Source organism: Zingiber officinale, chromosome 4B (assembly GCF_018446385.1).
Source record: "Zingiber officinale cultivar Zhangliang chromosome 4B, Zo_v1.1, whole genome shotgun sequence".
NCBI lineage: Eukaryota > Viridiplantae > Streptophyta > Magnoliopsida > Zingiberales > Zingiberaceae > Zingiber > Zingiber officinale.
This window is the reverse complement of record NC_055993.1, coordinates 18370056-18442144: the sequence shown is the minus strand read 5'-3', so window position 1 is coordinate 18442144 and position 72089 is coordinate 18370056. Positions and strand designations below refer to the sequence as shown.

General features: G+C 37.9%; 1 protein-coding gene across 1 annotated transcript; it reads right to left on the bottom strand.

Moving 5' to 3' along the window:
- Window positions 1-57977: 57977 nt before the first annotated feature.
- Window positions 57978-59655, bottom strand: LOC121977430 (dioscorin DB3S-like). The gene is made up of 7 exons (XM_042530010.1): window positions 59498-59655; window positions 59127-59347; window positions 58916-59022; window positions 58731-58842; window positions 58465-58629; window positions 58327-58380; window positions 57978-58238 (listed from the first exon to the last, which is right to left on the bottom strand). The coding sequence occupies exons 1-7, from the start codon at window positions 59583-59585 to the stop codon at window positions 58140-58142; spliced, it is 846 nt and encodes a 281-aa protein (XP_042385944.1). The 5' UTR covers window positions 59586-59655; the 3' UTR covers window positions 57978-58139.
- Window positions 59656-72089: the final 12434 nt, after the last annotated feature.

Genomic DNA, 72089 nt, shown 5'->3' with positions numbered 1-72089 from the left:
TGCTATATATTATTTATTTCAACTTCTCGGGAGTGTTAAAAATGTAATAAGAAAGAATTACCAAATTCTCCACATTATTCTTGTGGATTTCTGGATTGCAAGGAGTTCAAATACGCTATCCATTATTTATTTTAACTTCTCAGGGGTGTTAAAAAGTAATAAGAAAAAATCGTTAAAATTCTCCACGTTGGGCCTGATATGATAAATCATATTAGGCCCATGGAAGAATCATCAAAATTCTCCATGGTGGGCATAATATGAAATCATATAAAGCCTAACATGGGTCTCATATGATTTCATATTAGGCCTATTGGGTCTCATATGATTTCATATCAGACCCAACATGGAGAATTTTGACGATTCTTTCTTATTACATTTTAACACCTCTAAGAAGCTGAAATAAACAATTGATAACATATTTGAATTCTTTGCAACTTTTGAAATCCATACAGGAACTGAAATAGATGTAATTGGAGCTCTCTAGGTCTAATAGTGGGTTTTGGTCGAAATCCACTTATGGACTTAGAGAGTTCCGATTGCACATATTTCAGTTCATATAGATTTCTGGGATTGCAAGGAGTTAAACAGTGCTATCCATTGCTTATTTTGTCTTCTTAAGGGTGTTGAAATATCTTTAAAAGAATCGGCTTCTCAGGAAGCTTTTTAAATTCACGTTATCATGTATGCATGCATAGGAAGAGCACCGTAAAGAGAAGAAAGAAAAAAAGAGTAGAGGAAAGAGAAGGGATACTGCATGCATAGGAGGAAAGAGAAAAGAGAGAGTAATGATAGAGAAATAATCAAATTTGTCAGGAGGGTAGAATAGGAAAAGTGTTGGAGTAATCTGGATACCCTAAGTTTTGATGTTTGGGCAAAAGTTTAAGTTAGGTTTATTGTTGTATTTGATATGCGTTGTGAGTGTGTAGGATACAGGTACTACAAGGAGAGTCTAAGTGTGATCTTGGTAAAGTAGAAAAGTCCAAGGGTGAGTCTTAGCGGTGTAAGTATAAGCATATAGTCTTGGCAACGTAAGTCCAAGTGTGACTTGGCAATAGATGAAGTCCCAGAGGTTCGACCTCTTGGTAAAGGAAGACCCGACAATAATGAGAAGACCGATGGAAGCTCCAGAAGACAAGACGTGAAGGATGGGGAGACATCCGAGGGATGCGAGGCTGATGGAGGAGGTTAGAAGGCTAGGTCTAGGTTGGTCGGGTGACGACGAGTGCATGAGAGATTATACTCAGGATAAAATTTTAGGTTTAGGATTTCACTGTAGCAGTACTGTAGCAGTACTATAGCAGTTACTGTAACAATCGAATGGTATTTTCATTAGTTGATTGGTATTTTCATCAGTCGACTGGTAGCGAACAGAATGCCTCTGTCCACTCAACCCATGTGGATCAGTCGACTGGTGTTTTCATCAGTCGACTGATGTTTTCATTAGTCGATTGGTATCGAGTCGTTGGCCTGTAATGATCGAATTTCACTTAGAACTAGTCGATTGGTATTTTTACCAATTGACTAATGGCAGAAAAATAGCTTGGTGTTTTCCTCCCAAACTCTATTTAATAGAGCTTGGGGTGCTTGGGCATGGTTGACGAAATTAGTGGTGATTAACCCTAATTAGAGTCTCCAAGTGCTTAAGTGATCTAGTGTGGTCTTGTGCGAGTTGTGGTGAGGTTTCTCCACCCACAAGCAGCTACGCGAGTTAGTCAGAAGTTCTTCGGGGAATCATTCACCGATGGATTGGGATCTTCTACCCTACGGACAGTCGTGAAGTAGGAGCTTTATCTCTAAATCACGTAAACGAGCATGTCTTTGTGATTTGCTTGTCTTCATTCTTCTTGCTTTAGTTTAGCTTTCTATATGTTAGTTTGTTTTGTATTCTGTTGTGCACTAACATTATAGGAAGCAAATGATTTTGGTGAGATTCTATTCACCCACGCTTTAATGGATGTCAAGGTCCCAATAAAAAGTATTATAAAAAGGTATCTCCTTTGATAAATAATAAAGTAATATATATTTTTTGATAAATTTAAAAATCTGAATACACCTGTTGATAAATTGCCTTAGTTTTAGATATTAGGCCTCTTTAGTGATTTGAATTTTTCCGATGATATTTGTGGTTGGCCCTATTGAGTCACAACTAAAATCTCAAATAGTCAACGAGTAACTTGGTTTTTTTTATACGCTTCCAAATATGTAAGTTAATTTAGTTCCTTGTCTTCCTTAAATATTAGTCTCTGATGAATTTTGATGGTGGACATACTTAATTTGTGTTAGACGAGTTTCTAAGTGTGCAATTTAACTTCATGTATAGATTGATAAGTTTTTTAGCCATGAAAAATTCACCTTAAAGATTAAATATATTTGTATAATTTATAGAATGAATTATAATGTAAATGATGTTGCCACTAGAGAAGTAAATTATTTAAAAGTCTTTATCCCACAAATGAGATTGACTATATAAATCATCATATATATACACTTTTGCATTAGATTTCCTATATCTAAATTTATATTTAAATAAATTTTATTTTATGTTATCATTACTAACTAAGTTTTTTTTTATTTCACACTTTTTTGTTTTATCCTATTAGATTTCACTTTTTCTTTGTCATATTCTCACATTTCTTAATAAAGATATTTATTTATTATCTTAAATGTCTAATATAGATGTCTAAGTGCATTTCTATATCATCTTAAATGTCTCTTTTAAAATTTTAGATAGAATTAATTAAATATATTTATATAATTTAGATAGAATGAATTATAGTGTGAATGATGTTTCCACTAGAGAAGTAAGTTATTTAAAGAGAAACAACAACAATAAATAAGACTTTATCCCACTTAGGAACGGTGCCAAGGGTGACGGTGGCAACCATCCTTGATCAATTTTTTTTAATATGAGAAGGGTGTAGGAGTATAGAAATGGAGGGTGAATGAGTGCAACAAAATAGTCGCCCCCTTATCAATATAAACACACATTTTTCGTCCCCTCTTCCCCAATATGAAATTCCAAGCTCAATCTCATTCCTACTAAATGAGATTGACTATATAGATCGTCATACACTATTTCACTTGATCTCCATGAGAACTTGGGTGTAGTGTTAAATAGGTGAGAGTTCTCACACCATAGGTTGGATAAGAACAAATATGATAGGAAAGCTAATAATCTAAGATTTAGAACATAGAACATAGGAACTCTCACTGGTAAATCAATGGAGGTAGTAGATATGATGATTAGGAGAAGAATTAGTATTTTATATGTACAAGAGACAAAATGGACAGGAGAGAAGACAAAGCTGATAGAGAACTTAGGTTTTAAGTTATGATACACTGGAAAGAGTAAAGCAAGAAATGGAGTGAGTATTATTGTAAATAGTTTGTTAAAGGATGAAGTTGTAGGAGTAGTTAGAAAAGGGGATAGAATTATAACCCTTAAGATAATAGTGGCGAAAGAAACTATGAACATACTTAGCGTATATGCACCACAAGTAGGATTAGATGAAGCTACCAAATCAAGATTTTGGGAGGACTTCGATGAAATATTACAAAATATTCTACCAAATGAAATGATTTTAATAGGAGGTGATCTAAATGGGCATGTCGGAGTGAAAAATGAGGAATATGAGAGAGTACATGGAAGTTATGGGTTTGGAACAAGGAATGAGGAAGGGAAAATAATATTAGATTTTGCGATAGCATATGACCTTATATTAGCTAATACGTTTTTTAAGAAAAGAGAAGAACACTTAGTCACATTCAAAAGTGGGAATAATAAATCGCAAATTGACTTTCTTATGGTTAGGAAGAAGGATAGAAAGATTTGTAAAGATTGCAAAGTCATCCCTGGAGAAAGCTTAACTATCCAACATAGGATAGTAGTGTTAGATATATGTCTCAAATATAGTATCAATAGAGAGAAAATATATACAATTCCTAGAATTAAGTGGTAGAAGTTAAAGAATGGGAAGCAAAATATATTTAAGGAGAAGGTAGAAGTACAAGCATTAGGTGAAATATACAATGACTCTAATATAACATAGGATAAGATGGTATCAAAGTTGAAAATAGTAGCTAAGAGTGTTCTCGGTGAGTCAAAGGGGCATGCACCACTAAGTAAAGAATCTTGGTGATGGAATGAGAAAGTACAAGAGAAAGTGAAGAAAAAATGAATAGCTTATAAGGAATTATATATTTGTAAGAACGAGAAAAACTTAAAAAAATATACAATAGCCAAGAAAGAAGCTAAGAAAGTAGTGAGTGAAGTAAAAAATGAAACTTTTGAACGGTTATATCAAAAATTGAATACAAAAGAAGGAAAAAGAGACATTTATAGAATAGCTAAAGTGAGAGAAAGGAAAACAAGAGATCTTAGCAAAATAAAATGTATTAAAGATGAATGTAATAGGGTATTAGTAAACGATGGAGAAATAAAAGAGCGGTGGAAGAGGTATTTTCATCAACTTTTTAATGAAGGTTTAGGTGACAAATTTAACTTAGGTAATTTAAGTAGGTCAAATGAGCATAGAAATTTTAATTTTTATCGTAGAATTCAAACTTCAGAAGTAAAACAAACTTTAAATAAGATGCACAATGGAAAAGCCGTTGGACCAGATGATATTCCGATAGAGGTATGGAACTTAGGGAAACAAGGTATTAAATGTCTTACAAAATTATTTAACATGATATTGAAAATGAAAAAAATATCTGATCAATGGAGGATAAGTACTCTAGTTCCCTTATATAAGAATAAGGGAAATGTACAAAATTGTGCAAACTATAGAGGTATTAAACTAATGAGTCATACATACTATGAAACTTTGGGAGAAAGTAATAGAAAAAATATTAAGGAAGGAGATCACAGTGACAGAAAATCAATTTGGGTTCATGCTTGGAAGGTGGACAATAGAAGCTATATATCTTCTTAGACAATTAATTGAAAAACATCGGGAGCAAAAATAAGATCTACATATGGTATTCATTGACTTAGAAAAAGCTTATGATAGAGTCCCAAGAGAACTTATATGGAGAATTTTAGAAAAGAAAGGTGTTAGCGTAACATATATTGAACTAATTAAGGATAGGTATGAGGATATAATGACTAGGGTAAAGACTTCAGGCGGAGTAACTGAAGCATTTCCAATAAAGATAGGGTTACATCAAGGATCAATTCTAAGTCCTTATCTTCTTACACTAATTATAGACAAACTCACTGTGCACATTCAAGACACAGTATCATGGTGCATATTGTTTGCAGATGATATTATTTTGGTAGATGAGACACATGAAGGAATAAATGCTAAACTAGAATCTTGGAGGGAAAGATTTTAAGCTTAGTAGATTAAAGACAGAATATATGGAATTTAAGTTTAGCAATATTAGAAGTAATGAAACAATTGTTAAGATAGGAGAGGACGAGTTGCCCAGAACCGAGAGATTTAAATATTTTGGATCATTTTTGCAAAATGATGGAGGGATTAAGAGAGATGTCTTACATAGAATACAAGTAGGATGGGTGAAATGGAGGGGAGCGTCGAGTGTTTTATGTGATCGCAAAGTATCTCTTAAACTTAAAGGTAAGTTCTATAAAATTACAGTTAGACCTGCTATGTTATATGTGTTGGTTGCTACTCGGAAAACCTAAAGGTTCCATTGTACAAAAATTTTGTACAAAGGTCTGAACCTTTTCCTAGCTACCATGTGTTCTTTTAAATTAAATTTTGGATCGCCTGCGGAACTTAACACGTTTGATCCAAAACTTAATCTATTTGTTCTTTTAGGTTTTGACTTGGATCTCCTGCGGAACTTAACACGTTCGACCCAAATCACCTTAAGTTATTAATTCCATTAAATATTAATTTCCATAATTGGTTCCTAGTACTGACGTGGCGAGGCACATGGCCTTCTTGGATATGGGAGCAACCACCACCGACTAGACAAAACCTTTTATGGAAAGCTAATATTTAATTTCCTAAAATAACTTTAGGTTAACCGAAAAGAACAATCAAATCACAAGGAAAAGAAAAACAAAAGAACACTATATCGAAAACAAATTCAAAACTCTAGAATCGTATGCCTCTTGTATTTAGTATTATTTCCAAAAATAACTAGCATGATGCGGAAAGGAAAAATTACTAGTTATACCTTCTAGAAAGACCTCTTGATCTTCTACCGTATTCCTCTTCTAACCTCGGACGTTGTGTGGGCAACGTTCTTCCGAGATGAGAAACCACCAATCACCTTCTTCTTCCTTGCAAGTTTCGGCCATCAAAACTTCTCCTAGGATGAAGAGGTTCGGCCACCACCACTATGCTCCAAGGGATGCTAGAAAAGAGGCTTCTTTTCTCTCATTCTTCTCCTTCTTAGATCCGGCCACCAAAGCTATCTCCACCATGAGAAGGTTCGGCCACACAAAGGAGAGGAGAGGAAAGAAAGGGCCGGCCACACCCAAGGAGAAAAGAGAGGAAAAATAGAATAGAGTTCTTAGCCTTGAAGCCTCCTCTACCCCCTCTTTTATAATCCTTGGTCTTGGCAAATAAGGAAAATTTAATAAAACCTTCCTTAATTCTTTTGCCATTGAAAAGGAAAATTTATTTAATTAAAAATAATTTTTCTTTTCAATTTTGCAATGGCCGGCCACACCAAGAAATCTCCAAGCAAATAAAATTTTAAACACCAATTAAAACTTCCTTATTTGCTTCCGGAAATTTATAAAAATTTCTCCAATAATTTAATCCCTTCATGATTGGTTTATAAAAAGGAAATTTAATAAATTAAAATCTTTCTTTTAAACATGTGGATAAAAAGAAAGTTATCTCTAAAAATTAAAATCTCTTTTAATCTACAAATAAGGAAAGATATCAAATCTTTTCTCAATCTTTTGTAGAAACTAATAAAAGAGAATTATTAATTTTTAAACTTTCTTTTAAATCATGAACATGGTTAAAAAGGAAAGTTTTCTTAAAATTTAAAATCCTCCTTTAATCAACAAATAAGGAAAGATTTCAAATTTTAAACTCTCTTTTAAACATGTAGATGATTTACAAATAAGGAAAATTTTTACCAAAAATTAAAACCATCCTTTTAAACTACAAATAAGGAAAGAGATTGATCTCTTCTCTTAATCTTTTGTAGAAAACTATAAAAGGAAATTTTTAATTTTTAAACTCTCTTTTAAAATCATGATATCCACATAAGAAATAATTTTAATAAAAATCCTTTTTAATATTCTAGTGGCCGGCCACCTAAGCTTGGGACCCAAGCTTTGGCCGGCCACCTACATGGCTCATCCACTTGGTCTTGGCCGGTCCTAGCTTGGGTTCCAAGCTAGCTTGGCCGGCCCCATTGGATGGGTAAGAAGGTGGGTATGCGGTGGGTATAAATCTCTATATACTAGAGGCTACGATAGGGACCGAGAGGAGGAATTGGTTTTGGTCTCCCGATGAAAGCATCCCGTGTTCGCCCCGAACACACAACTTAATTTCATCAATAATAATTCATTCCACTAAAGAACTATTATTGAACTACCGCACCAATCCCAAATTACATTTTGGGCTCCTTCTTATTATGAGTGTGTTAGTCTCCTTGTGTTTAAGATAACAAATGTCCACTAATTAAGTAAGTTACTGACAACTCGCTTAATTAATATCTAGCTCCAAGAGTAGTACCACTCAACTTCATCGTCATGTCGGACTAAGTCCACCTGCAGGGTTTAACATGACAATCCTTATGAGCTCCTCTTGGGGGCATTCTCAACCTAGATCACTAGGACACAGTTTCCTTCTATAATCAACAACACAAACTATAAGTGATATCATTTCCCAACTTATCGGGCTTATTGATTTATCGAACTAAATCTCACCCATTGATAAATTAAAGAAATAAATATCAAATATATGTGCTTGTTATTATATTAGAATTAAGAGCACACACTTCCATAATAACTGAGGTCTTTGTTCCTTCATAAAGTCAGTATAAAAGGAACGACCTCAAATGGTCCTACTCAATACACTCTAAGTGTACTACTGTAATTATATAGTTAAGATAAACTAATACCTAATTACACTACGACCTTCCAATGGTTTGTTCCTTTCCATTTTGGTCGTGAGCTACTGTTTATAATTTATAAGGAACCGATAACATGATCTTCTGTGTGTGACACCACACACCATGTTATCTACAATATAAATTAATTGAGCAACTACATCTATCATAAATGTAGACATTTGACCAATGTGATTCTTATTTCTAGATAAGTGTTTATACCAAAAGTTAGGCTTTTAGTATACAATCTAACAATCTTCCACTTATACTAAAAGACTAAGCTGTCATATCTGCTGCCATACATCTGATTCTCATGCCTTTCAAAAAGCTCTTGCCTTAAGGACCTTAGGTTATCATCTGATGCAATCTAGGCGGCAACAACTTCTCCTCGTTATATAATTTCTCGTATTGGGTAGTATTTGCGCTCTATTGTGTTTACTTGCCTTATAGACTCATGGTTTCTTCGAGTTTGTTACTGCACCATTATTATTACAATAAATTGTAATAATCTTTGGACAAACTAGAAATCATATCTAAGTCTATCTTGAGGTAATTAAGTCATTCAGCTTTTATGGCTACCTCAGAGGCTTGCCATATACTCAGCTTCTATGGTGGAGTCCAGAAAAACACCTATGCTTATCACTCTTCCATAGTTATGACTTTTCCTCCTAAAGTAAACACAAAACCCCGAGGTCGACTTATTATTGTCCCTATCCGATTGGAAGTCAAAATCCGTGTAACCCACAGGGACCAAATTAACTGCCTTGTAAGCTAGCATATAATCTCTAGCGCCTCTAAGGTACTTTAATATATGCTTTACTGCAGTCCAATGTCCTTGTCTAGGGTTACTTTGATATCTGCTAACTATGCCCTTGGCAAAACAGATTTCTGATCTCGTGCATAGCATACATTAGGTTGTCTAACTGCCGAAGCATAAAGAACTGCCTACATGTCCTCAATCTCCTTTGATGTCATCGGAGACATCTCTTTAGATAAAGACACTCCATGCTTAAAAGGTAAGAAACCTTTCGAGGAGTTTTGCATGCTTAAAACGAGCAAGGATTTTCCGATGTATCAAGCTTGGGATAAGTAAAATATATTTTTTCTTTCGATCCCTTATTACTTTGATCTCAAAAATATATACATTCTCCCAAGTCCTTTATATCGAATTATTTGGACAACCATACCCTTACTTCTGACAACATTTTGATATTGTTTCCAACTACCAAAAATGTTATCTACGTATAGTACAAGAAATACCACCACGTTTCCATCACACCTTTTGTATACACAAGACTTATCCATTTACTCAATAAATCCATAGGTCTGGATTACTTTGATAAACCGGATGTTCCAAGACCTTGAAGCTTTGCCTCAGTCCATAGACTGATTGAGCTTGCACACAAGATACTCTTAGCCCTTTGCAATGAACCCTTCTGGTTGCTTTATATGGATGCTTTCATCAAGACTTCCATTAAGGAATGTTGTCTTGGCATCCACTTGCCAAATAGATAAAAGAATCCGGATAGATTTAAGCATGACTACCAGTGAAAAAGTTTCCTTTTTCATCAAGCCTTGCTTTGAAAGTTAATACCTTCCTTTCTATCCCTCTTTTCCTATTATAGACCTTTTTACACCCAAAGGCTTTTACACCATTTGGTGGTTCTACAAGCTTCCAGATTTTATTAGAATACATATATTCTAATTCTGTTATTCATTACTCTTTGCCAAGATATTACATCTTTATCTTGGAGTGTTTCGTCATATGTCCGGAGATCAGGTTCATGTCCTCCAGGGGTCGAGTCCAAAAACTCTCCCAAAACATGAATCTTTTTAGGTTGCCTAACAACCCTCCCACTACGACAAGACACTTTCTGTAATTGTGTATCATTTGTGATACGTGTTGCAGTTTCCTTGTGGTATCTCATCTTGTACAGTTGGTACTAGATTAGACATGTTTTTTATTATTTCCTTAAGAATAAATTTTCTCATGGGCACATGGTTTATTACATAGTCCTTTTCTAAAAATCGGTCATTGATGCTAACAATGACCTTCTGATTTTTAAGACTATAAACCTACTTTCATTTTACTAGGATAGCCCACAAACAAGTGAATTCCTGTCCAACTTATCATTGTCTCTCTTCTGCATATGTGCTGGACTACCCGAATCCGAATATGCTTCGAAATAGGCTTACGTCTATTCAGCAATTCTATATGAGTAGAGAGTTATGACTTTAGAAGGTACTATATTTACTCCCATTTCCAGAGTATATCCTTAAAATGATTTTGATAATATTCTTAATAACTCATCAATCTACTTATTTCCATAAGAGTCCTATACCTTCCTTTTCCTACACCATTCTGTTGGGGTGTACCAGGTGCAGTTAGTTGGGATTGAATCCCTACTTATGATAAATGACTCCTAAATTCTCCCAAGAGGTACTTGCCACTACGATCTTACCGTAGTGTCTTGATACTTTTACTTTGTCGTTTCTCCACATCAACCTTGTACTCTTTGAACTAATCAAAGCACTTAGACTTGCGGCACATCAAGTAAATATATCCGTATCTCAAATAGTTGTCTATAAAATAGATGAAATATTTGAAACAACCTTTTGCCTGGATGCTCATAGGATCACACAAATCAGAATGAACCAATTCTAATATATCTTTGACTCCATACCCCTTAGACTTAAAAGCTTCTTGGTTATTTTTCCTTCCAAGTAAGACTCGTAGGTTGGAAAGATTTCCACTACTAATGAACCCAAAGTTCATCAGCTACCAATGAATCCTACTCAAGTTAATATAACCTAGCCTTAGAAGCCAAAGATATAATTGGTTCATTTTAGAAGGTTACTTTCTCTTAAAGTTAGTAGATGTGTTACTAATATCCATTTGTTGCATCGTGAGAGTTATTGGATTTATAAATTGCCAACCAACGTACCAGAATAGATAACTTCCCTCTTTTTCTTAATAACAACTTTGTTATTTAAAAGAGACAGAATATCAAGTTCTTTGAATAGTTTAGAAACTGAAAACTAGTTCTTTCTAAACTTGGTATGTAAAGTCAATTACTCAAAAATCCATGTTTTATTCTTATCAAAAGATAAACATCTCCCAATGCAACAGCTACCATTTTTACAGTAGTGCTCATGTAGACAGTGTTTTAATTTTCATTTAATTGTCGGGTTTCCTGGAACCCTGCAATGAATTACGAACATGATTAATGGCATCTATATCTACACTCCAGGTTTTGGTAGATAACACCACTAAACATGTTTCAACTAATGAATTAAATACACCTATATTGTTCTTAGTTCTAAGAAGACAGTTTACCTTAATGTCCAAGTCCTATTTCCAATCATTACTATTGGGATTACTAAGTCTTTCTTATAGTATGACTACTAGGGGATTGACAAACATTTTAAATCCTAAGAATCACAAAAATACTTGGTCAAGATCAACTCCTTAAAAATCCCCATGAATTTTGTATGCCACGATAGTGTGGACGTATACAAAATCGAAGAGGAGATTTTATTCATTAATTTTATTATCTCGTCAACTTTACTTTATGACGAATAAAATTAATAGTTGATCTGTCTTTGATCAAATATTTGGTCAAAAACTTTTGAATTTTAAAAATATTGATTCCTCAAACAATATTATTTAAATTCACCAACACCTCAAACACCGTGAATTTTGCATGCCACGTTAGTGTGGACGTATACAAATTCAAAATTTGTAAAAGGAGAGTTTTAACCCATTAATTTTATTATCTTGTCAACCTAACTTTTTTGACAAATAAAATTAATAGTTGGTATCATTTGGTCACACAAATAATAGCAGTGACTCCGATGGGGAGGATACTATTAGATGTGTCTAAGTGTATACCATTACTTGACACTAAGTCCATTAATAAGATTATGCCCCTTCCGTTGGGGAAGATCACACGCTCTTAATTAGCTTCCTATAGTCATCCAAAAATGGAAGTCTGTTCTAGTGATCCACAAACAAGCTCATCCGTTATGGAGGAAGGCACTCAGAGCCAACGCGCACGCTTGTTTGCATCACTTACAAACCAGTAATAGAGACCACGGGATTTACTTAAAAATCCCTCTCCCACTTAGTTATTTATAAATGAGGAATTTTAACTATGCTAGCCTACTAAATATGTAAACTAACATGCACACACAGCACAATATAAAAGTAATAAATAGAAAATCTAATTTTCAACTATTATGGCTTTTATCTCTTGTTGTCCTCCGTGTGTTGTCATCCCAAACTGCTGCCATATTTGGCCACTGCCACCGGGTCTAGCTGTCGCATCCATCTTGCTCCTAGTTCCGCTGCGCCTCTGGTCCTTAGAAGGTTCCACGCTTTGCAAGATTCGATCCGCGACATAAATAGAATTTTACATTTTGATCCTATATTCCTCGAAGGAATGTACATGTAAACTAGATCGAACATAAAATAAAATTTACATCCATCGATCCTATATTCCATAAAAGGAATGTACATGTAACTAGATCAAAAATAAAATCCTAATAAAACTAAATACAGCTCCTGCTGTATTTTATAATACAATCATGCACACACAATAAAATGCCCTTGACATGTCCAAGGGTCCAATCACACACATAATAACTATAAGCCATAATAGTTGGATCCTGCATCCACAAAGTTAGCACATTCTACTATTAACCTGCCTAAATTATGTATGACATGTGCATAATTAAACTAATACCAAATACACAGAGGCAAAACCCTAGCTCTGATACCAATTGTTGGTTGCTACTCGGAAAACCTAGAGGTTCCATTGTACAAAAATTTTGTACAAAGGTCTGAACCTTTTCCTAGCTACCATGTGTTCTTTTAAATTAAATTTTGGATCGCCTGCGGAACTTAACACGTTTGATCCAAAACTTAATCTATTTGTTCTTTTAGGTTTTGACTTGGATCTCGCGGAACTTAACACGTTCGACCTAAATCACCTTAAGTTATTAATTCCATTAAATATTAATTTCCATAATTGGTTCAGGATCGACGTGGCGAGGCACATGGCCTTCTTGGATATGGGAGCAACCACCACCGACTAGACAAAACCTTTTATGGAAAGCTAATATTTAATTTCCTAAAATAACTTTAGGTTAACCAAAAAGAACAATCAAATCACAAGGAAAAGAAAAACAAAAGAACACTATATCGAAAACAAATTCGAAACTCTAGAATCGTATGCCTCTTGTATTTAGTATTATTTCCAAAAATAACTAGCATGATGCGGAAAGGAAAAATTACTAGTTATACCTTCTAGAAAGACCTCTTGATCTTCTACCGTATTCCTCTTCTAACCTCGGACGTTGTGTGGGCAACGTTCTTCCGAGATGAGAAACCACCAATCACCTTCTTCTTCCTTGCAAGTTTCGGCCATCAAAACTTCTCCTAGGATGAAGAGGTTCGGCCACCACCACCATGCTCCAAGGGATGCTAGAAAAGAGGCTTCTTTTCTCTCCTTCTTCTCCTTCTTAGATCCGGCCACCAAAGCTATCTCCACCATGAGAAGGTTTCGGCCACACAAAGGAGAGGAGAGGAAAGAAAGGGCCGGCCACACCCAAGGAGAAAAGAGAGGAAAAATAGAATAGAGTTCTTAGCCTTGAAGCCTCCTCTACCCCCTCTTTTATAATCCTTGGTCTTGGCAAATAAGGAAAATTTAATAAAACCTTCCTTAATTCTTTTGCCATTGAAAAGGAAAATTTATTTAATTAAAAATAATTTTTCTTTTCAATTTTGCAATGGCCGGCCACACTAAGAAATCTCCAAGCAAATAAAATTTTAAACACCAATTAAAACTTCCTTATTTGCTTCCGGAAATTTATAAAAATTTCTCCAATAATTTAATCCCTTCATGATTGGTTTATAAAAAGGAAATTTAATAAATTAAAATCTTTCTTTTAAACATGTGGATAAAAAGAAAGTTATCTCTAAAAATTAAAATCTCTTTTAATCTACAAATAAGGAAAGATATCAAATCTTTTCTCAATCTTTTGTAGAAACTAATAAAAGAGAATTATTAATTTTTAAACTTTCTTTTAAATCATGAACATGGTTAAAAAGGAAAAATTTCTTAAAATTTAAAATCCTCCTTTAATCAACAAATAAGGAAAGATTTCAAATTTTAAACTCTCTTTTAAACATGTAGATGATTTACAAATAAGGAAAGTTTTTACCAAAAATTAAAACCATCCTTTTAAACTACAAATAAGGAAAGAGATTGATCTCTTCTCTTAATCTTTTGTAGAAAACTATAAAAGGAAATTTTTAATTTTTAAACTCTCTTTTAAAATCATGATATCCACATAAGAAATAATTTTAATAAAAATCCTTTTTAATATTCTAGTGGTCGGCCACCTAAGCTTGGGACCCAAGCTTTGGCCGGCCACCTACATGGCTCATCCACTTGGTCTTGGCCAGCCCTAGCTTGGGTTCCAAGCTAGCTTGGCCAGCCTCATTGGATGGGTAAGAAGGTGGGTATGCGGTGGGTATAAATCTCTATATACTAGAGGCTACGATAGGGACCGAGAGGAGGAATTGGTTTTGGTCTCCCGATGAAATTAAGCATCCCGTGTTCGCCCCGAACACACAACTTAATTTCATCAATAATAATTCATTCCACTAAAGAACTATTATTGAACTACCGCACCAATCCCAAATTACATTTTGGGCTCCTTCTTATTATGAATGTGTTAGTCTCCCTGTGTTTAAGATAACAAATGTCCACTAATTAAGTAAGTTACTGACAACTCGCTTAATTAATATCTAGCTCCAAGAGTAGTACCACTCAACTTCATCGTCATGTCGGACTAAGTCCACCTGCAGGGTTTAACATGACAATCCTTATGAGCTCCTCTTGGGGACATTCTCAACCTAGATCACTAGGACACAGTTTCCTTCTATAATCAACAACACACACTATAAGTGATATCATTTACCAACTTATCCGGCTTATTGATTTATCGAACTAAATCTCACCCATTGATAAATTAAAGAAATAAATATCAAATATATGTGATTGTTATTATATTAGGATTAAGAGCACACACTTCCATAATAACTGAGGTCTTTGTTCCTTCATAAAGTCAGTATAAAAGGAACGACCTCAAATGGTCCTACTCAATACACTCTAAGTATACTACTGTAATTATATAGTTAAGATAAACTAATACCTAATTACACTACGACCTTCCAATAGTTTGTTCCTTTCCATCTTGGTCGTGAGCTACTGTTTATAATTTATAAGGAACCGATAACATGATCTTCTGTGTGTGACACCACACACCATGTTATCTACAATATAAATTAATTGAGCAACTACATCTATCATAAATGTAGACATTTGACCAATGTGATTCTTATTTCTAGATAAGTGTTTATACCAAAAGCTAGGCTTTTAGTATACAATCTAACAATATGAAGCTTAATGTTGGGCTATGACTCGAGCATATGAGCAGAAGATGAGAGTTGCAGAGATGAGGATGTTAAGGTGGATGTGTGGACATACGAGGATGGACAAAATAAGAAATGAGAGCAATAGAGAGAAAGTCGGAGTTGCATCTATTGAGGAAAAACTCCGAGAGACACGTGTAAGATGGTACGGACATGTACTTAGACGACCAATAAATGCTCCAGTTAGGCGATGTGAAACTATGATAAACATACATATCAAACGAGGAAGAGGAAGACAAAAATAAACTTGGTTAGAAATAATAAAACAAGATAAAATTTATTTGAATATAGATGATGATATAATAGGAAATAGAACTCAATGATTAAAAGGATTCATACAGCCGACCCCACCTAGTGGGAAAAGGCTTGGTCATTATTGTTGTTGTTTATCGTTGCTAAATAAGTTTTTTTTGTTTCTCACTTTTTATTTTATCCTATTAGATTTCATTTCTTCTTTGTCATACTCTCAAATTTCCTAACTGAGATATTTATTTGATGCCTAAGCATGTCTCTATACCATTTTAAATATTTATTTTAAAATTTTTCTTTAATAGGTACAACTCTAAGTTTCTTTCTAATGTTCTTATTTATTATCTTGTCTATCCTCATATATTTGCATATTTATCTTAACATCCTTATCTTTGCGATTCTCATATTTTGGTCATGTACTTATTCAATAGTCTAACATTCAATTTCATATAATATAGTGATTTTAATTTCCATTTTATAAAAGTTTCCTTTAACCTTTATAGTACCTTACGATCATAAAAAAAAATATAAAACACTATGTTCATTTCAACTATTCAACTTATATACTATGTAAAACATCTTATTAACCCCTCTATCATTTTACAAAGATGATCATAAATACTTAAAACTCTTAGTTACATTTAGAGACGGTCGCAAGGGCAATGACATAAAAAATCATTTATGACTTAAAGTTTCAAATGATGTTGCAAAATTATGTGCATCAAAGGTTTAGCTTTTAGAGGACGCAATGAATCCTGAGACTCACATAATCATGATAATTTTATAAAAGTCATAAAACACACAAACTTCTAATAATGTTGTTGTGAGCTATGTTGTTTTGGAAAATGCACCTCAAAATGCTTCTTATACTTATCCTCAAATTCTGAAGAAGATTTTATCACTTTATGTGAGTAAAATTCGAAGCTTCATCATAGAATAAATTGGTAATGTCAAGTATTATCTTATTGTGGATGAATCTTGAGATGAGAAAAAATGGGAGCAAATGTATAGTATTTTAAAATTGGTTGATAAAGAGGGCTTTATTAGAGAAAGACTTGTTGGCGCAATCAGCCTCCAAGGTTTCAATGTTTGACAATATATTTAAGTCTGTTCAGTTTGACCAAGGGTTAATCCAAATAAAACTTATTATTTAGATGTGAGTGAAATCTAGTCAGGTCAATGTTGACCATATGACTAGGAAGGAGAAGTCTAGTTAGGTCAACGCTGATTAGATAACTAGCAAGGGGAGTTCTAACTGAATGTTAGGTAAGACTGAGAAATCTACTGATTGACTAGTCCTAACTGGAGACTATGTAAGAAAAAGTCCTAATTGGAGGTTAGGTGGGTGAGAAGTCTATTGTAATAGTGGGGTTGGCAAGAGAGGAGTAAATTGCCTACAAAATAAAATTGATCCTTTCTCATACTTTGGACTTGATTAGTAGCACAATTAAAATAACAATAATAAAACTGAACTAAATAACTTAAAAGAAAGATTATGTAAAATACCATAAATAGGAGAATATTAATAAGGGAATTTTCCGGAATTTTTGGAAATTTTTCGGAGCTCGTATGGACGAGTTCACGGGGATAAAAACAGGGCCCGGAAAAGTCTGTTTAGGCTACCCTGTTTTAATGAGAAAAAGTTTTAAATTTCTTTTTCCTTTTTCCTTTTTCTTTTTCTTTGTTTTTTTTCCACCGTTCCTTTTCCCTCTCCCTCGCGCACCCGAGCCGCCTCGCCCAGCGCCGCTCCACCTTGCCCTTGTTGGTGCAACCTTAGGTCAAGGTTGACCTGGTTGACCCGACTCGAGTTGACGTGACTCGAGTTGTATTTTGATGTTTGACTTGGGAAGATTGTCGGTGCAACCTTAGGTCAAGGTTGACCTAGTTGTGTTGCATGTTGATGTTTGACACTCGTGAGAGAGTTCTATTCTTGATGTGGGACAAGAATAGATGTTTGGGAGATTGTTGGTGCAACCGTAGGTCAAGGTTGACCTGGTTGACCTGATTCGGAAAAGTCCAAGCAGGAGCTTGGCATCGAAAAAGTCCAAGTATGGAGACTTGGCATGGAAAAGTCCAAGCAGGGAGCTTCGCGAAAAGTCCAAGTATGGAGACTTGGTATGGAAAAGTCCAAGCAGGAGCTTGGCACGAGAGAAAGTCCTAACGGGATGTTAGGCGGTGTGGAAAGTCCCGTGAGTGAAACCAGGCAGGGGAAAGTCCTAACTGGATGTTAGGCGGTGGGAAAGTCCTAATGGGATGTTAGGCGGTTGGAAAGTCCTAGTGAGTGAAGCCAGGCAAGGAGAAAGTCCTAACTGGATGTTAGGCGTGTGGAAAGTCCCAGGGAGCTGGCAAGTGGGAAAGTCCTAACTGGATGTTAGGCGGTGGGAAAGTCCTAACTGGATGTTAGGCGGTTGGAAAGTCCGGTGAGTGAAACCAGGCAAGGAAAATCCAGATGGATCGGGGATGATCGGACTTGTGTTGAAAAGTCTAAGCGGGTCAAAGGGATTGACCGGACACTTAGCGGGGAGTGCTAGCAGGTCAAGGAGTGACCGGATGCTAGGCATGATGTACCAACAGGTCAAGGTTGACCGGATGTTGGTGTGGAAGCCTTAGGTTTAGGGTTGAAAAGTTTGGATCGGGCTGCGACCGATCCAATGATACATGGCTCATCTGATCGGTCCGGTGACCGATCAGTATGCTATTGATGGTTATCCGATCGGGAAAAAAGACCAACTGATCATTGCGTGAAGCCGAGTGCTCAGGTTCATATTATTCCTCTGAACCGAAGAGAAAGATTCCATGGACCGAACGATAAAAAAATGTTATTTTTGTTTTTTTAAATAGATTTATTAGAATCTAACTTTTTCTCACGAAGTCCTGTGCTTCGTGATCACGTTTCTTCACTGCTTTCTTCGCCGCTTCAACGGTGAGACCTTTACGGGCGTACTCTCCCGTCATGCCAGCCTCTTGCCGACCTTTGCGAAGCTCGCTGGTCTGCTGAAGCTTCGCGTGAGCTTCCCCGACAGTTTTCTCGACTGGCTTGCTGTTGCATCTGTCCGTGGAGTTGCTACTTCATCCGGGACCTCAGTCGACGAAGAGGCAAGCTTGTTTGTTTTACATTCATTTTGTTCTTGCTATTCTCTTGTACTCTTAGCTTGCTGTTGCAAGTGATTGTGGCGAGGTTTCTCCACCCACAAGGAGTTGATATTAGCCGATTCTCCGGGGACTCATCCACCGACGGATTGATAGGGCTCGTCCACCTTACGGACACGCCGAGGAGTAGGAGTATCATCTCCGAACCTCGTACATCGCTGTGTTAAGGTTTGATTTTCTTCTCTTTCGTTTCTTTGTTGTATTTTCCGCTGCGCTAACCTAATCGTAGGAAGAAACGCGATCGATTTGGGGCGGCTATTCACACCCCCCCTCTCTAGCCGAGTACGAAGGATCCTAACAAGTGGTATCAGAGCGAGGCCGCTCTTCGACGGATCAACACCCGTGGGAGCAAAGCTAGAGAATGGATCTCTATGGAGAAGATGTCACCATTCCACCTTTCTACGAATGCGGCGACTTCGCGTATTGGAAGGTAAGGATGAAGTATTTTCTTATGACTAACATAATGAATTGGTTTTGTGTACAAGAAGGTTTTACTCCTCCGGTGGATGAAGAAGGAAAACCACTTGAGAAGAAGGAGTGGACAAGAGAACAAATTCACAAATCCGAAATCAACGAAGAGGTAACGAGAATAATTGAATTTTCATTGCCTACTAACATTTTGTGTAAGATAGGATACAACAATGCCAAGGAGTTGTGGAACAACTTGGCCAAGTACCATGAGGAGAGCTCCACCTCGAGACATGAAGAGGAGCCTAGTGAGCCAAGTAGCTCACATCATGGAGGGAGCGAATTGGAAGTTGAGGGCTACTCAATATCCAAGGAAAAAGAGGAGAAGAGTTCCTCTTGTTCAAGTTCGGAGCAAGAAGAAGAAGTTTCCACCTCCGGAAGGGTTGAAGAAGAAAGCTCACACCCATCCCCAAACCTAGGTAACTCAAGCATCTCAATTTCAAATAAGTTACATATAATATGCTTTGAGTGTAGGGAGTGTGGACATTACAAGAGCAAATGTCCAAAGAGAGTTAGGAAGACTCCACCGGCACCAAAGGTCAAGGAAGCCGGAGTCCCAACACGCAAAGGCAAGAAGCACATGGTGTGCTTTCAATGCAAGCAACGGGGACACTATAGGAGCCAATGTCCGAAGAGGAGGAAACCTCACAAGGACAAGGGATGCACATCGATAGGGGGAGCTAAGGCAAACCCTAAGGTAACCTCTAAGGTTCATTATTGCAATTCTAATAAAACTCATGCTAGTAGTTTTGTTGCAATTGTTAATAATGATAAGCATGTTAACTTTAGGAACCAATACATGTGCTTAGGAGCTAAACATGTTAGCCTAGATAGGGATACTACTAGGAATGCTAACCCTAGGATTAACACTTCTAAGGTTAAGGAAAACCTAGGTAGAAACCCTAAATCAACTAGACATATGCCTAGGAATACCTCAAGGAAGAGTGATAAATCAAAAATTGAGGTATTAGAAAAGGAGAATCAAGTCTTGAGGTCAAGGCTTGATACCCTAGAAAAGGCCCTTAAAAATTTAGAGAAGTCAACTCTAGGGCCTAAGGGTCAAAAGTCCAAGGACAAGAAAGGTTTGAGTCACAAACCTAAGTCCCAAATGGTCAAGCCAACATATCATGATGTTCCATTCGATTATGGAACAAAACCTAGGGCTAGGAAGACCAACACCAAGGTCACAAGGGGAGTCACCCCTAGAGTTGATCTTGATGAGTCTCAAATGGCCAAGGCTTTAAAGCCTAAGAGGGTCATTAGGAGGGTTGCTAGGGAAGTTATCCCTAGTGAATATTTAGTGAACCCAATGAGCTCAAGTAGGTATTGGGTTCCTAGGAGCATTTTCTCTACCCCATAGATGGGTTAGAGAGTGTCAACTCCAATAAGAAGGGTAGTTAACCCAACTTTGAGGAGACTCAAGGAGCATTTTCAATGTTTTGATAACTTTTGAAAATAAAAAAGAATTATTATTTACTCCTTAAAGAGTAAATTGTGCCATATTTGAAAAATATCGATTTCAATCTTATTTGGCACAATTTAAGAAAACCTAGAGAAATACCATAATTGGGATTTTGGTTTTCTCTTAGGGATATATGGGCAATCTAGGGTTAGATTCTAAGTTAGCTAAGGCTAAGGATACTTAGATAGGGAATTTAGGTATTTTATTTGTGCTAACTTACCATGATTGATTGCCATATGCCATGCCATGACATCATATTTATTTTATTATCATTTGAAATGTCATGATAATGCTTAGGCTAGTTTTATGTCATGTTTATTTAAGTTTCAAACTTTATGCCATGACATCATGACATTGGCACATGTTTTCATTTATGATACCATTTTATGCCATGTCATCATCTCTTGCATTAGTAATCAATTGAATTGATTTAAGGATGAAAAACACACTTTGATATTGAGATCAAATTTGTGTTTAGAAAATGCATGAGACCTTAGTCTAAGATATCTAAACCCATATCTCACATCAAAATTGACTTGGATGTGTTTGATGCACTTTAGATGTGTGTGAGATATTAGGATCATGAGTTAGGATCAAGGTGCATAGTTTTTGTACCTAGATGAGCCTAATTCAAGAAAATGGGGATCATAGGGAAAGCTTGTGTACAAGTCATGTGCATATAGCCCTAAGATTGTGGTCCCAAATTAAAGAGTTTGAAATCATTTCAAAATTGTTTTGAAAAACCTTGATGAAGCTTTCCTAGTGATAGCATTCATCATTGAACATTGTGATACAAAGTTGACTTAACTTTGAACTATTTCAAAGTTTTTGAATTTTGTATCAAGATTTGAAAATGGAAGTTATTCTCAAAGAAAACTATTTTTCCATGATAGTATATGTTATGAGGAATGTATCCTCAAAATTTCACATTTTTTCGAATTTTCTGGAATTTTTTAGGAGTTTCTGAATTTCCGGGAAGGGAAATCAAATCTGATTTCAGAGTGTGGATCGGTCACCGGACCGATCCAGGAAGTTCTGATCGGTCGGTGACCGATCGGTGACGATCCGCGATCGTTGAGCGTGGATCGGTCCGGGACCGATCGGATTCGATCGGTCCGGGACCGATCGCGTGCGGTTCGATTTTTCACCGTTGGTCCGAAATTTCAGGAAGTTGGGTTTTGTGGATTTCTAAGGTTTGGAACTCTCAAAGACATTGTTGGTGCAATGGTCAAGGGGGAGTTGACCTCTAGGGGGAGTCTTACCTAATTGTCAAGAGGAGTTGACTTTTAGGGGGAGTTTGTACTCCTTAAGACTCTTGAGGATTAGTGATATGGGATTATCACTAAGTTGATTGTTGAGTTTAGTATCAAGGGGGGAAATTAAGAGTTTCAATGAAAGGTATGGGACTTTCATTAGGAAGAAACTCTTGACCTTGATACTCTCCTTTTTCTTTTTGATGTGTATCAAAAAGGGGAGAGTATTCATTGGAGAATTATTGGAGAACCCAAGTTAGGTTATCGGGTTAACCTAAGCTAGGGAAAGAATGTCAAGGAATATTCAAGGAAGAACATTGGAATTCTTTTTGATGTGTGTCAAAAAGGGGGAGAATTATTGGAGAACCCAAGTTAGGTTATCGGGTTAACCTAAGGGGAGAATGTCCGGAGAATGTTCAAGAAAAGAACATTGGACATTGGAAGATGGTTGAAAAACCTAAGTTAGGTTATCGGGTTAACCAAACTTGATTTTGGATTTTGTCAAACATCAAAAAGGGGGAGATTGTTGGTGCAACCTTAGGTCAAGGTTGACCTGGTTGACCCGACTCGAGTTGACGTGACTCGAGTTGTATTTTGATGTTTGACTTGGGAAGATTGTCGGTGCAACCTTAGGTCAAGGTTGACCTAGTTGTGTTGCATGTTGATGTTTGACACTCGTGAGAGAGTTCTATTCTTGATGTGGGACAAGAATAGATGTTTGGGAGATTGTTGGTGCAACCGTAGGTCAAGGTTGACCTGGTTGACCTGATTCGGGAAAAAGTCCAAGCAGGGAGCTTGGCATTGGAAAAGTCCAAGTATGGAGACTTGCAATGGAAAAGTCCAAGCAGGGAGCTTGGCACGCGAAAAGTCCAAGTATGGAGACTTGGTACTGGAAAAGTCCAAGCAGGGAGCTTGGCACGAGAGAAAGTCCTAACTGGGATGTTAGGCAGTGTGGAAAGTCCTGGTGAGTGAAACCAGGCAGTGGGAAAGTCCTAACTGGGATGTTAGGCGGTTGGAAAGTCCTGGTGAGTGAAGCTGGAAAGTCCTAACTGGGATGTTAGGCGGTGTGGAAAGTCCCGTGAGTGAAACCAGGTGGGAAAGTCCTAACGGGATGTTAGGCGGTGGGAAAGTCCTAACCGGGATGTTAGGCGGTTGGAAAGTCCCGTGAGTGAAACCAGCAAGGAAAATCCAGATGGATCGGGGATGATCGGACTTCTGGTGTTGAAAAGTCTAAGCGGGTCAAAGGATTGACCGGACACTTAGCGGGAGTGCTAGCAGGTCAAGGGGGACCGGATGCTAGGCATGATGTACCAACAGTCAAGGTTGACCGGATGTTGGTGTGGAAGCCTTAGGTTTAGGGTTGAAAAGTTTGGATCGGGTGCAGACCGATCCAATGATATAGCTCATCCGATCGGTCGGTGACCGATGACCGATCGATGCTATCGATGGTTATCGATCGGTCTAGAGACCGATCGAAGGAGATCGATGGCGGCGAGAAGAAGCTCGATCGGTCCGTAGACCGATCGGGAGTTCTCTGATCGGTCCGTGGACCGATCAGAGGTCTGATCGGTCCATGGACCGATCGAGACCAAACATAGGCTTCTTCCCGATTGGTCCTGCACCGATCAGATGTTACTGATCGGTCCACGATCGATCAGGTTCTAGCCGCTGACGCAACGGCTAGTTTCTTCGCTGTTTCTTCTTCGCAGGTATAAAGGGGCTGAGAGCTTCTACAGGGATACTTCTTCTTCCTTCTGGAAGTTCTCTCCTGCCTGAAGCTTCTGCTTCTTCTGGTGCTCCGAGCTTTGCTGAGCTCAACCGCTGCTGAAGCTTCGCGTGAGCTTCCCCGACAGTTTTCTCGACTGGCTTGCTGTTGCATCTGTCCGTGGAGTTGCTACTTCATCCGGGACCTCAGTCGACGAAGAGGCAAGCTTGTTTGTTTTACATTCATTTTGTTCTTGCTATTCTCTTGTACTCTTAGCTTGCTGTTGCAAGTGATTGTGGCGAGGTTTCTCCACCCACAAGGAGTTGATATTAGCCGATTCTCCGGGGACTCATCCACCGACGGATTGATAGGGCTCGTCCACCTTACGGACACGCCGAGGAGTAGGAGTATCATCTCCGAACCTCGTACATCGCTGTGTTAAGGTTTGATTTTCTTCTCTTTCGTTTCTTTGTTGTATTTTCCGCTGCGCTAACCTAATCGTAGGAAGAAACGCGATCGATTTGGGGCGGCTATTCACACCCCCCCTCTCTAGCCGAGTACGAAGGATCCTAACAGCCCTAACCGCCGGCCACTCGGCGGTTCCCTCCTCTCCTCTCCCACGCGTGCATAAGCCCCAGACCAAGGGAGAAGCCGACGCCTTCTCTTCTCTGTGCTTGTGCCCGCGCGACGCCCCATCCTCACTGTCTCACCTTCGACAACCACTCTTCGCTGCAGCACACGATCTGCCGGCCGTCGCTGAGCCCTGCCGAAGCCGCTGCCCTCACTGGACCGGAGTAGCGCCGTCGCCGTGCCCTAGCACCGCCACCGACCCATCTCCTCACCTCTTACTGCCGGCCACAGCCGAGTAGCGCCGAGCCTAGCCTCTCCACCTCCTCACCTCTCGGCCGGAAGTCATCTCCAAGTCGTGCCCTGGATCAGCAATCGGCCACTGCAGCCCTCCCTTGTGCGCTGTTTGGTTGATCGCCGCCTAGCTTCTTGCCCTAAATCTGTCGAGCCCTAATTTGGTCTTCACTGTCGTGCCCTAGGTTTTCCCCTTGCTGGTGAGTGAGGTGAGCAGCTTACCTTTGTTGTTTCTTGTATTTGATCACGGGTTGGATGCAGAAATAACTCACGGATGTGGTTGATTGATTTCTAGGTTTGGTGTCAATGGGATTAAGCTGTTGTTGGAGCTGAGGAATCTGATCATTATTCGTACACTTAGGTAAGAATGTTTAGTGACTTTTGTTGGGTTCCTATGGAGGATGTTCCATGCTGTATAAATTTTGTATAGGGTATTAGGTTATATCTGGGTTGATCTAATTAGAAATTTTCATCGGAACTAGGATTTGAATTGGTTATTAGGATGATACATTGATGGCGGATCCTTGTTGTAGATTGAGTTGGTTTAAAATTAATCTAATGGCACGATTAGGGTTAAGACCATTAACCTTAGTCAATGGTTAGATTTAATTTTGGGGTAGGCAATTGGTTATGTTAATTAGGGTTTTCCCTAATTTAGTTTCATGGATTTTATTAAGCTATTTAAATTCATTTGAATTGTAGCTAAATAAAATATATCTATATGTTCGACACAGGACTTTGATTCAGGACAGTATCTCGACGAGTATCTTGATTACCGGATTGGACCGTTTTATCGGAGGCGAGTACTTTGACTTATGTCTTTTGATATGCAAAATAATGTGTTTAACATATAGCATGATTGTGTTTTCCATTTGTTTCGGTTGGTCACTACATGATCTGTTACATGTTTGCTTGTTTACTTATTATGCAATGCATGTTATTATTTACCTGATCATACATGCTTTAGGTAGTGACCCAACTATATGATATATTATGTTCAGAACCTAGGGTTTATTTGATACCCTATCTGTTTGTGTACCTTCTATTTGATTCGTTATCGTGTAGTACACATCTTATACTTATGTATAGAGCATGCTATGCTATTTGTGATATTGCCATGTTTAGTGTCATGCATCATCTTGCATGATTGCATGCTGTGCGATCGTCTGCTCCATTATTGTGAGTACATCGCCTGTTACATATATCTGTACACACCACCACTCATGGGTTAGTGATATATCAGACAGGTGTGTGGCAGTTTTGCTGTTTGGCTCCGTTGGTCTGGTGACTCAACGTGGTAGCCGGCAGACAGTTCCGCTCTGTTTGGCTCCGTTGGTTTAGTGTAGCAGCGTTGTAGCCGGCAGGCAGTTGGACTTTGTTTGGCTCCGTTGATCCGCTCATGGGTAGCGTGACTCGGCGTGGTAGCCGGCAGAGAGTCCTCCCCGTCATCGTGTACCAGGAGATGAGAGCATTGCGCTCCCCCGTTTATTATTCCGGGGTAGGAGTATGTGTGTACTCCGACAGCATCCCATCCACTCGGTCACTCATCAGGGGCAGTGATGTCAGAGTGCACGGTTGTCACGGCTCTACCCACTCGGACTCACCATTGTGTGTGAGATGGCTGACTGGCGTCAGGGGTGACCATGTCATTGGCATCATATGCATGATGCATTTATTATTTGTGTTTGCTGCATTTACTTGCTGCATTTATTTGGATGCATATGATTGACATGCATACAGGATTATGACACTCTCGGTCTGATGACCCAGTTACCTTTATACCTTGATCCTGGTTAGTACAGTTTTCTCCTATTTTTGTTCCAGTTGCATTTATCCTTCTCGTATTCAGGAGACTGTACGCATGATTAGTGTTGTCTGTTATTTACTTTATTTTGCATATCAGTTGTACCTGCTGAGTGTTGGACTCACCCCGCCTCCATTGTTGTTGTGTTTTCAGGCTGAAGCTGTCCGGAGCAGTTCCAGTCGCTAGTCCCCATCTGCATGTAGTGCTAGTCCTTTGCTGGTCTTGAGTTGTTATTTTATCTTAGTTTCTCTATCAGACTTTGTTTTTAGTCTTGTATTGTTTTACTTATGGATATTGTATGGATTCTTATCGTTTGATGGATTTTTGGTATGATTTGGATTTATTCTACTACATGTCTGCCTGGATGGCAGAAGAGGTGAGTTCTTCAGATTTGAGCTTTACGAGTGTAGTTGAGTAGGGTTGATTTCGAGTCATCTTATTACTGTGTGGTTGTGTCAGCCAGAGGCTGAGAATTATATTAACTACGTGGTGATTGTCTATTTACATGTTATTATTCCAGCCGCGTTTGGTTGAGGTATATGAGGATGTAGAAAAGTTTCAGATTGTCCGCCGTACAGGGGAGATGCTGCCGAAATTTTCTCGGACAGGGACTCCTCCGGGGCGTGACAATTTAGTGGTATCAGAGCTTTAGTTTTACCATCTTTGTTTTCGTATTTTGGATATTTGGGATAACCTGATACCAATTTATATGGTATCAGAGCGCCAAGTTTGGCGATACTTGTTGTTGTTCGTGTTACGGATTTTTGGGATTTAACTGATACCAATTTATTGGTATCAGAGCGGGTTATGTCACCTGCTTTTGATATTCTGGATATTTGAGTTAGCCCAAGTTTGTGAGTCAAACTGGGTAGTTATTTTGGATTGCACGAATTTTCCATTATATATATGTTAAGGATTTTCGTTTTGGATTTATATGGATTTCCGGTGATTTTCATGTACGAAATTTTGAGGTCAGAAGTTGGGGACTGGACAGCGATGGAACATCTCCAGACGTCATATAGGTATGATGTTTAATTTTATAGTTTATGATATGTATTAGTATTCTTTGTTTAGTACCTGTCTGGTTGTTTTAACACATATTACATGTGATGGGTTAGCCATTGAGCATGGTTGACCTTAATAGAGATTAAGGATTATAGTCTCTTGTGATTTTTCATATCATACCATCAGTAGTTTTAGCTTCTGTTACTACTAGTAGGAGATGGAGGCACATACCAGCCTCTGCCATTGTTAGCTGGCTAATAGATGATACCTACATATTCCTGTTGACTTAGCCAGTAGAGTTTTTATACTCATATCTTTTAGATATTAGGGTATCTGATACGATGAAAATTGGTCATTTAGGGAGTTATCATGTTTGATCATTGTTGAGAATGATTTGAGGTTGAGGAACATTGTGAGATCAGATATTGTGATGTGTTGATTTCTAATGATTTATGAGAGTAAATGTTATATGGTTGTCTGATGATCTATTACTAGATATTTGTTTTGATGATCTATTAGTGGATAATTATTTTGATGATCTATTATTTGGGTTGACGTTGATGGTGACATAGTGAGTGTCATGTATGATATTCACAGGTTTGATGATTATAGTTGGTGATCAGATATAGATTGGGTGCTAGAGAGTTTACGATTGAGTGTGCCTATGAATTTTAATAAATCAGGTTAGTTGTGGTTAGTTAACGGGATGATAAGATTGATATTTGTTTCCTCTGATATTGGACTATGTGGATAAATAATTATTTGATGTTTTGAATTCTAACTTGCTCTCATGGAGAGTAGAGATTTATTCATCTGATATTATGTGGGCTGATATTTTTGAGGATAAAAATGAGAGTGTCTTGATGATCTTGAATTCTGATTTTTTTTTTCTTTTGGGTCGTACACATTTATACATATGATATTATGTGGGCTGACATTTTCTAGTTTGAATTGATGTAATTAGTGTTGAATTGACCCATGAACTGATTTAGTTATTTGATAATTTATTTGGGAGTCAAGTTGTTACTTGCTCTGGTGTCTATAAAGATGTATCCCTTCGGATAGTTCTGTATGGATTATGGATTAATGAACTGGTAGGATTTTTGTTGTGCTGCCTTTGGTTGTCATAGTTGAAAATTTTTCTGGGTCTGCTGAGTGGATACATGTATGGAACATGATATCCGGTTGATTATGATTGGATTGGTTTGTGAATCCTGGCAAAATTTTTGATCATATAACTCGATATGAATAATTAGTAATGGTTTCAGATATTGAGGATATAAATTTGATTGAAGTGTTAAATGTAACCAATTTTTCATCAATGTCAAGGCTGGATGAAAATGGTTGAGTATTGTGTCTGATTTGGATAACATAGAAGTTAAAATAGGGAATGTCAGGTTGATTGGATTAAATATGCTGATAGGTATATCTATGTGGTGTATACTTGTCCAATTATGATGATTGTGGGTGTCTAGTAGATTATACCCTAGTGGTTAGGCATACGTGTCTGATTGTTTATTTGGAGGTATCTTATCGATTTAATATGAGTTCTGATATGTGCAGATGTGTTCGGTGTAATATTCGAGGTATTTTATTGATTATATTTGATTTGTGGATGCACTTGTGTCTATTAGGCTTTGTTGGAAGTATTACGTTGATTATACTCTTGGCATATGTATATATATGTCATGTGAGTGTTGTTGAGGTGTATTGTTGATTATACCTATGTTGATATATGCACACGGTTTCGGTATGCATTGTTGGAGGTATTACGATGATTTATACCTAGGTTGTGAATATCTTTGGTGTGTACTAATTGGAGGATTATGTCGGTCATACATATGTTGTGTATGCATGTGTGCCCGGTGTTTTGTTGGTAGCAGCATGATGATTCTACTTGTGTCGAATGTAGGATGTGGAGTGTCTACATTATGTCATTTGTTGGATTACCTTGTCAACTAATTTTCTTATCATTGGGTGACTCACTACGATGTGGATAAAGTTGACGATGAGTTTGATTTGATTACTGGATTGTGATACCCTAGGCTACCCACAGTGATTTGTGGTAGAGCGACCCCATGCAGTCTCTGGCTAGATAGTTAGGTGCTTTGGGCACTTAGGTTTGCCCACATATTTTAGGTTTGTTTGTGGTAGATCGTAGCTCCCACATATTTTGGGTTTGTGTGGTGGAGCGGAGCTCCCACATATACATATTTCGGATTGCTTGTAGCGGAGCATTGCTCCCATATCTATTGCAGATACATGTTATGGATTATTTGTAGTGGAGTGTTACTCCTACATATTGAGGATTTCTTGTGGTAGAGCGTTGCTCCCACATATGTGGTATTTTCTGTGATGGGGCGTTGCTCTCACACTGGAGGATCTATGCTTAGATGATTTATATCGTTGGTGATCATATTTCAGACTTATTGTCAGGGATCTTATGGTTAGAAATGTCTGTGATACGGACATTATGTGTCATGATTTTACCATTAGGGTTTGGGAAGCCTTAGAGGTTTTCAGAGACTTGATGATTTTGGTATTCCCAGGATGTTTGGATCGGTTTTCATTGTCTTTGTTGACGGTGTTGTGATCTATTTCGGATCCACGGTGAGTACGCACTTCATCTTTGCATAGTTCTAGAGATGCTTCGATGGAAACGTCTAGATGTGAAGATCAGTAGTGCGTATTTTGGTTGTCTTCTGTGAGATGTTTGAGACACACGGTCATGAGTAGGAGTATACCGTGGTTCCACAGGAGATCGAGGTTGTTACCGTTGGGAGTAGACGGAGTCTATAGAAGAGGCTCGCAATTTCCTTTGTTTGGCTCTATTTGATTCGTTATCGTGTAGTACACATCTTATACTTATGTATAGAGCATGCTATGCTATTTGTGATATTGCCATGTTTAGTGTCATGCATCATCTTGCATGATTGCATGTTGTGCGATTGTCTGCTCCATTATTGTGAGTACATCGCCAGTTACATGTATCTGTACACACCACCACTCATGCGTTAGTGGTATATCAGACAGGTGTGTGGCGGTTCTACTGTTTGGCTCCGTTGGTCTGGTGACTCAGCGTAGTAGCCGGCAGACAGTTCCGCTCTGTTTGGCTCCGTTGGTTTAGTGTAGCAGCGTTGTAGCCGGCAGGCAATTGGACTTTGTTTGGCTCCGTTGATCCGCTCATGGGTAGTGTGACTCGGCGTGGTAGCCGGCAGAGAGTCCTCCCCGTCATCGTGTACCGGGAGATGAGAGCATTGCGCTCCCCTGTTTATTATTCCGGGTAGGAGTATGTGTGTACTCCGACAGCATCCCGTCCACTCGGTCACTCATCAAGGGCAGTGATGTCAGAGTGCACGGTTGTCACGGCTCTACCCACTCGGACTCACCATTGTGATTGAGATGGCTGACTGGCGTCAGGGGTGACCATGTCATTGGCATCATATGCATGATGCATTTATTGTTTGTGTTTGTTGCATTTACTTGCTGCATTTATTTGGATGCATATGATTGACATGCATACAGGATTATGACACTCTCGGTCTGATGACCCAGTTACCTTTATACCTTGATCCTGGTTAGTACAGTTTTCTCCTGTTTTTGTTCCAGTTGCATTTATCCTTCTCGTATTCAGGAGACTGTACGCATGATTAGTGTTGTCTGTTATTTACATTATTTTGCATATCAGTTGTACCTGCTGAGTGTTGGACTCACCCCGCCTCCATTGTTGTTATGTTTTCAGGCTGAAGTTGTCCAGAGCAGTTCCAGTCGCTAGTCCTTTGCTGGTCTTGAGTTGTTATTTTATCTTAGTTTCTCTATCAGACTTTGTTTTTAGTCTTGTATTGTTTTACTTATGGATATTGTATGGATTCTTATCGTTTGATGGATTTTTGGTATGATTTGGATTTATTCTACTACATGCCTGCCTGGATGGCAGAAGAGGTGAGTTCTTCGGATTTGAGCTTTACGAGTGTAGTTGAGTAGGGTTGATTTCGAGTCATCTTATTACTGCGTGGTTGTGTCAGCCAGAGGCTGAGAATTATATTAACTACGTGGTGATTGTCTATTTACATGTTATTATTCCAACCGCATGTGGCTGAGGTATATGAGGATGTAGAAAAGTTTCAGATTGTCCGCCGTATAGGGGAGATGCTGTCAAAATTTTCTCGGACAGGGACTCCTCCGGGGCGTGACAGATTAAGAGGCCAGAGTTTTAATTGGTTACTGTTGGAACTCCAAGGTTGTTTTGATGTGATCAACAAGTTAAGTTAGGTCCTGTTGTGTTTTAACCTTGTGTTTATGTGTGCAGGAGCTTAGGAGCACAGGGAGTCGAGTAAAAGACACAACTAGCGAGAAGGACGACACAGGAGAGAGCCGACGGGCTCGGTGCGTCTGAGGTACGAGGTGCTGCAGAAGAGTACGCTGGCGGATGAGAAAGAGGCGCGTGGCGTTTCCGAGGGACGAGAAGCCAGAGTGGAAGGTTGCTTGAGAAGGCCAAAATTGAATTCGGGTGAGCCTTATTTCGGTTAGCTGAAATCACCCAAGTAATCTTTGTCATGCTCACGGTACAGTTATGAGGCCTCCCAACACTTATATGGCTTTGTGTAGTTTGATTTTATATCATTGTTTGGAGTCAACTTGAAAACGAATTTGTTTTCAACAGTGATATAACTATGTAGAATATTTTTGATTAGGTTATGATGATAATGGAGTTTCTTATGGTTGGTTGCATAGCCGAAAGCCCGTCCTTCGTTAAGAAAAGGGCTCACTTCATTATGTTATCAATGAACATTCTTAAAGCACGACCTTCTTAGCGTTTACATGGGATTGCTGTCCTTCCTTGGTGAGATAATGGATTGTATCACTTTTTTGGATCAGTTGTGGAGCACCTGAGTCCTTATGCCGTGGAACCAGAAACACTACTTTAAATTTAAGGATGAGTTTTCTTAACTAAGGGTATTAATGCGGGAGGAGCCATAAATTATTATTATTATTTTTGTTAATTTTCATCTTTTGGTATTTAAGGTATTTTTGGTATTTCTAGTTTTTATATTTTTATATTTTGAGTCTGTTAAGAAATTTTAGAATTGTGAGTGTGTTAATAATTTTTTCTTTCTTTTAGAATTTCTTTCTTTTTTTTGCAAGATAGGAATTATAGTTTATACGTATGGATTTTTTTTTTCTTTACTTGAGTCTTAGGGTTGGAGTCTATATAAACATGTGTTTAGATGTTTGAAGATTAATCCTCTATTCTTAATAATATTTCTTTTCTTGGTAAAACCTAGAGAATGGTAGATTTCTCTTTGCTTTCGAAGAATTCTCTTCTTGCTTTCTCCTTAATTCCCTCTTTTCATTAGCTTGCAAGATAATCACTATCATATCCGGCATCACCTTCGCAAAAGAAACAGTCTATATGGGAAGTAGTAAAGGTATGCATGTCTACTTGTGATTAATTAACAAATATTTAAATGTGTATATTAGTCATTGACAATTTACTTTTAATATAGGGTCCCCTGCAACCAGATGCGAAACATTATATTTTTATGTGATGAGATTTATAAGAGAAATGAAATTATTGAAGAAAATACTATCAATGAGAAGGATTCACTATCCTTAATAGTAATATTTGACTATTCTTAATTTTCTCAAATAATTATGTGTTTATTATTTTACAAAGTCATTATTGATTGTTTTTTTACTAATATAATTTATGTGTTTGTTCATAGTTCATGAAAATAGAGTACTCTAAGGAAGGAATTGATAGAGTGTGTTCTGAGTTGACAGAATGCATATAAGATTATATTTATGATTAGATATGCAAAATAATATAAGATTATATTTATGACTAGACATAAAAGTGAATTCATTGTATTTAAGAGTTCAAAATAATTTCAAAAATTAGTTTGAATTTGATATTGTAATTTTATTGGGTCGCCATTATATATAATGGAAAAATGGATTCATTCTGCCTATGTTGTATGGTATTTGCGTTTGAATTTCCTCACTTTGCTAACTTTTTTTTTCCATTTTGATTGGTTGAATTTATAGTTTGTCCTAGGTTTGGTTGTGTTTTGGTTTCGAACAGTTCTTATATGAGAATTCGACGATTTCATTGTGATTTCATTCGATTTGCAATTTTCTTGTTAGATTAGTTGTTTATCTAGAATAATATTCAACCACATCATCCAATGTTTTCTTTAGAGCTCAAGTCAGTAGATTGGATTCAGAGTTGAATTGAAATTTTCATTTCACAGAAACAACTATTTAATAAGAATGTTAGCCCATGATTGTTGCAATCAGCATCTAATTATGCAGTGGTTATCGATTGCATCAGCTAATTCACATGAATCAAAGGCACTAAGTTCCATGTCTGATTGATTTTTGGTGTCATTTCTGTTAGTAACTTCCATTTTGAGGTGCACTAAATTCAACCTTAATTCTTTCACCCCACATAGTTTCATTGCTAGCCAAGATTAACCTTTTGTATTTTTGGAATAGCACAGTTTAATTGCTACCCACACAGTTTCATCTCTCACTTTATAGCAGTAATTCATAAAGCATTAATAGTTTTTGAATAGAACTTGATTCGACGCACTCTGTTAGACTTGCTACATGGTCTACTTAATGTAGAGTTATCCGTCATTATTTTCCTTGTGCTTCCAAACTTGCTAACCTTTTCTAACCAGTTATGACCTAGTAATGATCATCCACGTGTTTACATTGCTATCAGTATGACAATATAAGGACTATTTCCAAGGGTTAAAGTGCTTCAAACTATTGGTTGGGACATTCTTAGGCTTTTGGCCTTTGATCCTTGTCACATCTGCGCTTTTTCTTGCATTGTACATTGCAAGTGTTCATATTCCTATTCCAGATTTTCATACTTTTTGGTTTTGTAATTTCTCAAGAAAAGATGATAACTGCCCTAGATTTTCATACCTTTATGCAGAAGTTATTTAATTTATGTGTAGATTTTTGTTTCAACTGATGTATGGATTTTGTAAATCTTAACCGATAAATATGTCTTTTTTTTAGAAGGATGAGATAGATGCAAGAAGGAATTAGTTTTGTTTCAAGATCTGTTTAGTAATGCAAAGAAGTCATTTCCCACATGGTGTAAATCTTAGTTGTAAAAAAAATTAAGACATTTTGTAAATCTTAGCAACATCATGTATAACTAAGACATTTTGTAAATCTTAGTAGCCATATAAAGACAACGATTTTTAACTATTGAAAAAAGTTATTAAAGACAACAGTTTTGAAATATTATGAAAAAAATTAAAAGACAATAATTTTTAACTGTTATCAAAATATTTTCTAATCAAGACAAACAACAGTAAAAGTAACTAAAGACAATGATTTTAAACTGTTGTTGAAAACATCTAAAGACAATGGATTTTAAATATTACAAAACTGTTATCTTTGGTATTAAAAGATAATAGTTTAAAACTGTTGTAGAACTATTATCTTTTCATTCAAAGATAACAATTTAAAACTGTTGTCGTTTAACGCACTTTTAACAACTATATCAATTACAACCGTTTTTAAATAGTGCATGTAGCCTTATCTATTACAACGGATAAAGTCCCTTATCTATTAACATTTTTGTTATAGTGCATGTAGCCTTCAAAGCCTTCTTTTTCTTTGGCTTGTTATCTCGCTTCTTTAGCTCCGGACAATCGGCTTTGTAATGCCCTTTCCTATTGCACTAGTAACAAACTGCATTAGATTTTGATTTTGATCTTATCGGAGACTTACTCCTTTTGTTGTCATTGAATATCTTATTAACATCCTTCTTGTTGAACTTTCTAGAGTGTTTCATCATCTTCCAAACAAAGTTTGCCGTCTCATTAGATGATAACTCCACGTCACTATTACTACCTTGTCTAGATTTGGAAGAACACTCTTTCTTCTTCTTCTTCTTCTTCTTCTTCTTCTTCTTACTCTTTTCACTTGCAACCAAAGCTATACATTTTCTTCTTATGTCTTGCATTAGCTTGTTTATGCATTTCTAATTAACAAAATAGTTCATCTAGTTTTACAATTGAAAAATCCCTTGAAACCTTATAAGCATTAACCATTAATGACTATGGTGAATTTCTTGGGAAGGATTTAGGCGCATACCTAAAGAGATATTTGTTCTCTTCACTTTCTCCAACCGAATGAAGACCATTGTGAAGTTTCTTAACCTCCCATGTAATGAACTTACTGTTTCTCCTTCTTTCATGGTGAAATTCTACATTTGATTTATGAGAAGGTCTCTCTTTGTGATTCTTGAATTCTCTGTACCTTCATCTAGCTTTGGCACTATGAAACCCTCCATCACTGAGAACCATATATCAATCTTAGTCATAAGGTAGTGCCCCATGTGGTTCTTCCAGTAGGTAAAGTTGTTTCCTTTGAAGTAGGGTGGTCGAGTAGTACTATGGTCCTCTTTCAAAGACATCTTGCAGCTTGAAACTTTTGCTCCTTTGGATGTGAGTCTTCTAAAGAAATCTTACTCTAACTGTTAGAGTATATACTAAAAGTCTAATTTTTGTATAAACATATAAGAATCACATTGGTCAAATACCTACATTTATGCTAAGTGTAGTTGTCCATTTAATTTATATTGTAGATAACATGGTGTGAGGAGACACACAGAAGATCATGTTATCAGATCCTTATAAATTATAAACAGTTGCTCACAACCAAAATGGAATAGGGCAAACCATTGGAGTGGTTGTAGTGTAATTAGGTATTAGTTTATCTTGACTAATAAATTACACTAGTACACTATGAGTGTATTGAGCAGGACCAATTGAGGTAGTATCTTTTTATACTGACTATATAAAAGAACAATACCCCTGTTATTATGACAATGTGTACTCTTAATCATAATATAATAACAAGCACATATACTTAGTATTTATTTCTTTGATTTATCAAAGGGTGTGATTTAGCTCGTTAAATCAATAGGCCCGATGAGTTGGGAAATGATATTATTTATATGGTGTGTTGTTGATTATAGAATGAAACTGTGTCCTAGTAATCTAAGTTGATGATGTCCCCTTGAGGAGCTCATAAGGATTGTCATGTAAACCCTGCAGGTGGACTTAGTCCGACATGACGATAAGGTTGAGTGGTACTACTCTTGGAGCTAGATATTAATTAAATGAGTTGTCAGTAACTCATCATTTAATTAGTGAGCAATCAATATATTAAGCACAGGGAGACTAACACACTCATGATAAGAAGGAGCCCATATAGCAATATAGGATTGGTGCGGTAGTGCAATAATAACTCTTTGGTGGAATGAGATATTATTGATGAACTTGAGTTGGGTGTTCGGGGCGAACACGGGAAGCTCAAGCTCATCGAGAGACCAAAACCAATTCCTCCTCTCGGTCCCTATTGTAGCCTCTTATTTATAAAGTTTTATATCCACCCAAAACCAACTTCTTACCCACCTTAAGGTGGCTGGCCAGGACAAGCTTGGAGTCTAAGCATGGGCCAGCCGAACCAAGGTTAGATGGGTTCATGTTGTGGTCGGCCCTAGCTTGGAGCCCAAGCAAGGGTGGCCGACCACATTGAATTCAAAAGGAAGTTTTATTTTGTAAAATCTTTCCTTTTATAGAGATCCATTAAAAGGGTTTTAAAGGATGATTTTAATATAGAACTTTCCTTTTTTAGATCGGTCATAAAAGGAAATAAAAGGAAGTTTTTATTTTGTTGAAAACTTTCCTTTTGATGTTAGTTTTAAAAGAGAGTTTTAAATTTTAAAATATTTCCTTTTATAGTTTTCTATAAAGGAATAAAAGAGATATTTGAAATCTTTCCTTATTTGTAGTTATCTATAATGTGAAAAAAAGATTTTAATTTTTTGATAAAACTTTCCTTTCTTGAAACCATGTTTTATTTTAAATCTTATCTTTTATAGATATCCATAAAAGGATTTAAAAGAGAGAGATTTTAATTTATAAAACATTCCTTTTAGAACTATCCACAAAAGGGATTTTTAAAAGAGAGATTTTAATTTTTTGTTTAAAATCTTTCCTTGCTTGGAGAACAAGCATGTGGTCGGTCATGACAAGAAGAAAAGGAAGTTTTGATTTTTTGTTTTAAAACTTTCCTTTTTAGTTATTGGCAAGGAATATAAGGAAGTTTTAATTATGTTTAAAACTTTCCTTATTTGTCAAGACCAAGGAATATAAAAGAGAGGATAGAGGTGCCTCATCTCAGAATAATACATCTTCTCTTCCTCTCCTCTCTTCCTTGGTGGTGGTCGGCCCTTACTCTTTCTCTCTTCTCCTTTGTTTTCCCTCTTGGTGGCCGGAGGCATATTGGTGTGGAGATCCATTGATGGTTGGTTGCTTGAAGGAGAAGAAGAAGAGAAGGAGGTTCTCTTATCTAGCATCCCTTGAAGGAAAGTTGGTGGCCGAACTTCATCATCTCTTGGAGAAAGTTGGTGGCCGAAATTTGAAAGGAAGAAGAAGGCTTGGGTGGATTCTCATCTTGGTATATCGTCACCCACACGACGTCCGAGATAAGAAGAGGAATACAATAAAAGATCAAGAGATCTATAAGTTACAAGAGTTATAACTAGTTATTAGTTTCCGCATCATAACTAGTTTATCTTTTGTATAGATCTTGAAAAACCAAACACAAGAGATTATCGATTTTAATTATCATTTTTGTTATCGATTTTCGTTTCGATTTCATGTTTCGATAATGTGTTTCTATTGAGGTCTCTATTGTTAAACCTTGTTTACTGTGAGAAGTTTAAATATCTGATTTCTTTGAAAGCCTTTGTCTAGGTAGTGGTGGATGATCTCATACCCAAGAAGGCCTAGTGCCTCGCCATGTTTGACCTAGAAGCCGATCCTTGAAATAGATATTTGATCAACTTCTGTAATATGGTTTAACTTAGGAAGATCACATCGGTTGAACTTGAAGTAAGAATGTTAAGTTTCGTTCCCAATTCAAGTTTAACTTCTAAAGGGAAATTTTGGATTAATAATGTTGAGCATCGTTTGCAATCCAAATTTAACTTTAGTAGAATACATGGGTAGCTAGGATAGTTCTATGCTTGTACAAATTTTGTACAAGGAAACTAGGACGGTATTCCGAGTAGCAACCAACACTAACACCACTTGTTAGGACCATGAGAGCTAGAGAAGGGTGAATAGCTTACTTCACTTCTTAGAGTTTGATTTGCAGCGGAAACTTAAAGCAAAGCACAACAAAATACTAACATCTTTAATTTACTTGGTATCCGCTTCCTTGAGATGACTAATCCAAGGGTCCACTCTAAGCTGCCTATTTTCACTAAAACTTCTCCTTTTCGGACTAAACCAAAGGTGGAGAAACCTTCTTACAATAGGATTACAACAGTATTACAAGAGTATATAGTAGAAACGCAAAGAAGAAGAGCACTTTTACAATGGTGTTGAGAGTTTTGCTTTCTCCTCTTTAAAAGATTGCTCCAAACTGAATAATAGAGCACCAGAGAGTTTTGCTTTCTCCTCTTTAAAAGATTGCTCCAAGCTGAATAATAGAGCACCAGAGAGCTTGTTTAGCACTTGTGCATGAAAATTTAAAGCTTTTAGCATGAACAGTACCAGGCTAACTTTCTCCTTTTATATCAGTTCAACTTTTTCTAATATTCATTAGACAAATTTCTCTACCAGTCGACTGATTTGGTCATCGACCAAATAATGGCTTCTGAACCTTATGAAATCTTGTTTGATTTTGTCAATTTTTTTAAAATCAATCGAATCAATTTATGAATTAGTTGACTGATTATATTGATTGAGTCTTCAGTCGAATAGATTTCTTATGCTCACTTTAGAAACAACACTAGTCAACTGATTACTTATCTCAGTTGAATTGATTCACTTCTATGCACTCTAGAAACAACACCAGTCGAATCAATTACTCATATATGTCGAATTGATTTGTTTATGTGCTCTATAAAAGCAACACCAGTCGAATTGATTACTTAGATCAATCAAATAGCTTCATTTTTGTGCACTCCAAAACAACACCATGTCGAATCAGTTATTCAGATCAGACAAATCAATTTGTTTCTGTACACTCCAGAAACAACACTTGTTGAATTGATTACTTAAATTAGTTGAATCAATTTGCTTCTAAGACTGAATCAATTCAATTGATCTAAATATTAGTTGATTAATATGTAGAATTAAACCTGAACAGAGGTTTTACAATGTATCAATTGATTGATAATTATTTTCATTTGACTTATACTAATATCAGTTTAATGAATCTCATGATCAATCTACAAATGGCAATTTTCGATCATTCTAATGACTGAATTTATCTTAGAGTTTCCTATCCTTGTGTCCCCATTACCTCATGTTAGATGAATCTCTTATTCTCTAGACTTTTGATACATTTATCCACCTAGCATCCGATCCCATAATCTACTTGGGTTTTTCTTTTCTTGTCAAGAATTCGATTCTCAACCTTCTTAAACTTCACTTGCCTTGCATCCGACCATCTTACCCTACAAGGGCTTTCTTTTGCCAACAATTTAGTCCTTGATCTTCTTGGAATTCACTTGTTTTGCATTCAAATGTTTAATCTACAAGAGTTTTCTCTGGCCAAGAATCTGATCATCGATTTTCTTGGACTTCACTTAGCTTGCTTCTGACATACAAGAACTTCTGTACACTTAATACACAAATTAGATATCTTTTCATTTTTCTAACAGGAGTGAGTGGCTAACAGGAGAGATGGATGTTGATTGTGTGGAAGAGGTGACATTAGGGAGCATCACACAAGGAAGAAGGGGAAGAATAGAGAGATGTTGATACTGTTACTAAGAGCCCTAGAGCCAATCATGTGATGATTGTTGTATGGACTCGATGTATCATATTTCTATATATATATTTATAAAGACATTTCTTTATGGTTATTATACTTACTTGTATTGGTGTCAAATAATTGAGTATAATAGCGTCCTTGAGTAGAAGGTTCTTATCTATATCAATCGATTGATTGAATTGATAATGAGATGATATAGAGAACACTACTCTTAATCATTCCTAGTCAAGTATTAACATTCAGGGACAATGTTAATGCGATGAGACTAGCATGTAGGTCAACTCGATGACTTAATCTCACAAGTCATGGATATTAGATATCAAGTTGACACATGGGTGTGCATTGGAGAATGTATACTGAATGACCCGCCATGAGAAAGTATCATAGATTGTTATATGAGTGTCATATACTTTCTCATGTGACTATTAATATGACTATCAGTCCTTGGACCTGAAGTCACCATGGTTCCCTACATAAGGAGTTGTATACTTTGGCTTCGTCAAACGTCACCCGTAAATGGGTGGACTATAAAGGCGATTACTAGTATGTAACAAAATATGTGGAGGGATGTGAGTGATGTAGAAGGGATCTATCCCTCCTATATGACGGGAGTGATATCATGATTCTTGATAGAGTGAGACCACTAAGTGCATGGTCATGCCCAAATAAGTCAATATGAGATATTGAGCTCATTTGATTAAAGTGAGTCTACTTGGAGTTCATGACATAGATTGATTAGAGGATAACATGGTCTGTGCCTCAATTGATCAATTTAGATGTCAAGGATAGAAGGACATTGTCACATATTGTGAGAGTCACAATTAGTAGTCACAATGATGATGTTGGATCTCAACATTCTTGTAACTTAGGTAGTAATGATGTGTTGCTAGATACCGCTCATTGCTTATGTTTCTAAATGGGTTTAGAAGCATTGCCAACGTTACAAGAACCTATAGGGTCACACACAAAGGGCAGTTAGATGGAGATTAGGTTCATATGATGGACCAAGAGGATTAGGTTCATGTGATGAACCAAATTGGATTAAGAGTAATCCAAATTAGACTAATTGAGTTGGACTCAATTTGATTCATGTGTCGAATGAGTCTAATTTAGACTATGATTCATTGAGTCAATTTAAACCAATAAATAGAGATTCATTAAATTAAATTGATTTGAATCAAAGGGTAGATTTGATCAACCATGGGAGATAAGAGGTCAAGTTTGACTTGACTTGAGAGGGAAGATAAAGGGTCAAGTTTGACTTGACCAAATGCCACCTCATTGTGACTTGGCATGGGTCGGCCAATGATGATGTTCCACATCATCAAGGCTACATCATTGTGTGCCACATCATGAGAAAGACCAAGAGCCATGACTCTTGGTATTACATGGAGGTGTAAAACCTCTATTAAGTGGTCGGCCATAGTAATGAAGAATAAGTGTGTGCTTATTCAAGGCTTCTTCTTCCTCTCTTCTTTTCTCTCCTTCTCCTCCATTACCGAGACCTCTCAAGAGTGCTAGCACACTCTAAGTGGTTCTCTCCACCTTTTGTTCGTGTGGATACGTGTAGAGGAGTGTACACTTGACACTCTACGAAATCCGGCAACCATTTGGACGAGCGGGATAAGCGAAGGGTATCGCTACAAGGGTAATACTTCTTTTTCATGTAGATCTAAGGTAGATCTAGTGTAGACAAACATGTACATGAACTTTTATTTATCTATCTTCGCACGGATCCGTGGCTAGCTTCGAGGTTTCCGCAACACAAAAAGCGATTTTTGCGGCTCGAAAGTTCTAACAGTGGTAGCAGAGCCACGTGCGAAGCTTGTACATGTTTGTATTTGTTATTACAAAAAAGTTTCAGATCTGCAAGTTTCTGTAATTTTTCAACTTTTATGGATTTTGTGAGTATTTTTCTTGTAGAGGCGAAGCAACAAGTGCTTAGACACTTGTATGCTTCAAATACCGAGAAAAACCTTCCGAAACGACAAGATCTCGCCCAAACAAAATTATTTTTTTTTGGACAGTGACTTAAGGCGCTATTAGATCAGTTTGGGGCACTCGCGATATTCATTTCGTGAGAAGGGGCGCTGCCCCTAACCCCGCAAGGGGCATTGTCTCGCAATCGCGCCCGAAAATCGCTAAACGGGACCGCCGAGAAGTTGTGACTCATAAAATTGATAAAATGGTAGTAAAATTATAGAAATATATGTAAAATACATAATTTAGAATTATGTATGATATTGTGATGGTCATGGCTCAAAACCCCAATGTGATTGGTTAAAATTGTATTGTAATTCATAATATGGCCTGCGCGCCATTTTAGTATTGTGCGTGTTGTATATAATATGCGACCTGCGTGTCGTGCCTCCCTTATTATGTTCCTATTGTAAATAGATTTTAGACTCGAATGTAACTCGAGTTTCATATTTGTAATGTACAAAATGAAGCAGTGGAAGATCCACTCAAGAAGGAGTTACGAGGAGGGTGTTGTCAACACATGACGGTCAAAAGGAGGCGCTTGAAGAAGCCGTTAACCCTAGGTTGACCGTCCGATCTTTTCATTGGCTTGAGAAGATCGTAGTAGGGTCATGACCTCATCATAAATTAATTAATCAGTATATATATATATATCATTGCTTGTGTGTATGTGATGCATGCTAATGTAGGGTAATTAGTGCATTAATGCGTATATGATACACATTCATGATTAGATTAGATCTTAATCAAGTCAACTCGAAATGCCTACCAAGTTTTGATACTCATCACTACCTCGATCATTTGTTATTGTTGAATCTGCCAAAGCAGAGCAACGTATATTATCTTGGTAGGGTGCGGAGGGACAATCTTGGTCCCGCCTACCAAAGCTTGGGTGAGAACAAACTCAATTAGATTGAGTATAACTAGTTAACCCAATTAGATCGGGTAAAACTATAAGCATTTTCCAATGGTTGGGAAGATAGGATAAAGATCACATTTATCTTGATCTTATAAACAAGAGTTGCATAAAGATGTAATTGATAATTAGTTATCTACCGATCATACTAAGTCTTGGGCGATTTAGCCAAAGCTAACTCAAGGCGTAGTATGATGTGGATCTTGTCCTGCGAGAATTATAGTTAATTGATATGAATCTAGTAGTATAGTTTGATCACATCCGTGACTTGATTCTATAAAAGCCCTATAATTCAATGGGAGCATCATTTAGTTAAATGTCTAATTAAATGATAAGTGTAATATGATATTTACTTTCTGCTTTATTTATGTTGTAGATTACCATGTCGACGAACACGAACATTTTCTCCCTGCGTTCTGTCCTTGACAAGGACATGCTCAATGGAGCTAATTTCCTGGACTGGTATAGGAATCTGAGAATCGTTCTCACACAAGAAAGAAAATTGTACGTCCTGGAGCAGCCCATTCCGAAGGCACTTCCTGCCACTGCCACGCGAGTCGACCGAGATGCTTATAAGAAGCATTAAGATGATGCATTAGATGTGTCATGCCTCATGCTCGCAACCATGAACTCTGAGCTTCAAAAGCAACACGAGTTGATGACTGCTTATAATATGGTTGAACATCTTCGTCAACTATATCAAGGGCAAGCAAGGCATGATAGATTCGAGATCTCTAAGGCACTGTTTCAGTGCAAGATGCAAGATGGGACTCCCGTAGGTCCATATGTACTCAAGATGATTGGGTACATAGAGAACCTACAGAGGTTAGGATTCCCACTTGGCCAAGAACTAGCCACTAACTTGATCTTGCAATCCTTGCCAGAAAGTTACAGTCAATTTGTCATAAATTACAACATGAACGAAATTGATAAGTCATTGTCTAAGCTACTAAGCATGTTGCGAACTGCTGAGCTCAACCTTAAGAAGGTAAAGCCTAACTTCATTTTGATGGTGCAAAAGCATAAAGGCAAAGGCAAGCCTAAAAGTAAGGGAAAGTCTCAAGCTAAGGGCAAAGGCAAGGTAATGAAACCTAAAGGAGGGGTTGCCAAGGATGCTACCTGCTTCCACTGCGATCAGACCGGGCACTGGAAGAGGAACTGCAAAGGATACTTGGAAGATCTTAAGAAGAAGAGAAATGAGATTTCTACTTTAGGTATATATGTTATAGAAGTCAATCTCTCTATTTCTTCATCGTGGGCATTAGATACCGAATGTGCTTCTCACATTTGTACTAATGTACAGGCACTGAGAAATAGCAGGACATTGACGAAGGGCGAGGTGGACCTACGAGTAGACAATGGAGCACGGGTTGCTACTGTTGCTGTAGGAACTTACTTTCTATCTCTGCACTCTGGGCTTGTACTAGAATTAGATGAATGTTGTTGTGTGTCTGCTCTCACAAAGAACATCATTTCAGTTTCTTATTTAGACAAGAAAGGCTTTTCATTTATAATAAAGAACAAATGTTGTTCCGTTTATTTGAAAGATATGTTCTATTGTAGTGCACCTATGATGAACGGACTCTATTTCAGTTTCTTGTTTAGACAAGAAAGGTTTTTCATTTATAATAAAGAACAAATGTTGTTCCGTTTATTTGAAAGATATGTTCTATTGTAGTGCACCTATGATGAACGGACGCTACATTCTAGACTTAGAGAACCTCATCTATAACATAAGTACCAAAATGTTCAAGTCAAATGAAATGAACTGAACCTTGTTGGTGCAACCTTAGGTCAAGGTTGACCTGGTTGACCCGACTCGAGGTGACTTGACTCGAGTTGTATTTTGATGTTTGACTTGGTAAGATTGTCGGTGCAACCTTAGGTCAAGGTTGACCTAGTTGAGTTGCATGTTGATGTTTGACACTCGTGAGAGAGTTCTATTCTTGATGTGAGACAAGAATAGATGGTTGGGAGATTATTGGTGCAACCCTAGGTCAAGGTTGACCTGGTTGACCTGAAAAGTCCAAGTATGGAGACTTGGCACTGGAAAAGTCCAAGCAGGGAGCTTGGCACGTGAAAAGTCCAAGTATGGAGACTTGGCACTGGAGAAGTCCAAGCAGGGAGCTTGGCACGGGAAAAGTCCAAGCAGGGAGCTTGGCACGAGGGAAAGTCCTAACTGGGATGTTAGGCAGTTGGAAAGTCCTGGTGAGTGAAGCCAGGCAGTGGGAAAGTCCTAACTAGGATGTTAGGCAGTTGGAAAGTCCTGGTGAGTGAAGCCAGGCAGTGGGAAAGTCCTAACTAGGATGTTAGGCAGTTGGAAAGTCCTGGTGAGTGAAGCCAGGCAGTGAGAAAGTCCTAACTGGGATGTTAGGCAGTGTGGAAACCCTAGTGAGTGAAGCTAGGTGAAAGTCCTGGTGAGTTAAGCCGGGCAAGGGAAAATCCAGATGGATCAAGGGTGATCGGACATCTGGTGTTGGGAAGTCCAAGTAGATCAAGGGAGTGATCGGATACTTGGCACGAAGAGGAAAGTCCAAGTGGGTCAAAGGGATTGACCGGACACTTGGTGGGGAGTCTTAGCAGGTCAAGGGAGTGACCGGATGCTAAGCATGATGTACCAAAAGGTCAAGGTTGACTGGATATTGGTTTGGAAGGTTTGGGACTTGGTTTGGGCAAAAATCAAGCTCTGGATCGGTCTGCAGACCGATCCAGTGATACGTTTGTGTATCTGATCGGTCTGGTGACCGATCGGATAACAAACAGAAGGCGATCATGGTTCTGTGGGCTTACTGATCGGTCTGGGGACCGATCAGCATGGAGCCTGATTGGTCCCCGGGACCGATCAGGGACGCTACCACCTGAGGTGGGATCGGTCCGGGGACCGATCAGATTCCACACAGAGAGTTGGGCAACTCTCTGTGAAGTCTTCTGATCGGTCTGGGGACCGATCAGCACAGGGCCTGATCGGCCCCCACGATCGATCAGGCTGAAGCCTGATCGGTCCAGGTCCTAGCCGTTGCGTAGCAACGACTAGTTTCTGCTGTGTCTTCTTCGCAGGTTATAAAAGGAGTTCAAGGGTTTCGACAGACTTCTTCTTCTTTTCTAGAACTTCTGTTCTTCTGCTGCTGAAACTTCTGCTTCAACTGAGCTTTGATTGAGCTAGCCTCCGAAGCTTCGCGTGAGCTTCCAGTCGTCGACCAGCTGCTGCGTTTGGGTTGTGAAGTTACTGCTTCACCTCCAGTCGACAAGAAAGCAAGCAATTGGTAGAGTGCTATTGTATTCATATTGTATTGCTTTTCTTACTATTCTTGTACTCTTTGTTTGCTGTTGCAAACGTTTGTGGCAAGGTTTCTCCACCCACAAGGAGTATATTGTATTAGCCGGTTCTCCGGGGACTCATCCACCGACGGATTGACTGGACTCGTCCACCTTACGGACACGCCGAGGAGTAGGAGCCCTAATCTCCGAACCTCGTTACATCCTTGTGTTAAGGTTTGGTTTTCTTCTCTTTGGTTTCTTTGTATTTTCCGCTGCGCTAACACGTTTTGTAGAAAGAAACGACGATTTGGGGTCGGCTATTCACACTCCCCCTCTAGCCGAGTACGAATGATCCTAACAAGTGGTATCAGAGCGAGGTCGCTCTTCATCGGATTCACACCCGTGGGAGCACAAGCTAGAGATGGATCAATTCGGAGAAGACATCACCATTCCACCCTTCTACAATGACAACTTCGCATATTGGAAGGTAAGGATGATGTATTTTCTTAGGACTAATATGTGGAACTGGTTTTGTGTACAAGAAGGGTTTACTCCTCCAATGGATAAAGAAGGAGAGCCTCTAGAGAAGAACAAGTGGACGAAGGAACAAGTCCACCAATCCACGATCAACAATGAGGTAACTAAAACAATTAAATTTTCATTACCTACTAATGTTTTGTGTAAGATAGGTAAATACAACAATGCCAAGGAGTTGTGGGATAACTTGGCCAAGTACCATGATGAGAGCTCCACTTCAAGCCATGAAGAGGAGCCTAGTGAGCCAAGTAGCTCACATCATGGAGGGAGCGAATTGGGAGTTGAGGGCTACTCAACATCCAAGGAAGAAGAGGAGGAGAGTTCCTCTTGTTCAAGTTCGGAGCAAGAAGAAGAAGTTCCCACCTCCGGAAGGGTGGAAGAAGAAAGCTCATCTCCATCCACAACCCTAGGTAACTCAAACACTGTGATTTCAAGCAAATTACACATAATGTGTTTTGAGTGTAGGAAACATGGACATTACAAGAGAAAATGTCCAAAGAAGGTTAGGAAGACTCCACCGGCACCAAAGGTCAAGGAAGCCGGAGTCCCAACACGCAAAGGCAAGAAGCACGTGGTGTGCTTTCAATGCAAGCAACGGGGACACTATAGGAGCCAATGTCCGAAGGGGAGGAAACCTCACAAGGACAAAGGATGCACATCGATAGGGGGAGCTAAGGCAACCCCTAAGGTATCTTTTAAGGCTCATTCGTGCAATTCTAGTAGGATACATGCTAGTAATTTTATTGCATTAGTCAATAATGATAAGCATGTTAACACTAAAAATCAATACATGTGCTTAGGTGCTAAACATGTCAACCTAGATAGGGATACTATTAGGAATGCTAACCCTAGGATTAACACTTCTAAGGTTAAGGAAAACCTAGGTAGAAACCCTAAATCAACTAGACACATGCCTAGGAACACCTCAAGAAAGAATGACAAATCAAAACTTGAGGTATTAGAAAAGGAGAATCAAGTCTTGAGGTCAAGGCTTGATACCCTAGAAAAGGCCCTTAAAAATTTAGAGAAGTCAACTCTAGGGCCTAAGGGTCAAAAGTCTCAGGACAAGAAAGGTTTGGGTTACAAATCTAAGTCCCAAGTGGTCAAGCCCACTTACCACAATGTTCCATTCGATTATGGAACAAAACCTAGGGCTAGGAAGACCATTACCAAGGTTACAAGGGGAGTCACCCCTATAGTTGACCTTGATGAGACCCAAATGACCAAGGCTTCAAAGCCTAAGAGGGTCATTAGGAGGGTTGCTAGGGAAGTCATCCCTAGTGAATATTTAGTGAACCCAATGAGCTCAAATAGGTATTGGGTTCCTAGGAGCATCTTCTCTACCCCATAAATGGGTTAGAGAGTGTCAACTCCAATAAGAAGGGTAGTTAACCCAACTTTGAGGAAATTGACACTCAAGGAGCATTTTCAAGGTTTTGTGAACCTTTGAAAATGAAATGGAATTATCATTTACTCCTTGGAAGAGTAAAATGTGTCATTATGGAAAAGAATGATTTTAATTGGCACAATTTGGGAAAATCTAGAGAACTCTCGAGGAAAGATGAAACATGCCAAGTTTTGAGGATAAATTTGATCTTTAAGTGGCATGAATTAATCTAGAGTTCAAGAAGTGTCAAAATTAGGATTTTGGCATTTTAGGGCAATCAAGGGTTAAATTTTAGGTTAGCAAAGTGGTTAAGGATACTTAGATAGGTAATCTAGGTATATTTATTTATGCTAAATCTTACCATGGTTGTTTGACATATGTCATGCCATGACATCATGTTTAACTTATTATCATTCGAAATGTCATGATTATGCTTAGGATAATTATATGTCATGCTTATTTTAAGTTTTATACTTTATGCCATGACATCATGAAATTGGAACATGCTTCTACTTATGACATCATTTTATGCCATGTCATCATCTCTTGCATTAATAATCAATGAAATTGATTTAAGGATGAAAAACACAATTTGATATTGAGATCAAATTGGTGTTTAGAAAATGCATGAGAACTTAGCCTAAGTTGACCTTAATCCATATCTCACATCAAATTGACTTGAATGTGGTTTGATACACCTTAGATGTGTGTGAGATATTAGGATCATGAGTTAGGATCAAGGTGCATAGTCCTTGTACCTAGATAACCCTAATTCAAGAAATTAAGGATCATAGGGAAGCTTGTGTACAAGTCATGTACATCTAGCCCTAAGATTATGGTCCTAAATTCAAATGGTTTTAAAAGCATTTTAAAATTGATTTGAAAAACCTTGATGAAGCTTTCCTAGTGATAGCATTCATCATTGAACATTGTGATACAAAGTTGAGTTAAACTTGAACTATTTCAAAGTTTTTGAACTTTGTATCAAGATTGAAAAATGGAAACTATTTTCATAGAAAACTATTTTTCCTTGATAGTGTATGATATGAGGAATGTATCCTCAAGGTTTTATAATTTTTGAAATTTTATGGAATTTTTAAAGGGTTTCTGAATTTCGGAAGAGGAAAATCAGAATTCTGTGTTTAGAGCCTTGATCGGTCTGCGGACCGATCCAGGGAAGCGTGGATCGGTCTGCAGACCGATCCAGTGAGATCCAGTGCGATCAGTGAGGTGTGGATCGGTCACTGGACCGGTCCAGATCGGTCTGGGGACCGATCAGGGCGTGCCAACTTGCCTGATTTCAGTCTGTTGTCTGAAAGTTCAGCTAGAAGTTGGGTTTTGTGGATTTCTAAAGGTTTGGAACTCACAAAGACATTGTTGGTGCAATGGTCAAGGGGGAGTTGACCTTTAGGGGGAGTTTTTACTCCTTAAGACTTTTGAGGATTAGTGATATGGGATTATCACTAAGTTGATTGTTGAGTTTAGTATCAAGGGGGAAATTAAGAGTTTCAATGAAATGTATGGGACTTTCATTAGGAAGAAACTCTTGACCTTGATACCCTCCTTTTTCTTTTTGATGTGTGTCAAAAAGGGGAGAGTGTTCATTGGAGAATTATTGGAGAACCCAAGTTAGGTTATCGGGTTAACCTAAGCTAGGGGAAGAATGTCAAGGAATGTTCGAGGAAGAACATTGGCATTCTTTTTGATGTGTGTCAAAAGGGGGAGAATTATTGGAGAACCCAAGTTAGGTTATCGGGTTAACCTAAGGGGAGAATGTCCAGAGAATGTTCAAGGAAAGAACATTGGACATTGGAAGATGGTTGGAAAACTTAAGTTAGGTTATCGGGTTAACCTAACTTGATTATGGGTTTTGTCAAACATCAAAAAGGGGGAGATTGTTGGTGCAACCTTAGGTCAAGGTTGACCTGGTTGACCCGACTCTAGGTGACTTGACTTGAGTTGTATTTTGATGTTTGACTTGGGAAGATTGTCGGTGCAACCTTAGGTCAAGGTTGACCTAGTTGAGTTGCATGTTGATGTTTGACACTCTTGAGAGAGTTCTATTCTTGATGTGAGACAAGAATAGATGGTTGGGAGATTATTGGTGCAACCCTAGGTCAAGGTTGACCTGGTTGACCTGAAAAGTCCAAGTATGGAGACTTGGCACTGGAAAAGTCCAAGCAGGGAGCTTGGCACGCGAAAAGTCCAAGTATGGAGACTTGGCACTGGAGAAGTCCAAGCAGGGAGCTTGGCATGGGAAAAGTCCAAGCAGGGAGCTTGGCACGAGGGAAAGTCCTAACTGGGATGTTAGGCAGTTGGAAAGTCCTGGTGAGTGAAGCCAGGCAGTGGGAAAGTCCTAACTGGGATGTTAGGCAGTTGGAAAGTCCTGGTGAGTGAAGCCAGGCAGTGGGAAAGTCCTAACTAGGATGTTAGGCAGTTGGAAAGTCCTGGTGAGTGAAGCCAGGCAGTGAGAAAGTCCTAACTGGGATGTTAGGCAGTGTGGAAACCCTAGTGAGTGAAGCTAGGTGAAAGTCCTGGTGAGTTAAGCCGGGCAAGGGAAAATCCAGATGGATCAAGGGTGATCGGATATCTGGTGTTGGGAAGTCCAAGTAGATCAAGGGAGTGATCGGATACTTGGCACGAAGAGGAAAGTCCAAGTGGGTCAAAGGGATTGACCGGACACTTGGTGGGGAGTCTTAGCAGGTCAAGGGAGTGACCGGATGCTAAGCATGATGTACCAATAGGTCAAGGTTGACCAGATATTGGTTTGGAAGGTTTGGGACTTGGTTTGGGAAAAAATCAAGCTCTGGATCGGTCTGCAGACCGATCCAGTGATACGTTTGTGTATCTGATCGATCTGGTGACCGATCGGATAACAAACAGAAGGCGATCATGGTTCTGTGGGCTTACTGATCGGTCTGGGGACCGATCAGGGACGCGTGGGATCGGTCCGGGGACCGATCAGATTCCACACAGAGAGTTGGGCAACTCTCTGTGAAGTCTTCTGATCGGTCTGGGGACCGATCAGCACAGGGCCTGATCGGTCCCCACGACCGATCAGGCTGAAGCTTGATCGGTCCAGGTCCTAGCCGTTGCGTAGCAACGGCTAGTTTCTGCTGTGTCTTCTTCGCAGGTTATAAAAGGAGTTCAAGGGTTTCGACAGACTTCTTCTTCTTTTCTAGAACTTCTGTTCTTCTGCTGCTGAAGCTTCTGCTTTAACTGAGCTTTGATTGAGCTCACCTCCAAAGCTTCGCGTGAGCTTCCAGTCGTCGACCAGCTGCTGCGTTTGGGTTGTGAAGTTGCTGCTTCACCTCCAGTCGACAAGAAAGCAAGCAATTGGTAGATTGCTATTGTATTCATATTGTATTGCTTTTCTTACTGTTCTTGTACTCTTTGTTTGCTGTTGCAAACGTTTGTGGCGAGGTTTCTCCACCCACAAGGAGTATATTGTATTAGCCGGTTCTCCGGGGACTCATCCACCGACGGATTGACTGGACTCGTCCACCTTACGGACACGCCGAGGAGTAGGAGCCCTAATCTCCGAACCTCGTTACATCCTTGTGTTAAGGTTTGGTTTTCTTCTCTTTCGTTTCTTTGTATTTTCCGCTGCGCTAACACGTTTTGTAGAAAGAAACGACGATTTGGGGTCGGCTATTCACACCCCCCCTCTAGCCGAGTACGAACGATCCTAACAAACCTATCTCTGGCATTATCGCTTAGGTCATATAAATGAGAATCGCTTATCCCAACTCCATAGAGATGGTTTGCTGGACTCATTTGATTTTGAATCATATGAGACATGTGAGTCATGCTTACTGGGCAAGATGATCAAGACTTCCTTTAGTGGACACAACGAAAGAGCAACTGACTTGTTAGGACTTATACATAGTGATGTATGTGGCCTTTCAATGTCACTGCCAGAGGTGGTTATAGGTACTTCATTACATTTACTGATGACTTCAGTAGATATGGTTATATGTATCTGATGACACATAAGTCACAATCCTTTGAAAAGTTTAAAGAATTCAAGAATGAAGTACAAAACTAGCTAGGCAAGAGTATTAAGATACTTCGATCAGATCAAGGTGGTGAATACCTTAGCCATGAGTTTCATGACTATCTAACTGAGTGTGAGATTCTATCCCAACTCACTCCTCTTGGAACACCATAGTGGAATGGTGTATCCGAAAAGAAGAATCGTACCCTATTAGATATGGTACGATCTATGATGAGTCACACGGATCTTCCTATATCTTTTTGGGGATATGCTCTAGACACAGCTGCCTTCACACTTAACCGTGTTCCATCCAAAGCTGTGATAAAGACACCATATAGGATATGCACTGGGAGAGATGCCCAGATATCTTTTATGATGATTTGGAGTTGTGAGGCTTACGTTCGATGTCAAGTCTCGGACAAACTGGGACCCAAATCCGATAAGTGCTATTTTATAGGATATCCTAAGGAAACAAAAGGATATTACTTCTACATTCCCAGTCACTACAAAGTGTTTGTGGCTAAGACTGGGGTATTTCTAGAAAAGGACTTTGTTTCTAGAAATACTAGTGAGAGTACGTTGGATCTTGAAGAAGTTCAAGATATGGACCTTAGCACTGAAGCCTTGATGGAAGTTGAACTGGAACCGAAAAATGTTGTGGATTATGAGATTGTTGCATAAGGAGTTGAGGAACAATAACCAGTTCAAGTAGACCTACCTCTTCGCAGGTCTGACAAGGTACGTTGTTAGCCTGAGAGATACTCATTTCTCTTGTCTGACCATGACGACGTTATGCTCATTGAGAATGAGCCTACCTCCTATCAGGAAGTTGTGATGAGACCATATTCTAAGAAATGACTAGAGGCCATGAGATCCGAGATGGAATCCATGTACATCAACCAAGTATGGACTTTGGTTGATCCACCTGAAGGCGTCAAACCCATTGGGTGTAAGTGGGTCTTTAAGAGAAAGACTAACATGGATGGACTTATGCATACTTATAAGGGTCGTTTGGTAGCTAAAGGTTTTAAGCAAATTCATGGTATTGACTATGATGAAACTTTTAACTTTTTCTCCAGTAGCGATGTTTAAGTCCATTCGGATCATGCTTGCTATTGCAGCATATCACGATTATGAGATCTGGTAGATGGATGTCAAAATCGCATTTTTGAATGGAAACTTGCTCGAGGATGTGTACATGACATAATCTAAGGGTTTTGTAGATCCACTACATACTGGCAGAGTATGCAAGCTGCATAAGTCCATTTATGGACTAAAGCAAGCTTCTCGGAGCTGGAAACTTTGATTCGATGATGCGATCAAATAGTTTGATTTCATCAAGAATGAAGATGAACTCTGTGTCTACAAGAAGGTTGTTGGGAACACAGTTGTCTTCCTTGTATTCTATGTAGATGACATACTACTCATTGGAAATGACATCCCTTTGCTGCAATCTGTAAAGACTTAGCTGGGGAATTATTTCTCAATGAAGACTTAGGTGAAGCAGCCTGTATTCTAGGCATAAAGATCTATAGAGATAGATCTAAGAGATTGCTTGGCCTAAGTCAAAGTACATATATTGACACGGTATTACTATGGTTTGCCATGCAGAATTCCAAGAAAGGATTTCTGCCGATGTCACATGGTGTGAGTCTTTCGAAGACTCAAAGTCTCTCTTCTAGAGAGGAGAGAGACCGCATGGATAAGATCCCTTATGCTTCAGCCATATGATCTATCATGTACACCATACTATGTACTCATCCTGATGTTTTGTATGCTTTGAGAATGACGAGCAGATACCAGTCAGATCCAGGTGAACGTCACTGGATAGCGGTCAAGAATATTCTTAAGTACTTGAGAAGGACTAAAGAATATTTCTTGATATTTTGAAGCGATAGCGAGCTAGCTATAAAGGGTTATAGTGATGTCAGCTTCCAAACTAACCAGGATGATTATAGATCGTAGTCTGGGTTCATGTTTTGCTTGAATGGTGGTGCTATGAGCTAGAAGAGTTCGAAACAGGACACAGTTACTGATTCTACAATAGAGGCCGAGTATATTGCTGCATCAGAAGCAGCAAAGGAGACAGTTTGGATCCGCAAGTTCATTATTGAGCTTGGGGTGGTTCCTAGCATAGCCGATCCTATAGAGCGCTATTGTGATAACAATGGAGCAATTGCACAGGCTAAGGAACCTCGCTCACACCAACGGACCAAACACATACTACGACGCTTCCATCTCATTCGAGAAATCATCGATAGAGGAGATGTGAAAATTTACAGAGCACCCACAGAGGCTAACATCGTTGATCCTTTGACCAAGGCTTTGGCATAGAGAAAGCATGATGGTCACACTAGGTCATTGGGTGTTAGAGCCTACACTGATTGGTGGGAGATTGTTAGTGAGAGCCCTAGAGTCGATCATGTGATGATTGTTGTATGAACTCGATGTATTATATTCCTATATATATATTTATAAAAGCATTTCTTTATGATTATTATATTTACTTGTATTGGTGTCAAATAACTGAGTATAATAGCATCCTTGAGTAGAAGGTTCTTATCTATATCAATCGATTGGTTGAATTGATAATGAGATGATATAGAGAACACTATTTTTAATCATTTCTAGTCAAGTATTAACATTCAGGGACAATGTTAATGCCATGAGACTAGCATGTAGGTCAACTCAATGGCTTGATCTCACAAGTCATGGATATTAGATATCAAGTTGACACATGGGTATGCATTGGAGAATGTATACTGAATGACCCACCATGAGAAAGTATCATGGATCGTTATATGAGTGTCATATACTTTTTCATGTGACTATTAGTATGACTATCAGTCTTTGGACCTGAAATCACCATGGTTCCCTACATAAGGAGTTGCATACTTTGGCTTCGTCAAACGTCACCCGTAAATGGGTGGACTATAAAGGCGATTACTAGTATGTAACAAATTATGCGGAGGGGTGTGAGTGATGTAGAAGGGATCTATCCCTCCTATATGACGGGAGTGATATCATGATTCTTGATAGAGTGAGACCACTAAGTGCATGACCATGCTCAAATAAGTCAATATGAGATATTGAGCTCATTTGATTAAAGTGAGTCTACTTGGAGTTCATGACATAGATTGATTAGATGATGACACGGTCTGTGCCTCAATTGATCAATTTAGATGTCAAGGATAGAAGGACATTGTCACATATTGTGAGAGTCGCAATTAGTAGTCACAATGGTGATGTTGGATCTCAACATTCTTGTAACTTGGGTAGTAATGATGTGTTGCTAGATACCGCTCATTGCTTATATTTCTAAATGGGTTTAGGAGCACTGCCAACGTTACAAGAACCTATAGGGTCACACACAAAGGGCAATTAGATGGAAATTAGGTTCATATGATGGACCAAGAGGATTAGGTTCATGTGATAAACCAAATTGGATTAAGAGTAATCCAAATTAGACTAATTGAGTTGGACTCAATTTGATTCATGTGTCGAATGAGTCTAATTTAGACTATGATTCATTGAGTCAATTTAAACCAATAAATAGAGATTCATTAAATTAAATTGATTTGAATCAAAAGGTAGATTTGATCAACCATGGGAGATAAGAGGTCAAGTTTGACTTGACTTGAGAGGGAAGATGAAGGGCCAAGTTTGACTTGACCAAGTGCCACCTCATTGTGACTTGGCATGGGCCGGCCAATGATGATGTTCCACATCATCGATGTTGCATCATTGTGTGCCACCTCATGAGAAAGACCAAGAGCCATGACTCTTGGTATTACATGGAGGTATAAAACCTCTATTAAGTGGTCGGCCATAGTAATGAAGAATAAGTGTGTGCTTATTCAAGGCTTCTTCATCCTCCTCTCTTCTTTTCTCTCCTTCTCCTCCATTGCCAAGACCTCTCAAGAGTGCTAGCACACTCTAAGTGGTTCTCTCCACCTTTTGTCCGTGTGGATACGTGTAGAGGAGTGTACACTTGACACTCTACGAGATCCGGCAACCATTTGGACGAGCGGGATAAGCGAAGGGCATCGCTACAAGGGTAATACTTCTTTTTCATATAGATCTAAGGTAGATCTAGTGTAGACAAACATGTACATGAACTTTTATTTATCTATCTTCGCACGGATCCGTGGCTAGCTTCGAGGTTTCCGGAATGCAAAAAGCGATTTTTGCGGCTCGAAAGTTCTAACAAATACGAGTGAGTAGAAGGATTGAATTAGTTTTCCCCTAAAAAAATTCCTCCCACTAATTCATGAGTGAGGAAAGAGTGGTCCTCATGGAGTACCCAATTAGTTAGAGGGTGATAGACTTGTTACAATAGGACACGGATCAAATTCCGACATGTGCATGTTTTCAAGAAAAAACTTCTTCCACCCCTTAGTAACTTAGCGGTCGGCTATAAGTTGACATCTTGATTTATTTATCTTCATATAACTTGAGAATATACTGTAAAGATCGTCTGGAGTGAATGTAATCATCTTTAATCGTGAGTAAGGAAAGTGTGAAGAGAAAAATAATTTTTAATTCTTTAAAAAATTCTCTAATTCGTATCAACCCGATTGAATTAGATTTTTCTGTTTTTAGCTAAAAAGTTGATTGGATTATAAATTGATCACAAATTAAATCAATCTCGAAGCAGAACATATTCAATTAAACTACAAAGCACAACTTATGAAGTGACAATTTTATAGATACTTATGTTATGCATACTTTTTAATTCATATCTTGACGGTCTCTATGTTGACTCAAATCTTGAATGTCTTAGATATAATTTTTTGATCTTCCCTCTGACGATCATTTTATTTCTTTTAAATTGTGAACATTTAAATATATCTTGACAATCCATGTTCACTCAGATCTTAGACTTATGGATTAATTCTTTAATCGTGAGCTTCTAAGATATTCTTTATAACTTTATGCTCATTCAAATTTTGAATATCTAAATTCATCCTTACAACTTCTATCTATGTTTATATATGAGACCCTAAATATCTTTTTGGCCCTCATTTATGTCCGTTCAAATTTCAAACTTTTGATCACATACGACGACATCTAGAATTTCGAGTGATGGACAACAAATCTTATCCTTGTTTCAAATATGTATTCATTATATAACATAACTGCTAAACATTGCAAGTAAATTTTCATCCAAGTATATATTTTGCACTGTAAAGGTTAGTATGTTTAATATTATCTTATATTTTTTAATCCAAAATTTTCTAGTCTTTTTGAGGAAATTAACAATGATAACTTGCTGTTTTTGAGGAAACTAACAACGAAGCTTACAGTAATCAAAATATCTCAGTCAAACGTAGAATTTTTTTTATAGTTTTTCGAAGATAATTAATAGTGAATCATACCCATCGAATTATCACAATATCTCTTCTATTGACAAATAAAAGTGGACAAAAGAAAAGAGTATTGTTCACATGATCGCCAGCCGTAGGACTCCAAACTCACATGATCGCCAGTGTGTGTAGTTGTGCTCACGTAAGCACAATTTTTCATTAGCCTCCAAAGATGGGAATTACGTTGGCACATTTCCTTAATTAAAATAAAACCACTAATGGTTTATTTTATTTAGATATATCGCTTTAACATGTGGATATAGAACCACTAATGGATTATTTTATTTAGATACATAGAACCACTAATGGTATCACAGCGGATCGGATTAGGAACGTACGTCCAAACGATCTCCTCCTCACGGATCAAGAGCTCGCATTGCCTTCCTCTTTCTGTTCGTAGAATGGATCAGAAAAATAAACTTTACGTCCGTTGAGTGGCTGTGTCGGCCTTGCATTGTCCGTCTGCCAAGAAAAACAAGAGTTAATTATATGATCAAGTCGGTCCTTGGAAACGCCATCAACGTGCCATAATTTAGAGGAAACTTCTTACATGATTCACTGGAGCCCTTAGTAGCTCAACTTGCTCCTCCGTTACACTTCTGACCTGCAAAACAAGAGGTGAATTTTTTAAAAATTTAATCACCTTAATTAGCATATGGGGCATGTATTAGATTGTTTGTGCTACCACCTCTTTCATCACAGTCCAAATAACAGGCTCACTGCAAGGAGGACTTGTCACAGATCCATTGTATCTAAAATAAGTTTCTTCGTCACCTACGACAGGTGGGTATATGCTTCCAACATCAAGACTAGTCACGTTCAGCTCGTTCAGTTCATTCAGAGCACCCCCCAACTGTGCGAATTAAGGTAATTAATCACAAAATGAAACTAAAACTTTAGATATTGTGACCACTCTTCCATTGTATAATAGTGAAGGGGAATAAGTACTCTAACCTTTCCCAGGAAAGGATCGGCTTTGCCACCGTACTCAAACAACACACCGATGACTGCTTTTTTTGGGGTTGATTCTGAAGTGGTGTGAACTATGTGAAGCTCCAAAGGGTACCTATCCATCAACAATATCTCAATGAAGTGTACATACATTTCATCAAAGATGAAAACAGGTTTAAATTATTAACCTTATGCCGAAGAGTTCATGCTCAGAAGGTGTGTGCCAATGGCACTGCCTGAGATGAAAGATCTTGCCATTTAGAAGAAGAACGCCTGGCGATTCTGTCCAACTAACCTGAAAAAAAAATTCCAACAATTTCAAAGACTAGCACAATCATTTTTAAAAATTATGAGATAGATTGAAGAAAATGTTAAAAGATCAAGTTTTTTTTTTCTTACCATGATTTCATGCCCCATGTTCAACAGACGTGCAGGGGCCTCAGTGTAATATTTGAGCAATTTCCCCAAGTGTGTGTTGTGGATGTTACTGGGTTTGATACTTATGGGCGATTGCATTCCTTCAGGTCTCGATGCACACATTGCCCAGGATTCTTGCAGCGTACCCCAGTGTTGAGGTCCAAGAGGACTACATGGATCATAGCTATGCTCCAAACTGGCTTCTGATATTGATTTATAATACAACAAATGAGTTAACCAAGTTGGAGAATTAGACGATTCTTATAATAAGATACTACAGCTTTAGATTCCCCTAAAATTGTTGAGAAATAATTCATAAAAGAATTCAGGGGTATTTTAGAATTGGTTCTCACCAAAACCGGCTGCTTTTGATGCCAATGTATTTGATTGAAGAAAGAAGAGAGCAAGCAAACATAGGAATAGCAGTGCCTGATTCCCCATCCTATTGGCTAGCTCAGTGATTAGGGATTTGCAATAGTAGTCTACTTAAATAGAGAAAGAGTAACACTACTTTGAGAGCTATACGCCAGTTGTGAATATTATGAACCATACGAAATATGTTAACAAATCAGCATAAGTTGTCACCTATCGTAGCAAAAGGTGAAGCCGTCCCTACACGGCAGTCATTTGAAAAAGGATACATCACGGAAGTAGTTGTTCTAGCACAGCGATCCCTTACATGGGGTGGTCAGACATTCAACGTGGTATTTTTACATTGAAATTGATCCCAAGATCTATTGAAACAAACATCGATACATGTATCAACTGTGCCAACCCATAAAAGTCACAAGTTGTCACCTTTCATATAGTTGGTACATGGTCAAGTCATATTTTACCTCTCATTTATTATTATTTTTTACAACAAAAGATGATTATAATCATCTCAGACGTCCCTCACAAATTGTCCCCAGATTATGTAAATAGAAGTAAATTATATAGCTAACCGTCACTCTCATTTATCATTATATGTTCATCTACTGCAAATTTTATGCCTCAAGCGATTAATTAAATAGCCACCAGATATTTTGAATTCGGTTCTTAAAAAGCAGCTGGAGTTTGTCCTCACCAATTAATGTTCAAGAAGGTGTGGATTAAAGTATCTCACATTGTTAATGAACTAGCTCGAGCTAGGTTATATTATATATAAAGCTAATCCATACCTTAATCTTTTTGCTCAATTATAACTAAAATATATGAATGATTAGGATTTATCCCTACATAGTGGTTTAAGGTTTGATTATTATATTGCTATACTATCTATATGTATTTATATTTTTTTTTCCTCTTCTCCTCTACTTATCCTCTCTCTTGTTTGTCATCTCCTCAAATATGTTCAGGTCCAATCTAAAGGTTGCTTTGACGTTAAAACCTCACACTAAGTGGCATCAAGCATAATAGTGATTATTCTTGAGGCGAAAGTTTATAGCGGGATTGTAGAGAAGACAAGAAGGAATCACAAATGAAGAGTAACCATCTCTAGGTTTAAGCAAAAAAAACTTTATTAAATCAAAACAAGTTATCTAACATCAACCCAAATAAGTGTTTAAATAGTCTAAAAACTTTTTAAAAAAGTGAAACTAACAAAACAAACCCTAAAAGATCAAAATTTAAGTCGTTTAGAGAGCCAACTTGCTTGAACCGTACCAGCGTCACACAGTCTTGCCAGGAAGTCATGTTCCCTATTGGAATGCGCCTTTCTCTTAGTCTGAATGCAACATGGTCATGTAAGGGGGCACGACTATTGGATTGAGTGGACCAGCTAGAGCGGGGGTGGGGGTGAATAGATGACTTTAAGTTAAATTAGTTTATTCTCTTACTTCTAACTTAGTAAGGATATATACACATTAATTAATTAAAAACAAATAGCAAAAATATTAAGTAAGAGGTAGAATTTTACTTGATTACAATATGGGTAGTTGTTAATTCAAGATAATTGAAAGTACTAAAGAAACTCCTTCTATAGAGGTCGGAGGCGAAGAGACCCCATATAGTAGTTAAAAGTTCAGAAAGAAATAGAGAAACTAAGAATAGGTTGTGTTATTTTACAACTAAGTCCAAGACACTATTTATAGTGCTCTAGTCGAAATGACCATTTTGTTAATGTGGTAATTCAGGACACCTCGATTAACAGGAAACACCTCTAAGGGGATGAAGTTTGCTAACGTTCGACTAATCTAGCTAAATGGAGGCACCTCGATTCATCAGAGGCATCTCAGTTCCAACGGAGGTGCCTCAGTTCCAACGGAGGTGCCTCAGTTCAATCAGAGACGTCTCACTTCGGTTAACGTGGATTCCACGACTTATCTTCACGGCAACGACTCCAAGCTCATTTAAGGCGCCTCAAGTCATCGAAGGTGATTCAAGTCTCATCTGCGGCAATGACTTTTTTAGGCATCTGAGGCTCCTCAAGCTAACTAAGGCGCCTTGAGTCTTTAAGTCTTCAGGGCGTCTTTAGTCAATTGGAGGCGCTTTAAATGGTCAACTTATGAGTTGACCATTTTCAGACCCTGCTTACTGAGGTGATGCTCCAGTCATTTAGAGTTGAGTTCACTCAAACTCAACTCCAACATTCCTCCTTTGGTAGACTTCCTGTTGACTTCTCGTTCCTTGGATGCATCGCATGCATGCTTCTTGCTCCATCAGTGTACTTTTTAATGGTTCCTCGTCTCTCAGATGCACCGAGTCCATCAGCTCCCTTCCCATACCATCTTTTTTGCTCACTGTGACTTCCGTTCAACTTCTTATGATCCTAAGTTCTTATACACTTAAATACTAGACATCAAATACAAACAAGACCTAACTTAAATTGGCTAATCAACATTAAAACTAATTTGGGGTACTTACAATCTCCCCTTTTTTTATGTATATTACCTAAGTTAAAATTAGGAAAAATAAACAATAAATAATTTATGTAAAAATAATTTAAAATATAAAAGTTTACAATAAAGTTCTCCTTCTAATCATAATACACATTAATTCTATCCTTTGACCACATCAACAAAAATATATAAAAAAATTTGAAAACTGATACAAAATATTTGAAAATTTGTCTACAGGGTTTACATAGATAAACCAAGGTTCTGTATTTTTAACAAAATTATTTTTCCAATAAAATAATTTCTTAAGAACTAAACTTCACATTCATCAAAAATAATTTAAAATTTATTTTTAATATTTGAAAAATCCTGAACTTTTTTCAATGTCAAATAGAATTAATCTGATTATAGAAAAAATTTCATAAAAATTATTTTTATTTTAGTGAAGAAAATATTTTCTTTACAAAAATAAGTATGTTTTTGTAAAATAAATACTAAAAAAATCCCGACTAAAAATATTTATAATTTTTCTAAATATTCAAAATATAATGATAATCTGCAAAAAATCAAGTTTTTCAACAATATATCTTCAAAATTTTCTAATTTTTAAAAATTTAATTATTGTTAAAAATTTATAAAAAATTATTTAACGGTTAAAAAATTTTAAATTTTTTTTGCTTATAGATAATATTTTTGTTTATCATAAAAATATTTTAACTCTAAATAAAATCGTACATAAAGTTTACAAAGAGTAATTTTTTCAATACATTACAAGTTAACTTTTAGTAATTAAATCTCTAGAAATAAAATATCTAACAGGTCAAAATAAATTTTGTAATCTAAAACAAATTTTTATTGGATTTATCAAATATTTTCATGGAATATTTTTTTAATACTTTTATAATTTAGCTCCTATGTTTCTAACATACTAATTTAGTCCTCCATAATTTAAATTTTGTTGAAAAAATCTTGTTGATAAAAAATTTGTATTGGAACCAATAGAGAATTTTTCTAGTCTTAATTTCAAGGAATCTATCTGGTCCCTTAACTTTAGATTCTTATTTGATTAATTTTCAAATTCTTCTTTTGGGCATAAATTTTCTAATTTATTTTCGAGGTCAATTTTGACTTTTTCAGTATACGTGGTTCTTAGTTTACATAAGGAACTAGAAAGCATCTAAATTGCTTTGCAAAGTTGATCAAAGGGAAGGTTAGGGTTGTAAACGAGTCAAGCCGAACCGAGCTTTGGGGTGTTCAAGCTTGTTTGATAAGATAACCGAGCCGAGCCAAGCCGAGCTTAAAATGAACCAAGCTTTTAAAATGAGTGTTCAAGCTTGGCTTGGTTTATTTTTTATGAGCTTGAGCTTGTTTGAAGCTTGGCTTGAGCTTGGTTCGTTTAGATGTTATCAAGCTCTCAATTCAAGCTTGGCTTGAGCTTGGTTCGAGCTTGGTTTGAGTTTGGTTCATTTAGATGTTATCAAGCTCTCAATTCAAGCTTGTTTGATTGCTTGAAACTTTTATTGTTTGATTGGTTATTAAGATTGATAATTTAAATTTATTTATTTATTTTATTTTATTTTATTATTTATTTAGCATATTGAAAAGAGTTTTATTAATAAATATGGGTCATGAACATTGTTCACGAACGTTGTTCACGAACGTTGACGAGCTGAACACATATGTGTTCAAGCTTATTTGTTTAGCTTAACGAGCTGTTCAAGCTTATTTGTTTAATTAATCTTATGTATATTGAACGAACATAAACAAACTCTTACCAAGCCGAACACCAAGCTTGTTCACGAACGCTTGGTTCATTTAGAGCCCTAGGAAAGGTTATGTACCTCACTTATTGTGTCAGATTTATAGGTTTGGCTCCCCCTTCATTGTTGTTCTCTTCTGAGGAGCTTTCGTCATCTTCAGGTAGGTGGTTGGCTATTAGTACTAGTCCAGTGTATTCCTCAATCTCGAACTCTTCTGAAGATGATTCACTCGATGTTAATTTGAAGTTCTTCTGTCACGTTTTCTTTAGTTGTTTGTTTTTGAATTTACCCTTCTCCTTTAATCTGGGGCATTGATCTTTGACATGATCTCATCATAGTTGTGTAAGGAACTAGAGTGCTAAACACACTTATGCGCAGCAGAAACCATATAGTTTTTTCTAGGAGATCCATGTGAAGGGAAAGAAAAATATACTAAGTTTTTCATAAGATTATAAGAGGTTATACCTTTGGTGCGTGTACACGATCTCCCAACAGCTCAGATCACAGTATGATCTCACGTTCGCGCCTCTACGGTATCCACACGAACAAACGTTTGTTTGTCTCATAAACTCACAAAATGGAGATAGGTTGTGCTAGCAACCTAGAGAAAAGATTTCGACCAAGAGAGGAGAAGAGCAAGGAGAATGAAGAACTATCTCAAAAACTGAAGAGAAAATTGCTTAAGTATTTCATCCAATGAAAACACTTAATTACCATTAATAGTCTTAATGAGCATTTACACTCTATTAAGGATCACACTTGAAACTCCTCATTTCAAATTCAATTTCGAAAACGGAATGAAATGAATCATTGAATTTCAAAATTCAATCAATCTCTCCATTAATCCTCACTTGAGTCTAACTCAAGTCTCCTCACTTGAGTCTAACTCAAGTCTCCTCACTTGAGTCTAACTCAAGTCTAATTCACTCGAGTCTAACTCGAGTCTAATTCAATAGAGTCTTACTCAATTAATCTCATGCAATTTCAAATTCAATGAATCACATTTCATTAATTTGAATTGACTCCTTGAGTCTAGTTTGAATTGGACTTAATCCAACAATTAGATCCAATTGAGTCTAACTTAATATGTCTAATTCGGATAAGACTTAATCCAATGATTCATCATATGGGCCCATCTCCAAATCTACTTGTTCTTTGTGTGTGATCCAATAGGTTCTCGTAACGTTGGTAATGCACTCAAATCAACATTTAGATACATAAGCAATGAGTGGCATCTAGCAAGACATCATTGCTATCCAAGTGACAAGAAAGTAGAGATCCGACCTAATCTGTCCGTGGTTATTATCTTGTATGACTTTGTCCCTCTATCCTCGATATCTAGATTGATCAATGAGGCATAGACCGTGTCATCCTCTTATCAACCTTTGTGTTTCTTGATCTCTAAATAGACACGCTCAATCAAATAAGCTCAATATCTCATATTGACTCATTTGTGCATGGTCATGTTTTCTTGTGTTCTACTAATCAAGGGGCCCACAGATATCGCTTCTGTAACGACCACCCTTCTTAATACTATACTATACTACTTTCTAAGGATGACCGTTACTTAACTACTAACTCTACTTAACCAGTATGATTAAAAATCACATGGAAATCCTACCGAAAAATTTCGGCAGAGTCTCCCCTGTACCGGTGACCATATTCAATAATACATGCAATATATACTCAGCCACAAGCGGTTGGAACACATATCAATCAACCACGCAGTTAAATAAGTATCAAACACACAAATGTCTACTTACTAAACTGAACTCGTCCTACATGCAATCTAAATAGAATAATCTCAAATGACGTGAACTTAAAATACAACTCAAATGTTTACCATAACTAAAATGAGGAAACTAAAATTAAAACTTCTTTCCTAGTCTCAAGGCTTCCATAGTCCTGGCATCACACATCCTTCGAACACCTCCTTGTCGCCTTCCTTTCTATATCTTTTCCTTTCCTGTATCTGCAGTAAGAGGAAGTGCAATCTATAAGCAAAATTTACTTAGTAAGCGCTATCTAACTCACAAAAACATGAATATGCATGTTTACAGAAAGAACTAGAAACTATATGCTCTAAAAGAAAGTAAAGCATAAACATAACTGCTCATGTCAAACTAATAGCAAAGAAAAGCTAAGGAATCTACTCATGTAATTCTAATGGCTAATCATGCTACTCATCTAATAGGTAAACATGAAAACTACTCATCCACTAGATAAACATGGTAGAATAAAGAACTAAACTTACTGATTTTTAGAACTATATGAAACTTATTTCATTTGTTCTAAACTTAATTTTTAATACTATATGTTTATGTAAAACTCGTTTTACTTGTTCAAAAACTAATACTTATAATACTTCAAAATAATAATCAACTTCTTCTTGGACCCGACAACTGTACTTGCTTTTACTTTTGTAACGACCCAACCCAGTTAGCGGCCCATTTGGCGACCCTCGGGTCGTTGATCGTCGGTCGTGCTGTTACTACTAGGTTATCTAAACCTAGGGACGACTATGAGAGTCTAACCCAAGGACAACTGAGAGTCCAGCATAGTGTCACTGATAAAAGTAAAATACTTGTTATCTTTTAATACTTCTATATAATGCCTCGGCATTTTCTTTAGCACCTTGTGCGTCAAAATCCCTAAAGTCTTGACTTTGGGATCTACTTAAGGCATTGGCCTTTTTCTTTCTTTTCTTTATCTTTCTTATACTTGTTAATACTTCTAAAAGAATACTTCTTTAAAAAGAAACTGAAATGTTTAAACAAATTCTAACTTTGAAATGCTTAACCCAAAATCTGCCTACTATGCTAATAAAATTCTGCATATTAAAATCTGCATACTATACTTATAAAAATCTGCATGCTATGCTTATAAAAATCTGCACATGTTCAGCTAAGGGTGAATGAATTCTGCACACTAATACTTAATAAAAATCTGCACACTAAAATGCTGCATATTAAGCTAACACAATTCTGCATATTAAGCTCTAAAGGAACTAGAAACTGATTGTTTTAAAAGGAAGGCTACTCATGCGCATCTAATAACATAAAAAAAAAATCTAGAAATCTGCCCATGTTATTCCAATAGCAAAGGAACTAGAAATCTAAATCTGCACATGTTCATGTTATTTACTAAATCTAAATAGCAAAGGAACTGAATGAATATATAAATGCACACTTGAATGAATCTGTTCATGCCTACTTCTACTTGAATGAATATAAATGCTCACTTGAATAGATCTGCTCATGCTCATGCCTACTGGTGGGAGTTGTCTATAGTTCCACGGCAAGAAAGTAATATAAGGGAAGCAAAATGCTATACATAGCTATTCAAACAAACATATATATCAAATTCACATCTTAACCCTTTTTGTAAGCAACCCTAATTCTCCAAATCAGGCTTCATCAGATGGCAAAGAAAACCAACAACATAAACATCAATCCATGGCAGTAAATAAGGAATCCCAAACTACTCATCACTGTGACAAATGAAATAAAGACTACTTGCTCAAAAGAACTAAACTATTTCATACTCAGATTTAACAAAGAAATTTCTAAATTGAAATACTAAACTACACTATCAATGGATCTAAAAACTGCATGTACAACCGGAAAACACACAACCTGCAGCCTATCCTAAAAACAGAACCATCTAAAGAGGTAAAGCCATCTAAAGAGAAAGGGATCCACACAAGAAGCCAACTTGAACCCGAATTACTCTATTGCAAACCACAAGAAACCAAAGCTTCACCGTTCAAATCGCAACGACACAGCCCTAGGTTTCATCTAAAGCTTCGGGAACAAGAGAAGGAACAAGAATTAAACTTCGAAGCTATCCTACCGCAGGTGAGTAAGCGACTTACCTTCGTTTCCTTGACTCACAGCCGAAGGAGAAACCTTCTAGTGCTTCTAGGGCTCGGAAGATTGAAATTTCCGGCTCCTCTTCGTGCTCTCCGTTTCTCCTCGACGAGAAAAGCTTAAGGAGGTGAAGAAACCCCTCGGAGAACCTCAAGCCAATGCAGGAGAAAACCCTAATCTTGGCTTCGGTTTCGCTCGGGCAAAAATCGCCGCGCACGCGAGAGGAGGAAGAGAAAAGCTAGGTTACGGGTAATTATCCCACCCTAAGTTCCTCTCTTTATAACCTTAATATTCTGTTAATTAACTAATACTTAAATAAATTTGCGACCAATTCTAAACAGAAAAATTCGTTTGCCCACCTGTTCTGTCGGGTTTTGACCGAGTCAAAGGTCGTGGGTTCAATTCTCGGCTTGGACATTTTTTTGTCGAAACTTCCTTCGTTTAGTAAAAATACCAAACGACCTCCAAAAATTACACAAAAATACTCTAAAAAATTCTAAAAATCTCTAGAATATTTCTATAGCATTTCTAAATATTTTTAAGAACTTCTAAAACTCCTAATGAGGAAAATTGGGTCGTTACAATCCCCCATACCTTATAAAAAGTTCGTCCTCGAACTTAGACTAATTCTGGATATTTCTGTCTTATATTATCCTTCACTAGTGGTACTTCTTTATTTCTTAATCTCTTAACTTCTCGGTCCTCTATTATTCATCTCGCATCGTACTCATTAGTGGTCTTTGGAAGACTTGATATCTTCTCTAACCTTTCTAAACATACTTATGTATATGATTATAAGAGAAACAAAACTTCTATCTTACTAAAGCACATATAAGCAATTACTCCATACTGCAAATAATAAAGAAAGTATAAAAGGAAACTTAAATACTTTCTTACTTGAAGACGGCAAGGATGGTGCTGATGTGTGATGCTGGAGAATGGGAACTGCTCTGATACCAACTGTAACGACCACCCTTCTTAATACTATACTATACTACTTTCTAAGGATGACCGTTACTTAACTACTAACTCTACTTAACCGGTATGATTAAAAATCACATGGAAATCCTACCGAAAAATTTCGACAGAGTCTCCCCTGTACCGGTGACCATAATCAATAATACATGCAATATATACTCAACCACAAGCGGCTGGAACACATATCAATCAACCACGCAGTTAAATAAGTATCAAACACACAAATGTCTACTTACTAAACTGAACTCGTCCTTCATGCAATCTAAACAGAATAATCTCAAATGACGTGAACTTAAAATACAACTCAAATGTTTACCATAACTAAAATGCGGAATCTAAAATTAAAACTTCTTTCATAGTCCCAAGGTTTCCATAGTCCTGGCATCACACGTCCTTCGAACACCTCCTTGTCGCCTTCCTTTCTATATCTTTTCCTTTCCTGTATCTGCAGTAAGAGGAAGTGCAATCTATAAGCAAAATTTGCTTAGTAAGCGCTATCTAACTCACAAAAACATGAATATGCATGTTTACAGAAAGAACTAGAAACTATATGCTCTAAAAGAAAGTAAAGCATAAACATAACTTCTCTTGTCAAACTAATAGCAAAGAAAAGCTAAGGAATCTACTCATGTAATTCTAATGGCTAATCATGCTATTCATCTAATAGGTAAACATGAAAACTACTCATCCACTAGATAAACATAGTAGAATAAAGAACTAAACTTACTGATTTTTAAAACTATATGAAACTTATTTCATTTGTTCTAAACTTAATTTTTAATACTTTATGTTTATGTAAAACTCGTTTTACTTGTTCAAAAACTTATACTTATAATACTTCAAAATAATAATCAACTTCTTCTTGGGCCCGGTAACTATACTTGCTTTTACTTTTGTAACGACCCGACCCATTTTGCGGCCCATTTGGCGACCCTCGGGTCGTCGACCGTCGACTGTCGGCCGTGCCGTTACTACTAGGTTATCTAAACCTAGGGACGACTATGGGAGTCCAACCCAAGGACAACTGAGAGTCCAGCACAGTGCCACTGATAAAAGTAAAATACTTGTTATCTTTTAATACTTCTATATAATGCCTCGGCATTTTCTTTAGCACCTTGTGCGCCAAAATCCCTAAAGTCTTGACTTTGGGATCTACTTAAGTCCTTGGCCTTTTTTCTTTCTTTTCTTTATCTTTCTTATACTTGTTAATGTTGGGACCTTAGATGGCTAGAGGGGGGTGAATAGCCTCTTTAAAAAAAACACTAAACAACAATTTCTTCAAGAACTTTGTTAGCACAGCGGAATTAGAAAACTAAAACAAGAAAACACAGCACACTAACTCAGAGATTTACGAGGTTCGGGGATAACTTGCCCCTACTCCTCGGCGTGTCCGTAAGGTGGACGAATCCTCTTGATCTTTCGGTAGATCACACCCCGGAGCTATCCGGCTAAAGGATTCTCCTTCTCGGTGGAGTAACCTCTCCACAGAGTCTTTAACAGCAGTAAGAAATTAAGCACAAGACTTACAGTAGTGGCTCAAGTGAAATGATCAAAGGAAGCTCACAGCCACAATCAGCGAAGAACAAGCGCACTGCTTCAATCTTCCAGAGAGTTTTTTTTTTTCACAGTGTTTTTCACAGCAAGAGCACAAAAAGCATTGTCCCGAGAGCCTCTCCTCTCCACCTTCATATGCCTCTCTGCTCTGTAACGGATCTCTGCCAAACCTGCAGCAAATCCCTGCAAATCCCTGCAACCGTCCACGACGTCGCCAATCACACTTCTTCCTTGTCTGATTGTCTCAGCTCCCACCAATGGCATCATCGTTTCCACTGGTACCTCTGAGCTTGAACCTATCAGCACAAGTCAAGCTGATTTCGACCAAACGGCTGCCAGCAGATCGCAAACGAGACGTTGCTACCAAAACTGGTTTGTCCGCAGCGAGACACAGCAAAAGCCTTTTGTTGCCTTCTACTAATGATCCTTAATTTGAATTCACCCAACATCGTAATCTGTAACCTGAAACTTCGAGAAAACTTGCAGCAGATGGTTAGAAACGAAATAGGTAAAAGCAATTGCGAATCAGAAACAATAAGAGAAAGCGCACAAAACAAGCCATCGTGGATCGGTGCACCGATCCATGTTTTCGATCATCTCGATCGGTGCGGACCGATCAGAACTATCTGATCGGTCCCGGACCGATCAGAGGTCGTTCTGTAAGTGCGCATTCTGATCGGTCCGCGGACCGATCGTGAACTAATCTGATCGGTCCCGGCACCGATCAGATGTCGCTCGTCGGTGCTTAAAGCCTCGATCGGTCTCGGATCGATCGGTGAAATCTCGATGACATCGATTGATTTCGATCGGTCCGCGACCGATCAAAAACTGATGGGCTCGATCGATTTCGATCGGCTGCGATCGATGGCGATCGATAGCCATCGATTCTGATCGGCCGGCGGTAAACCGGATCGGTCTGCGGGACCGATCCGGTGTCAGTTTTCACCGATCGGTCCGCCGACCGATCCAGCCTCTGACTCAGTCCGGGACGAGCCCTCTCTGACCTAGTCCGGAGGAACGAGCTCCCTAGCTCTCTCCGACTTCGCATGCCAAGCTTCCTTCTTGGACTTTTCAACACCAGATGTCCGATCACCCTTGATCCATCTGGATTTTCCCTTGCCTGGCTTCACTCACCAGGACTTGCACCTAGCTTCACTCACTAGGGTTTTTACCTGGCTTCACTCACCAGGATTTCCAATCTGCCTGGCTTCACTCACCAGGACTTTCCAACTGCCTAACATCCCAGTTAGGACTTTCTCAATCAGGTCAACCTAGTTCAACCTAGATTAGTAATTAATCTGAGTTAAATATCTGATACAAACTTAAATCAGTGTCAACAGCAAAACAACATCCAGGTCAGACTGTATCAACAATCTCCCCCTTTTTGTTGTTTGACAACACGATTTAAGTTTAGATCAGAAATGCTCATTTACCCATAATTTTAGGGAAATCGGGATCCTCCCCCTAAGACGGATACACCACCAAGTCAATGACGGGAATCAAGATCCTTCCCGTTATCTTCTCCCCTAAAATCAAGCTTTCATACATTTCTAAACTTAGGTATCCTCTCCCCCTTTGTCAAACACCGAAAAGGTGCAAATGAGGTGACAAAAACTAGAAAAGGCTCCCCCTTAATCCATACTGCCTTCTTTTAACTGACCTAGAGTTCCCTCTAAGGTCACAATACGACAGTAAGAAAGACAAAAGATACAATCAAATCATGGCATAGGAACAGCATATATAAAAAAAACATAGAAAATGAAGCATAATAAGGAGCAAGCAAATATAAAACCGAGAAGAATAAATATATGAGTAGCATCAGAAGTACAAATATCCAGGTCAGACTAACACATAGCATCCAAAATACATACAGACTAGGTGACACACAGACTACATCAATCAACGTCCTCAACATGAGGAGCATCATCATCATCGGCAGGAAGGGTGAAATCCTGAGGCGGCACGCTG

Bases quoted from the DNA above. Each gene is read 5' to 3' on its own strand.
- LOC121977430 (XM_042530010.1), bottom strand. From the start codon at position 59,585: ATGGGGAATCAGGCACTGCTATTCCTATGTTTGCTTGCTCTCTTCTTT. The intron at 59,348-59,497 runs GTGAGAACCAAT...AATCAATATCAG, and splicing joins ATCAAAAGCAGCCGGTTTTG to AAGCCAGTTTGGAGCATAGC. The intron at 58,381-58,464 runs GTGGTAGCACAA...CTTGTTTTGCAG, and splicing joins TTTGGACTGTGATGAAAGAG to GTCAGAAGTGTAACGGAGGA.